At 25.7% G+C, this 72,089-nt stretch overlaps 5 protein-coding genes and 1 non-coding gene across 10 annotated transcripts in view; 1 reads left to right on the forward strand and 5 right to left on the reverse strand.

Moving 5' to 3' along the window:
* The window catches only part of Bm7246, a gene marked incomplete at both ends in the record, with an annotated part of 11,407 nt that extends 6,757 nt beyond the window's left edge, over window positions 1–4,650 (reverse strand). For 3 of the 5 annotated variants that reach the window (XM_043081117.1, XM_043081118.1, XM_043081119.1), the window contains one exon: window positions 1,527–1,627. In XM_043081117.1, coding sequence (XP_042937051.1) covers window positions 1,527–1,627 — 101 coding nt within the window. Of the gene's footprint in view, window positions 1–1,526; window positions 1,628–2,190; window positions 2,325–4,494 lie in introns of those variants that run through there. The other 2 variants (XM_043081114.1, XM_043081116.1) reach the window with 1 other exon arrangement.
* Window positions 4,651–21,579: 16,929 nt separating this feature from the next.
* On the reverse strand, window positions 21,580–22,442 carry Bm17694 (Uncharacterized protein; the record flags this gene model as incomplete). The annotated part of the gene is made up of 2 exons (XM_001893248.2): window positions 21,580–21,950; window positions 22,370–22,442. The coding sequence occupies 2 exons, from the start codon at window positions 22,440–22,442 to the stop codon at window positions 21,580–21,582; spliced, it is 444 nt and encodes a 147-aa protein (XP_001893283.2).
* A 2,115-nt stretch (window positions 22,443–24,557) lies between these two features.
* Bma-lev-11 (Uncharacterized protein) lies at window positions 24,558–27,006 on the reverse strand (the record flags this gene model as incomplete). The annotated part of the gene is made up of 3 exons (XM_043081120.1): window positions 24,558–24,629; window positions 25,037–25,231; window positions 26,962–27,006. The coding sequence occupies 3 exons, from the start codon at window positions 27,004–27,006 to the stop codon at window positions 24,558–24,560; spliced, it is 312 nt and encodes a 103-aa protein (XP_042937054.1).
* A 4,708-nt stretch (window positions 27,007–31,714) lies between these two features.
* Window positions 31,715–39,227, reverse strand: Bm7241 (Uncharacterized protein; the record flags this gene model as incomplete). Its single annotated transcript, XM_001891890.2, has 20 exons — window positions 31,715–31,861; window positions 32,346–32,489; window positions 32,813–33,008; window positions 33,242–33,387; window positions 33,486–33,583; window positions 33,704–33,814; window positions 34,107–34,282; window positions 34,661–34,825; window positions 34,967–35,081; window positions 35,425–35,528; window positions 35,819–36,019; window positions 36,122–36,284; window positions 36,455–36,578; window positions 36,904–36,979; window positions 37,037–37,146; window positions 37,365–37,541; window positions 37,738–37,929; window positions 38,380–38,433; window positions 38,700–38,831; window positions 39,087–39,227. The coding sequence occupies 20 exons, from the start codon at window positions 39,225–39,227 to the stop codon at window positions 31,715–31,717; spliced, it is 2,772 nt and encodes a 923-aa protein (XP_001891925.2).
* A 1,338-nt stretch (window positions 39,228–40,565) lies between these two features.
* On the forward strand, window positions 40,566–43,037 carry Bma-lpr-1 (Uncharacterized protein; the record flags this gene model as incomplete). Its single annotated transcript, XM_001891889.2, has 7 exons — window positions 40,566–40,692; window positions 41,275–41,399; window positions 41,610–41,717; window positions 41,840–41,888; window positions 41,974–42,135; window positions 42,447–42,580; window positions 42,918–43,037. 7 exons carry the CDS (start codon window positions 40,566–40,568, stop codon window positions 43,035–43,037), a joined length of 825 nt encoding a protein of 274 aa, XP_001891924.2.
* A 4,997-nt stretch (window positions 43,038–48,034) lies between these two features.
* Window positions 48,035–48,108, reverse strand: Bm14524. The gene has a single exon. It is a non-coding gene; the product is annotated as a tRNA-Lys (tRNA).
* Between the last annotated feature and the right edge of the window lie 23,981 nt (window positions 48,109–72,089).

Raw genomic sequence — 72,089 nt, forward strand, 5'->3', positions numbered from 1 at the left:
CTTTTTTAAATTTTCTAATTAATCACATAGTTGAAAAAAAAAAAAAAAATTGAAGCCTCAAATTAACAAATGATATATGAAGGAATAATAAAGTTTACAATCATTAGGTAGTAATTTTCAAGCGAATCTTAGATAATATGTAAAAATAAGCATGCAACATGCAACATATTTTAAACATGCAAAAATAAATAAAAATGACATGCATTAATATGGTCGAAATTATTATGATCGTAAAAGTGATAACATCAAGACGAATATAACACTTAAAATCACATAAACAAATGAACGGAAAATGAAATAGTTGACAACAAAAAATCACGAACGGAAAACAAAACAAATTGACAATAAAAAATCACGTAAATGTCATATTTCGTAAAAATTTCGTTAGTTCATTAAAATCGTTGCATATCGTCAATTTAGCGTAAATTGAAGTGTAACCAAAATACAAAAAGCAAAAAATTTCTTCCAAATCAATTAACAAAGACGAGAAAAAAAAAAAAAAAAAAAAAAAAAAAAAAACAAAAACGAACAACAAGAAATGATATAACCTCTTCATATTTTCGATCTGCTTCATCAGCAATCATTTTTGCCTCATCAACTTGTATTTCCAATACATTAGCTCGTTCTTCATCTTGTTGTGATCGTGTTTCCATCGATTTACGAGCACTACGACAGAAGAAAAACGATTCATCACAAAATCACAGGACGTATAAACAATAATTAGTTGAACAATACATACGAGTATAATTTAGTAACAAAACTCACTTAATAAGCTTATTTTTACGTTAGGTAACAAAAAAAAAATATATCGAAATTTGCTAAGGAGTTAAAAAAATTGAGAAAAAGGAAGAAAAAAAGAGAAATTATCCTTTTGTGAATTAATTTCAATCATAAAGATTTAATATTTAAGATTAGATAAAAGCAAGATTAGTAAAATATTGGCATTAAAAAAATAAAACAAAATTCAATTTGTGCATGTTATGATTGTTTTTTTATAAATCTTTTTCTGTTACTATTTAGAGATAATAAATACTGGGCTTTTAATGTGTATCAATTTTATGTGATAAATAGAAAAAAAAGATTTTTTTTTTCATATGTTTTCATATTATTAACCTATCTTTTAAATTAGAAAAATTAAATTAGGAAAGGAAGAAACATATGAATTATATTTTGTGCAATTCAAGCAAATTAAATAAAAAGTAAAAAAAAAAGAAACTTGACTTTCAGTTATTTTTTTTTTTTTTGTTTTTATTACTAAAATTTGATAAAAATATCACATCGTGCTGTATTTGAAAAAAAAAAAAAAAAAGAAAAAAGAAAAAGAAAATGAAAGAGGATTGAGAAGATAAAAAAAAAGGAGGCTGAGGAGGCCTTCATGAACACAATGGACAAAATAAATTACTGATGGCTGCCGTTTCGGTTGGCTTCTCTTTTTTTTTTTTCCCGGATAAACAAAATTTCTGGAAGATCATCTTAGAACTATTCCAGAATTTTGCTACCGGTATTGCCGAAATTATTTCGCTGACCGTTCGGATTCATCAGCTGTATGAGTTGCTTCTTCCAATTTATCCGTTGCAATCTTCAAACGTTCCTCTGCTCGTTCCAATTCCTCTTCCAGAAGTGTCATACGACGATTCAGGGCTGCTACCTCAGCCTCCGCCTAGAAGTTGTAGTTTTCTGCTCGTACCTTCACCTCTTTCCTCTCTGCTACTACCTTCTAATTCGATATGAACGCAATAAAATACTCCCTATATCCTATAAAATCCTACAAAAAAAAAAAAAAAAAAAAAAAGCAATAACCCTAGAAATCCTACATAATTATTTAAAATTTGGAAATTTAGGTTTTTCATACCATATTATATTGACTTAATATTTTAGTTTTATTATTAATTATACACTTTTTTCCTGTTTTTTGTTTTTTTTATTTTTTGGATTATTTCTGAGAAAAAAGTTTTCAAAGATATATATTTAAAATACTAAAATAACATTACTTTTTTTTTCAAGTAATGTTTTTTTTTTTCTTTTTAATTTCATATTTTTAAAAAGAAAAAAAAAATAAAAGGTTATAAACAGTTATGGTGTAAAAAACCAAAATTTTCAAAACTTCTTTTTTTTTTTTTTTTTAATTTGATAAGCAGATGCTTATTATGAGAAGCATCTTGCTCATCACTCTTCTGTTTTGATTTTTACCGTTCAGCTTCATCAGCTGCTTTTGATGCTTCCTCTAATTTTTCTGTAGCACTTTTTAAACGATCCTCTGTCCGCTCTAAATCCTCCTCAACAAGCACAATCCGACGATTTAGCGCTGCCACTTCCGCTTCAGCCTGAAATAAAATTCTTTTAACAATCTCTAATTTATAATTTACGTCACAAATTTTAGTATTTTGTATGAGTAGTGTAATTTTAAACTTTGAAAATTTCAATTTTCCAATTCTCAAATTTATCAATAGCATAACTGAAATTCAATCATTATTATTTCTTCACTAAAGTTATTAAATAGCAATTAACCATTTAAATTCCCTAATATTTTCGCAAAATCACAATTTTCAATAGAAATCAAAAAAAAAAAAAAAAAGAAGGAAAATTATAATTGATAAAATTAGTGAAAATTTTATAAAATATTGTAAATGTGACGATTCATACACTGTCATATATATATATAAAAGGAGAAATTATTGAATAAGAATAGGCCAAGTCTAAATAACAATAGATGTATAAGATGACAAAAGTATTTGAAAGAAAAGACAGCACAACAATACTACTACTACTACTATTATTATTATAGATTCTAATTGTCATTACTATTTCTCAACAATAACTATTACCAATACTACCATTTCTTCAATTGCAATTATAATCTTCAAACCTCACTCGACAATTTCAACAATATTAAACATTTGAAAATTTATAGAGAAATTCACGAATTCCCACTAAACAGTCGACTAAGATAAACATATTGTTACTTAAATAATAGTGATAATAATAATAATAATAATAATCATGATAACTAATAGGTGATTGAACGATCAAAAGTACTAGTGAATAATTTCAAAGAAAGGATGCAGTTTGAAAATGAAAATTATTATGTCATATCCTCTCAGTTTTCAACAATTCCTAACGACAGTAATAATAATAATAATAATAATAATAATAATAATAATAATAATAATAATAATAATAATAATAATAATAATAATAATATCTGATAAAATAAACCATTCATTCAATTATCAAAATATCAAATTTTGGATCTAATCTTAAAAGATTATCATTTCGTATTTTTATTCATTCTTCTCTTCTTTCCCTATGATAATGTATAATTTTAACCTTCAGTTGAATATCAATGTCATATAATTAACCATCACATTTAACGTTCTTTATATGACTATGAATAGATCACATTTAAGCTATTGATTTATGATTCAATCAATTGACAACAATTATTTCTTCTATCGTAAAGAGAAAAGTTCATTTCATTTTAATCCTTTGCATATAATCATATCATTCTTATTTTAACTAACATTTAGCAAATGCTTTCTATCAACTTAAATTTCATTAATATAAAATGAATTTTTAATATAATTCTAGTTTAAAAAAAAATTCTAACATTAAATTTTCCCCTAAAATATTCTCTGTTTTTCTTTTCAAGCAAAAGCAAAAAAAAAAAATCTTTTGCTTGAATTTTTGCCCTTCCAATTATGTAATATTGATTTCCCTTTGCATTTTATCAATTTTTTACATTATCCATTCAAAAAATGCTACGCACATGTTTTTTAACCCTTCATTGAGAGGGAGAGATAGTGAGAGAGGGAGGGAAAGAGAAAGAGAGAAGAATCTTGGAAAATAATAAATTTCCGCTTTTTATCGATAACATTTTCCCATCATATACAAAATCCAAGTTAAGTTTACATTCCAGTGATAGTTATAATATTTCAAATAGAATATCAATTCTATTTATTTCCGCTAATATTTTAAAATATTTCAATCATTGATTTTCAAATATCCTTTTATAATTAATTTTCCATCTTCTAAACAATTTTCCTCAAAATTCAAATAAAACTTTTACATATGTAAGAAATTCTTTTTTTTTTTCCTTTCTATCTTATACATACATAAATTAATTTTGAGAATATAACATGAATATGATGAAAAAAGTAAATATGAACCATTTCTCACAGAAATGTATAAAAGCTATCCGTTGAGAAGTGGAAGTGAAGAATACTTTGAACTAAACAAATAAATAACTAGAATATGAGTAAACAAATAATTGAATGTAAAATATATGTGTGTAAAATAAAAATATCACATATTTATCCTAACTAAATATTATTTGTACTAAAAATGAAACTACTATAAAATACATCCATCGATAACAAATTTACTAATTAAATAATTAACAAATAACTTACATAGATGAAATAAAATTGTTTGAACAATGTAAAAAGAAAAAAGTAAAAGAATAAAAATTGATAAAATTGAAATTTATAAACGTACATCTTCACGTTTCTTTCGTTCCTCTTCCAAAAGTCTTTTCACTTCATCTGCTTCATCTTTTGCTGCTTCTGCTTCTTCTCGAGCTTGTCGCATCTTTTTCTTGAGGACATCAAGAAGTGACGTTTGTTGCGCTCCAGCTTTTTCCGGTTTTGACATTTTTATCTTTTTTCTTTTTTCTTTCTTCTTTCTGCTTTCTGCTTCCTTCTTCTTGTCACCTTTTTTTGTCACTTCTTTTTTTCTGCTTCTGCTGGCTATAATTATTTCGTATTTTATACAATAGCAATAAATTTTATATCCACAAAAATTATATATCCTTCAAAATATCTCATAGATTTAAAAAATACGAAACAAAAAATTGAAAAAATAAAATAAGATAAAATTTAAGTTAAAAGGAAAAAAAAAAAAAATTAGGTCATAAATGTGACGTACGAAAACAATATAAGTCACAGAAAATTGTGAAATTAACAACGAGAAAAATTCCAGTATCATAAAAACATATTCATAAATTATTTTAATTAGAAATTTTGAAATGCATATTTATATCAAATATTGTGATTCTAATAATCATATTTAAGTAATTTATCATTAATTAACATAGACAATAATAATTTCACATTTGATTTGTGTGATTTATGTAAAATAAAATTTCAAGAGAAAAAAAAAACCTTTTTTAATTTCTAAAAATAATTAAAATTTCTCAAAAATTTTCACGCTAGCAACGTTTTTAATATAAAGAAAAAAAAAAAAGAAGAGAAATGATGAGAAAGTAAAGAGGAATAGAATGATACTTAAAGAAAAAAAAAAGTTGTAATCAAAATTAAAAATAACAAAAATGACAAGTTTACAAATCCTCCTCCTCCTCCTCCTCCTCTAACAAACATTTTTAACTCTTTATTCATCCACTTTACTTCATTCCATTTACATTTTCTTCTTCTTCTTCTTCTTCTCTAATATTTGAATAAATTTAAGCTTAAACTTAAGCTAAACTAGTTTAACATAGTTTGCAATCTTAAAAATCTCAAGAAAGAAACGAACAAAAAATGATAAAAATGAGTAAAAATAAATTTTCTTTTCCTCTTTTTCTTTTCTCTTTTAAAGTATCATATTTTATGTGATATTTGCAATTGACTATAGAGGAAAAAAAAAAAAAAAGTGAACATTTATCGGAAATAGTATCTAAAACTATCCTTCTTCGTTTGTGACGATCAAAACGAAGTAAAGAAGTAGTAGTAGATGATGACAATGAATAGCAATGACACGATGACAATGATAATGATTTCTTCTCTCTCTCTCTCTCTCTCCCTCTCTCTCTACCTCTGTCCTTGTCAACTTTCTCTTCTATAAATTATCTTTATTAATCTATCTATGTATTAGTTCAATTCTTTTTTTAACAAGAAACAAGGAGGGACACACATATACAACACACAGAGAGAGAGAGAGAGAGAGAGAGAGGAAAAGAAGAAGAGGGAGAGAGAGAGGATGAAAATAAAAAAAAACCCGATATGAAGTTCCTTTTTTTTTTTTTTTTTCATCAACAAAAGTAAAGAGAAGAAAGATGAGTGAAGAAGAGATGTGATATAACATTTGAGATAGATTCCGAAATAAGAATGTTGACTGAAAGTTTACAAAAAAATGAAATTATTTGAAAAATTTGACAGTTAAATTATCAAATTGCAAATATGATACCTTCCTTTTTCTCTCTCTTTCTCTCTCTCTCTCTCTCCCTCTCTTAATCGGAATTTAATTTAGATAAATATTTAATAAATTACTAAAAATTGAGATAAAAATGTTGAAATAACTTAAGAATTTCTTTCATTTTTTTTTTCAAATGTTTAAAACACAATTAGTCATTACTAACAATTAAGGAATGGAGAAGAAAAATAAAGCAAAGTGCGTTAAAACATTTTTAAAAAATATGAAATATAAATATCTAAAATAGCTGTATGCATATTTATATAATAAATATTTATATGCTTTATTTTACATATAATTGTTTTATAATTTTTGAATCTAATATTACTAATCAAATTAACAAAACAAAATGGCAAAAAGTAATTTCATGAAAATCATATCAACTATAAAATGAAGTATAGTTCAACAAAAAAAAAAATCCCTTCTACTTAATTTTAATTTCATACACGTTAACCTAATACGTATTACTTAATTTCCATACACGTTAACATTTTAAGAATTGCGGAATGTAAATAGAATAATGATAATTCTATCATATCATAATGTTCACGTAATCATTTATCTAGCAAAAGATACAAACGTAAAACATTAAAAAAAAAAGATATCATACATATAAAATTAGCAAAACTGGAATTAATTGTAGCAATAAGTGAATAATTTCAGTTAAAATAGTTAATTAGTTCTTTAAATTAATAAGACAAATAAATGTTACACAAATTTTCCCATCTACGTAACTTACGTAACTCTATAATGAATGCATATATGTAAATATATATTTAATAAATTATTAAAGAATATGAGAAAAGTAATAGAACGGAAATTTAACCAACAATAAACAATAATTAATGCCTTCCTTCCTTCCCTCTTTTCTTCCTTCCTTCCCTCTTTCCTTCCCTTTTTTACCCGCCCCAAAATGAAATGAAAGACAGGAAAGGAAAAAAGTGTGAAGAAAACAAGTGCTGCAAATGATTAAATGTTAAATTTGTGAAATTCCATTCAGCTTCTTCACTATCTGAATGTTTCATCCCGATCGATCAATAATTGATTAACTGATCAGTTCAAAAGGCAAAAAATACCCCATTTATGTCACATCTTTTTTTTTCCCTTATTCTACTTCATTTCTCATTAATAATTTTATGCAAATTATTTGCAAAATAAAATTTTACCTTATTTTAAAGTGAAAAAATAATTGCGTGCATGCATATACATACCAAAATTTTATTTTATAAAATATCCTTTTAAAATTATTTTTATCAGTTCCATAATAATACTGTCTTTTTTTATCTATTCAAATGAAAATTACAAAATAACAAGAAAAAAAAGTAAATAATGAAGTACAAAATTAAACGATTAAATTTTTTCATCAATCTAAGAAAGATTAAAAGAGCAAAAAAAAAAAAAAAAAAAAAAAGAAAGGGAAAGAAAAGAAAAACAGAAAGAGAAAGACTGGAATAATATGAAAATAAAAATAAAGCTAAAAGGAGAAATTCGCTCAGAAAATAAAGCATAAAAAAAAATTTAATCTATCATCCAGAACATGACTGAATTGAAATGAATATGCTAATTTTATGAGAGAAATGAATTGACCAAAAGAATGCAATGTCAACAATTGATAATAATTAATATTGATATAAACTGATTAAAATTGTTGAATTGTTAATAAATTTAATTTTCAATTTTCAGTAATCATTAATTTTAATATTAATTTTTGAAATTAACAATAATTAAGAAAAAAAAGATGAAATCTACAATTATTACAGTATAATTTAAATGATAATAATATTAACGATAAAAATTAATATTTGAAATCGTAATTGCGAAAAAAAAGAATTTACATATTAATGTGATAATAATGTGACAATGATAGTTCCTACAGTATTTTTTTAGGCATAAGTTTAAATATGTAAATGTAGGAATGCACAATTGAATTAAACAATTTTCACATTTTTGTAAAAAAAAGCAAAGGAATGCTATGAGTTAACTTTTCTATCTTTTCACAAATTGAAAGTTTAAAAATTTAAAAAAAAGGAACAAATTTGAATTTAAAATAAAATTGAAAATTTTTTATTAACCAATAAAAAAAGAGCAAATTTTCAAAAAAGACAATTTCATGACTGGAAAAATTGTATTAATAGGAAGAATGACATATAATAGACAGGGAGAAATACAGGGGAAAAGATTAAAAGAAAAGGGAAAAAAAAGAAAGAGGGAGAGAGGGAGAGAGAGAGAGGGAAAAGAACGACATTAAATTCTTTCAATCGGTAATAACCCTACAAAGAGCGAACGCTACGAGCCATAGCGGCTGTCGTGTGCATAATTTACGGGCAGCTGGCGGCCTGTGAAACTTGACAGTCTGCTCGACAGCTGCGAGCCAATCAGTCCAGTTATCTCATCTCATCTCACTTCCTTTTACATCGAATTGCTAATGCGTGCATGCATGCAATGCGTGTGGCATGTGCATGTGCACGCCCACGCGCATACATACATGTGTGTCCGTCGTCCACGCACATGCATACTCCCAGACATATTAGCTTGCACTCACACAAGCGGAGAAATAGCAGATGAATGGATGGTGGTAATAAATGAGGTGACGTTTCTATTATTGGAGAGAGAGATGATGACTGATTGATTGCAAGGATAAAGATGAAAAGATTGCTTGTTGCTTTTGTTCAGATTGCGCCAACATTTAGGCTCATTTTATTGTGCCAAAATTGTTTGTTCAATGTTGGAAGAAAATTGGTGCTAAATGGATGACATCACTTAGTATTTTGTTGCTTGTTAGTTGAAATAGTGCAGTAGATAATGAGAAAAATTAATTCAGTTAAGGCTAAGTTTGAGTGAAAAAGCCTACTACTACTTTTACTAGTAGTACTAAATTGCATTTACATACTAACATAGTCGATTAAGTAAAAGATTTTGTTTTCATTTTGAATATAGAAATTAAATTGATCAATGTTAGCTTAACTATTAGTTCATTTAAGTAATTTAATTAATTTCAATTCTGGGAATGGATTACTCATTTATAGTATTTATTGACTTGGTTACAAAAGACATTCATACATGCTTTTGTATATTCATTAAAACTGTATACGTGTTTTACGCATTCATATAAAGTTACTATTCAGAGACACGTTATTAACCGTCTAAATTATTGAGTGTTGAACATTGTCGCGGATTTTAATATCGCGATCTAAAAATATGAGTTGCAAATTGTAGTAAAGATATCTACGTAATTTCCGCAAATAATGCTTATACTTCGGACTCTTTGTTTCCAAATTTATGCTTCTACATATTGAAACAATTTACATCGTTCTTTGTTAGCAATCCTTACAATCATGAGGATATCTACATTGTTCTTTGTTAGCTATCATAATCATGCGGTTATCTAATAAGCTCTTTATTAGCAACTGGTGCCCATGCAAGCACCTCCTCTCCTTTGTTTGGATCATTGTCTAACATCAATGTAGATTTTATAACCATACTATTGTCAATTAGATCAGTTTTAAAATCATCCAATCCTCCGAATCAGTTTATTCAATTGTTGCCCAAATATTTAGCTGGCATCCAACACATCTCCCTGACATCAAACTTCTCCCCCGAATAACAATTTAACCAAATCATAAAGGTTGTTTCCAAAAACATTTTTGCTTCCACTACAATTTTGGTGCCACGAGCCGGGACATGTCCGACAGTATAAGAAAAGGAAGCGAATTATCGAAGTCGAGAACTCTAGAACTTCTTAAAGAAGCAAGTGAACTCGATCTGACCTCCCCGTCTCAAACACTATCACGAGGGGAACTTCAGCATCAATACGAAATTAAATTGCGAATCGTCAAGGAGAAGATCGCACATCTCGAATATTATGCTGGGTTACTCGAAACAGCTAATCAAAATTGGCTGGATAATATTCAGAGCTTGACAATAGCAACGAGGAGAAAGGAAGAGGAGACGAAATACGCCAATATGGTTGACGATCCACAAGGTATTTTAAGTTTAATCACTAGAACAAGAGAAACTATTATTACCCTTAAAATACATACTGATGAATATTGCTCGGTACTACAACATTTAAAACAAGAAGAGGTCAAAGAATCATTTCCAAAGAATAGTATGATTCACACAAATCAAGCAGAAATAAAACTTCCTCAATTACCACTAATAACGTTTAGTGGGGATCCAAAATTGTGGAGGCAATTTTGGTGTAGTTTCAAGGCAGCAGTCCATGAGCAAAGCATCCCAGATATTCAAAAGTTAAACTATCTGATATCATGTCTTAAAGGAGATGCTTTGTTATCTGTAAGAGGTTATGATATAGCGCCAGAAAACTACGATGTTATAATAGGTTTACTAAAAGAGAAATATGGTAAACCTTTCCTTATAAAGAAATCACTCTACAACGAGTTGAATACCATCAAAAAAAATGACCGAGAGTGGAAAGCAACCATAGAAGCCATGGAGAGAACATTTCGACAACTGGAAGCTATAGGTGAAAATTTAGAGCATTCAAGCATCGAAATTACAATTGAAAATAAACTACCAGCGTGGATAATTGATAAATTATACCAATTGAAAGAGGATTCGACGAGTTGGTCAGTTAAGGATATCCGGCAGTACCTGACAAAACTAGTTCTAAGAAATGAAGAAGTTGCTAGAAGTCAAGCAGACACAAGGGAGAAGAAAACAAACAAAAATAATGTTAGAGGCGAAACGTCAGCTTTCGCCACAATCAACCAAACAAAGGGAGATAATACAATCAAATCAAAAAAGGTTCCAGGAAAAATTTCTATAAATGGGAAAAGGAAACCATGCGTATTTTGCAATAAGGACCACTGGAACAATGAATGTAACATCTATCCCACTCTCAAACTCCGGATGGAACGTTTGAGAGAAATCACTGCATGTTTCAAATGTTTACGAAAAGGACATGCAACAAGTGATTGTAAAAAAGGGAAACCTTTGTGTTTCCATTGTAAAAGTCCACACAATACAGCACTGTGTCCCAACAACTACAAGGAACTCACGCAAGCAGTGGATTCCAACAAAGAAAGGTTGGGTTCAGTCACAATCGCTAACTCCATTACCGAAAAAGGAAATCAATGGAAAAAGCGAACCTTACTGTTATGTAAGGAAATAAATGTAACCAATCCAAATCGCCCAAAAATCCAACAAAAGGCTTTAATTCTATTCGATATTGGTTCTCAATTATCGTTCATATCAAAGGATTTGGCTTATCGATTGAATCTACAAGAAACTAACGAGATGGAAATAAAAATTGCTTCATTTGGTGATAAGACGCCAAAAACGTGTATCACTACTAAAACTGAAATCGGAGTAAAAATTGGAAATAAAGAAATAATCCGATTAGATGTAATAACAGTTAACCACTTGACGAATGAATTGCAAGTAGTTAATCTAAACAAAAAGGAATTGTTGATGATAGACAAACGAAATCAGTTTAGTAATTTCAAAAACAAATGGAAACAACCGGACATACTCATAGGTGCGGATCACTTCTTCAAGTTTATCCAGTTTGACCAAGCAGAGAACTTAAAATCAGGATTTTCATTGATCCATACAAAGGTTGGACCTATAATAGCTGGAAGTGGGTATATAAATGAAATACACGACAGTATTTCAGAAACCACATCAGTAAGTCCGATTTCTCAAGTCAATGCCGTCAATATTCCAGACTTAGATCACTTTTGGAAACTGGAATTAATGGGTATACAAGACAAAATAAACTCTGACAATGATGAAAAAGCATTGCAGCAATTTAAACAAACTATCACTAGGGACAAGGGAAGATATCAAGTTTGTTGGCCTTGGAAAGATTCAAAGAACAAACTAAGCGATAATTTCGGACTTTGCCTTGGAAGATTAAAGTCGTTAATTAGGAGGCTTCAAATGAAACCTCAATTACTAAGTCGATACAATCAAACTATTGAAGAACAACTCAATTCCAATATAATTGAGAAAGTGTCATCGGAAATGAATGAAGTTGGTATTATTCATTATCTGCCTCATCACGAAGTAATAACACCAAATAAAACCACGACAAATCTGAGGATAGTTTATGATGCATCAGCTCATTGTAAAGGAATGAAAAGTTTAAATGATGTTTTATATCGGGGACCAATAACACTCCCTGATTTGGTTGGAGTTTTGCTACGTTTCCGTACAATGAAAAATGTAATAATAGCAGACGTAGAAAAGGCGTTCTTGCAAATAGAATTGCATCCAACAGATAGAAACTGCACTCGATTTCTTTGGTTGAAAGACATTCGAAGTCCAGTTAACGAAGAAAACGTAAGTTGTTACCGTTTCCAACGAGTTCCATTTGGAATTGTATCATCTCCATTTTTATTGTCCGCTACACTCAATTATCATTTGGAAACTTGTAAAAGCAAAATCGCACTCGAGTTAAGGAAAAATCTCTATGTCGATAACATTATAATACCAACCAAAGGAACCAACGAAGCTCTTTCCAATTATAAGGAAATTAAAATTATATTCAATGAAGCATCAATGAATGTACGGGAATTTCTCTCTAACGACCAAGAAGTCAATGAAAAACTTCCGGTACAAGATCGAGCAGAGGTAAGTTCAATTAAAAAAATTCTAGGTCTCAATTGGTACCACAAACAAGATATCATTCAAGTAACGTTAAAACCATGGTTTGGTAAGAAATTAACTAAAAGAATTATATTGCAATTCGTAGCCTCACAATATGACCCACTAGGATTCATAGTTCCTATACTGATAAGATTCAAATTGTTTCTCCAAACTTTGTGGAAAAAGAACCTTTCATGGGATCAAACTATAAGTGAGGAAGATGAAACCACGTGGAAATTACTCACGAACGAATGGCCAAAGAAACTAAAGGATCTACCAAGATTCACAACAAATTGTTCCAAGCAAGTACAATTTCATGTTTTTACTGACGCATCAACTGCTGCATACTCAGCAGCTTTATACATTCGAACTCAAGAAAGAGAAGTATTCTTAGTGTTTGCTAAATCCCGAATTGCGCCAATTAAAGGAATGTCAATACCTCGATTAGAATTACTGGCAATACTCATCGGAGTGAGAATGGTACAATTCGTATTAAAACAAAAAGAGCTTGAGGACGTGATAACAATTTTATGGTCCGATTCTCAATGTGCGCTTCATTGGGTTCACAATAGTTCCCGTTTACTACCAACGTTCATACAAAATAGGGTAGAAGAAATACGAAAGGCGAAAATCCATTTTAGATATATCCCAAGTGAACAAAACCCAGCTGATATAGCTACAAAAGGAATCTCTCCGAATAAACTAAAAGGATATGATCTTTGGTGGAAAGGACCAAAGTGGTTAACAGAAAAGGAATCAAAATGGCCACAGTGGAAATACAATTACAATGAGGATTACCAGGATGAAGAAATTGTGGCCCACATCACAGAACCAATTATCATAAACAAACATTTCGGAATCTTAGATGCTAGTCGTTTTAGCAAATGGTCAAGATTAATAAGAACAACTGGTTGGGTTCTGAAATTCATAAGATTAACAATGAAAAGGGAAATTCCTTGGCTAAAGATGGCAACGAAAGAAAAGAATATATTGACAACACAGGATTACGAGTTGTCAGAAATTGTGCTATTCAAACAAGCACAGTCAGAAGGAGTTACCAAAGATGAAATAATCAAATGGAATTTGTTCTATGATAACGAACTATGGAGATACAAAAGCCGCGTAGTTAACTCTGAAATGAAAGAGAGTAACTTACACCCAATATATCTCCCGAGACACAACACCATAACTGAACTCTTTATTCAGCAACGACATGAACAACTGTATCATGCTGGAATTGCTCATACACTCTCAAATCTGAGATCGACGATATGGATCCCAAAAGGTAGAACGGAAGTCAAACGAATCTTGAATAAGTGCATGAAGTGCAGACGCTGGACAACTAAACCATTCAAATTACCAACTATGGCTGATCTTCCAGCATCTCGGACCACAAGATCAAGACCCTTTGCGCGAGTAGGACTAGACTATTTAGGTCCTGTGAATATCAGGAGTGATAATGGGCCAACAAAAAGATGGGTAGCACTATTCACATGTTTCACAACAAGAGCTGTACATCTAGAAGTAGTAGAAACTCTTTCAGCCGAAAGCTTTTTACATGTTTTCAGAAGATTTACAGCAAGACGAGGCTTTCCAGAATTAATCTTAAGCGACAACGCTGGTCAATTCCAGTTAATTTTTAAAATCATTGTGAAACAACAATTAAATGAATTCCTAGCGGAAAGGAAAATGATCTGGAAAAATATAATACCAAAGGCGCCTTGGAACGGAGGAGTATATGAGCGACTTATTGGGTTAACAAAAAGGGCAATGAAAAGAGCCATCGGCAGAAAGTTATTATGGGAACGGGAATTGATTACGCTAGTAGCGGAAGTGGAAAGTATTTTGAATACTCGACCACTAACTTACGTAAATTTTGATGATTGTATCATATTGCGTCCAATTGACTTTATACTACCGAATGCGCATCTAATCATGCCTGCTAAAAACAAGAATGAAATGGATGATTTTATCCCTCATAAATTGGATTCGAGAGAAAAACTCATTCAATACTGGTCAAATACACTAAAGGCCCTCGATGCCTTCTGGGAAATATGGAAAGAGGAATATTTAAATACTCTTAAAGAAAGAGCACAAAGGGAACACTCTTCTCCGAGAGATGTAGTAAAAAGAACTCCCCACGAGGGAGAGATTGTGTTACTAAATGAACCAGAAATTCCCCGTGGCATGTGGAAACTAGCCAGAATAAGAGAAATCAAAACAGGAAAGGATGGAGAAGTGAGAAGTGTCTCGATAGAATTACCGAAAGGAAAAATACTCAACAGACCGGTGAATATGTTATACCCACTGGAAGTCAAAGGTGAGGAAATTGACCCTCAACCAACAATGTTTAACAAATCAGTGCAAATTGTCAATGAACAAGAACCAATTGCTCTACGAACTAGAAGCGCTATAAGGCGAAGCAATCAACCAAAGCTGTCCAACGAACTAAAGCATTTAGCTCCTTCGGTCGGGAGTGTCGCGGATTTTAATATCGCGATCTAAAAATATGAGTTGCAAATTGTAGTAAAGATATCTACGTAATTTCCGCAAATAATGCTTATACTTCGGACTCTTTGTTTCCAAATTTATGCTTCTACATATTGAAACAATTTACATCGTTCTTTGTTAGCAATCCTTACAATCATGAGGATATCTACATTGTTCTTTGTTAGCTATCATAATCATGCGGTTATCTAATAAGCTCTTTATTAGCAACTGGTGCCCATGCAAGCACCTCCTCTCCTTTGTTTGGATCATTGTCTAACATCAATGTAGATTTTATAACCATACTATTGTCAATTAGATCAGTTTAAAAATCATCCAATCCTCCGAATCAGTTTATTCAATTGTTGCCCAAATATTTAGCTGGCATCCAACACATCTCCCTGACATCAAACTTCTCCCCCGAATAACAATTTAACCAAATCATAAAGGTTGTTTCCAAAAACATTTTTGCTTCCACTACAAACATGACGTTATCGGTAACGTGAATGAATGACTTATCACGTCATTTGTACATTGTTAGCTTAACAGTTCATAGACATAAGACATATGTAAGAAAAAAAAAAAAGAAAAAAACATTAACGAAAATAAATTATAAGAAATGATTTCAAATGCCAACGAATTATTATTTTAAAATAATTAAAATAATCATAAATATATAAACTATTTATTTTTATGTATAATTTTCACGCGGACATATTAAAATGCTTTAAATGAATTCTTATGTTAAACGATTATGTGACTTGTAGAATTCTTCAAATGCTCTATTTTTTTTTTTCTTGAAATGAATTTGTAACAGAAATGATTGAATTAATAAAAATTTCTTTTCTATATTCATGCATATTTGTCATTCTTCAATGGTTAAAACTGGGTCAAATCAATTTAACATCTGTCTTGTCGCTGTTTTATAAGTTTAAAAATGGCATTCAGTAGGATAACGGATTTTTCTAAAAAAAAAAGTAAAAGTCAAAAAATTCACTTTTTCATACATTAATCTGTAAAAAACTAAAATTGAATGATAATCATTGATTTATATAATTGCTTTGATTATGATATATTATTATCAGTTCTGCAATATTTTGCATAATCTAATATGGGTGTTAACCTCAATAATTGACTAAATATTTAAGCAAATGATAACAGATAAAAATATTATAGATGATTTGCAATGTTAACATTAAATTTTAATAGAAGAAATAAATAATCATATAATGAAATATTATATTTCTAATGGCATAACAAATTTGATTTAAAAATTTGAATTACTTTTAAAGGTTTTTGAGTGTGATAAAATTAATAAGCAATATCTTTCAACTATTTGCTCCTCTCATCTCTTTCATTGTTTATACTAGTGAGATAAATTACTATTTTGTTATTTTTATCTATCATCAGTTTATCTTCCATCTCTTATCTTCTCTATTTTCATTTAACTTAGGTTCTCAATGATTATTGATGCCATCCCTATCAGTTGCAATCATTTTGATAGATGATAACATATACATCTTTTATCATTTCTAAAATATATCTTTTTCTTTTGTTGTAATTATTTATAAATGCAAAATAAATGATAAAATTGATATAAATTCTATCAAATAAATATATGAAAAATTATTAATAACAAATGTATAAATATTAAATTATTTCATCTTTTATCATATCATTATTCCATCATATATTATAATAAGTATTATGCAATGAAAATGATTCATTAATAAATTATTATCAATTTTCAGGCAAAATATATTTCATTCAATTGGTTCATTGGCTTCATATCACAATTTTGTACCATTTTCACACCAATTTGATAACAATCTCCGAAATTTTGGTTGAAACTTTCTAATAATGAACTAACTGTAAACAACGCTTTTCCTCACTTCTTCACAAATAACACAAATACGAATAATGTATACCGATGGATAAGATAAAATTTCATTTTAAAATTGAGCATTTATCATCAAGAATCAAACCTAACTGTATGAATAAGTAGATCGATAGATAGAAAACTGTATAAAATTTCTTGATAAAAATAAGTTTTAGTAAACGATAACTTTTCGATAAGTGACGAAAAAATTTTAGCATTTTTGATATTATCAGAATTAAAAAGATTACTTTAACAATCAAAATTTATTAATTTTTTCCTCAATTGATAGTAACTAATTACTAATAGATAATAATTAGTGCTATGTGATTTTTAAACTGTGCAAAAATTTATGAGTGATAAAGATATTTTTCTTTTTAAAAAAGAAAATTTTTGAAAGATTTTGATGGAAGAAAAGAAAGTTTTCAAAAACCAAAAAAAAAAAAAAAAAAAAAAAAAGAAAAAGAAACGAATTCCAAATTCATTCATGTATTATTTAATATCTAGTCACCAAAAAAAAAAGCTTTTGGATATTTTGATTGATTAAAAAAAAAAAGCAATAGATTAATTGGATGAAAATTTACCAGTAATTTAAATACGAAATAATTTAAATTTGAATTAATTACTTAATGCTCTTGTTTAATTACTTGATTTTAATTTTTATACACTTTATAAATCTTTTTGCCCAACTTTTTACATCATTATATTCAAGTTTATTTGTGATTATCAATTAGCGATCAAATATGCTGGAACAATTAGGGATGAGAGTGCTGTGTATTCCATTTTATTGCAGTAATTAAATTGAGAGTTGGTTAATACCCTGCGGGTAAAAAGATGGGTAATAAAGGCTGAAACCGAGTACAATAAATAATACATCATGTTTGATGATGATAACCAACAAAAACAGGATTTTCAACACATCCCTATAATTTATAGAAAATGGTTGAAGTATTTTTTTTACCCCCATTTTAAATCCTCAATTTAAATTACTCGATTTGTCAAAATAAAAAAAAAAAATGTCAGAGAAAATAATTCATGAAATCAAATTTTAAATTGAATTTGAGGAAATTTTTCTTAAAAAATTTTAAATTTTAAAGCTCAAATTAAAATCTACATTTAAAACATAAATTGCTACAAAAATCAATAGAATTTTTCTTTTCTCTTTTCATAATTCAATGATAAATTAATTAAATTAGCTTATAAGTTATCAAACAAAAGAGATAAAATTATAAAAAGAAATAAGGAAAGATTTTTTTTAACAATATTTTTGGACAATTAAATTAATTTTATAAGAACAAATTAATGGTTAAAAAAAGAAAAAAAAAAGAAAAGAAAACAAAGAAAGAAAAGTGAAAATGATTCAAATTTTGAATTGAAAACAAAATTTATAAATAATTTTCCCATTAATCATTTCTATAATTTGTAAATTATAATATAATAAAAAGACGAAAAAGAAAAAGTATGAATAAATAAATAAACAAACAAACAAATAAATAAACAAACAAACAAACAAATAAGAATTATCAAACGATCATTTCAATGAAATCAAAAATGTGAACAGATAGATAAACATTGTGCCCGAATATACATGCGGATACCATGCGGTATAATAATTTCATCTAATCCTTCCTTCTCTATTCTTACTATCTTCTTTTCTCTCTTTCCCTCTCTCTTTCCCTCTCTCTCTCTCTCTCTCTCTTTGAAATAAAAATTGTCCATTTGAAGTGAAATAATCGGATTTAATCCTTAATCTCTCTCTTCTTGACAAAAATGTTATTTGTTCTCTTTTTATTTTACATAATGTTTAATTATTCTCACTTTTTCTTCTTTTTTTCATTTTCTTTTTATTATTTATTATTATTATTATTATTATTATTATTATTATTATTATTATTATTATTATTATTATTATTATTATTATTATAGATTATTTTATACAAAAATATCTGATTTTTATATTTTTTTTCTTTTTTCATCAAAATTTTAATTCTTTTTTATTTCTATTCTGTTTCACATTTAACATTCTTTTAATTACTCATTAAACGATGCTAATAGTATAATCTTAAAGTAATTAATTAATCAATGAGTCATTCAGTCAGTCACTCATTCAGTCAGTCATTCATTCATTCAGTCAGTCATTCATTCGGTCAGCCAGTCATTCAGTCAGTCAGCCATTCAGTCAGTCATTCAGTCAGTCAGCCATTCAGTCAGTCATTCAGTCAGTCAGCCATTCAATCAGTCATTCAGTCAGTCAGCCATTCAGTCAGTCATTCAGTCAGTCAGCCATTCAGTCAGTCATTCAGTCATTCAGTCTTATACGATAACAATTTGTGATACATATTTTAGAGATGAAAGATTAGTAAATGGAATATTCAGCAAAATATATAAAATTATTTTATTTCTGCAACTATTCAATGTTATCTAAGCTTCATTTATTCTATTTCTATTGATTTTACTAATTTCAATTTCAATTTTAATTTTTCTATCTTTCATTTTATCTGTTTTCCATCCATACTAACTACATTTTCATTTTCTTATTTTATTTCCATCTTCAAATTCAAATCTTTTCTCTTCTAATCGCATTGATAATAACTAAAATATAAAATGATAAACAAATATTTATGACTAATTCAACAAATATGAAAATGAAATGGAAAGTGTAAAAGAAATAATCCAAACAAACAAAAAAAAAACTACCAAATATGAAGGGAAGGAATTGTTATTAGTCATTTATATTTCATATATTTTTATGATTTTACTAAAAAATTGTACTTCGATTTCATTTTCAGACTATTCACATGATAATATATATGTTAATTATAATATTAGTATGATAAAGTAACAATGGTAATAATAATAAATAAATAAATAAAAACAACAATAATAATAATAAAGAATTGGATGATTGCATTGACGTGAAGCAAATTATTTGCATGCAAAATTTTTGGATCAAATAAAAAATTAATTTTAATTAAGAAAAAGCAAGCAAATAATATTAATCAAATTTTAAATAAATGACAGAAAGGTAAGAGCAAACGATGGAATAATTTAAAACAATTAAATGATTAAATAATTATTACATAAAATAAAATTTGCAAAAAAAAAAAAAAAAAAAAAAAAAGAAGAAAACATTTTTTTATAAAATAATGAAATAATTACTAATTTTCTATTTCATTTCCAATACTCTTTAAAGAGTTTAAAAAAAAAATTTTTTTTTTTTTTCTACAAAAACTCAAAATGTAAATATTAAAGATGAATTGCAATATGTGTGATTAATTGATTGCTTTGAAATGAGAAATTTTATGGCAAATGGTTAATATCACAATTTGATATGATCTACAAGTAAAAAGCAATCATTAATTTGCATAATAAACGATCATTTACAGCTATAATTCTCCAATTGCTATTGCTATATTATATTCATTTATTCATTTCTGATTATTCATCTAATTCTAATTCAATTTTAATTACATTAATAAATGTAATTATGGTTGTTGGATAAAAATGTTTGTTTGTATAAATGGCCAATTTTTTAAAAAATTTTATCATTTTGGAAAATTTTTTCTAGGTTAACAGATTATAATGATCATTGATCTTTTTTTTTTTTTTTTTTTTTTTTTTTTTTAAAAAAAATGTTAATGTGGTCAGAATTTTGAAATTGCGCTAATTTCAATAATTATACTTCTTAATTTTTTAAATTATTTACATATTTTTAACGATTCATACAGTTCACTTCTTCTTAGTTTTTTTTTTTAAGATTTAGTTTCTTTTCTTCTGAAATGTTAATTTTACTGATTAAATGATGATAATGATAATGGTAATAATAATGATAACGATAATGGTGATGATAATGATGATAACAGTAGTAATAATATTAATGATGGCATCTTACGTTAATGATACACTTCTTGCTCCCTTAATTCCATTGATCAGCTTCCTCAACTTTAAAATTTTCACAACTGTTTTAAAATAACTCTAATGCACACACACACACACACACACACACACACACACACACACACACACACACACACACACACACACACACACACACACACACACACACACACACACACACACCACACACACACACCACACACACACACACACACACACACCACACACACACACACACACACACACACACACACACACACACACACACACACACACACACACACACACACAACACACACACACACACACAACACACACAACAACACACACACACACACACACACCACACACACACACACACACACACACACACACACACACACACACACACACACACACCACACACACACACACACACACACACACACACACACACACACACACACACACACACACACACACACACACACACACACACACACACTCGTATATATACACATAACATACTCTGCGATATATCTTTATGCATTTGGGAATATAGTAATAGCAAGCATGTCCCCAGCCGTATGTGTAGTGTGATATGCTGTCATGACATGACGTGATCGTTTGATGCAGTGTAGCGTAACGTGACATGATGCAGTGTAGCGTAACATGACGTAATGCAGTGTAGCGTAACGTGACGTGATGCAGTGTAGCGTAACGTGACGTGATGCAGTGTAGCGTAACGTGACGTGATGCAGTGTAGCATAACGTGACGTGATGCCAGAAAGACCGAAATATGTACGAAATTGAATGATTGGATAAAATGTTCCAATGCCACGTAAGAAATGATTTATCTTCCATGCAGCCCAGCCCAGCTTATTTACATTGTTAGAGTTCTGTTGACATTTGTCTCCAATTAGATTGTTTACAAGGTACGTATAGCTACTTGTTTAATTGACCCTTTTGTTCTTTGTTGGCTACTGTAAATTGTATTAGAATTTGACAAGGTCAACAGTACTTTGTCTAGCTGACCCAGGTGATCATCACCTATTACCAAAGAGGTCAACGGCATCTCGTCTAGCTGACCTCAGGTGATCATCACCTATTACCAAAGAGGTCAACAGCATCTCGTCTAGCTGACCTCAGGTGATCATCACCTATTACCAAAGAGGTCAACAGCATCTCGTCTAGCTGACCTCAGGTGATCATCACCTATTACCAAAGAGGTCAACAGCATCTCGTCTAGCTGACCTCAGGTGATCATCACCTATTACCAAAGAGGTCAACAGCATCTCGTCTAGCTGACCTCAGGTGATCATCACCTATTACCAAAGAGGTCAACAGCATCTCGTCTAGCTGACCTCAGGTGATCATCACCTATTACCAAAGAGGTCAACAGCATCTCGTCTAGCTGACCTCACGTCTCCAGCAAACCACACGTCTTACTCTAAGTGGATGCTCCTCTCTGCATAACAATCTGACAATCACTGCTCCCTTCCAACATCAATATTGTCAGCAAAGTGCTCCTAGCGCTCCCTCCTCTCGACTCTTGAGTTCGAATCAGATCCTAGCTGTGTAGTGTGGTGTGGTGTGGTGCAGCGTAGTGTAGCATGGTGCAGTGCAGTGTAGTGTAGTGTAGCGCGGTGCAGTGATGCGTTGTTTATGAAAGGATCATTCGTCTAATTATAGTTATTGAATTGAAAATAGTAAAATGAATTGCGATTGTTTCGTTAATACATGTAAATATCAGTTAGTAATGCTACTGCTACTCCAATGGAATCTTTGAGGAATTTTTTGAAAAACAAAAAAAAAAAAAGAAGCAAATATTGCAATATTTAAAAATTTAAAAATTAAATCAAATCAACATTGTTTGACTTATTAATCTTGCTAAATTGCTTATGTTTTATACCAATAACTATATGGTATTTCTATCGAGATTTATCGATTAATTTGTCGAGATTTATCGATTATTTCAATGGATCAATGCTGACAATATGGAAATGATATGGATTGTGATAATTGAAGATGATGAATGTATGGTATGAGAGAATAGTTAGAGTAAAATACTCGATGTTTAAAAGTATATTAACTTAGGATATATCAATATATTTGCTAATGAATGAAAATTTGTGGTTTTATTGAGATATCTCTTGGAAGGTTGTCACTGATGTCTTAGGTTCCTGTCGTTGACATTCTTAACTAAATTAATCGAAACAGTTGTGTTCAATATAATGATGAACTGGATTTGTTAAAATAGTTAATTAATGTTGGGATAGGTTGACAGTGATGTTGACAGTGATCAATGAGTAATTACTCTAGGAATAATAATTTTGATCGATTTGTGGAATAATGGAAGGAAACATTTATGTCAGTACAGGATAATATGATTTTAATAATTAATTGCGATTGCCAAACCGGAATACGCAATTCCGGAAATGCAAGTGAACAATGATACGAACAGTACTAAATGAAGATTAAAATGCATAAAAAAAAGCATTTCAAATTTATAATTTAATTTTTACATTAATTAAATAAACGAAGAAAATTTTTAATGAATTATTTTAAAAAAAAAAAAAAAAAAACATTCGGTATTTTTCGATTAATCTTAATTAATGGCATTTAAAAGAAGAGAGAAAATTGCAGCCAACAATTAGGTAACTAATTAATTATAAAAAATTTTCACAATCTTTGAAAAAAAAATAGAGACCGAAGGAAGAAGGATGAAATGTTGGAAAAATGATTGTTAATAATGTAAATTAATTCTAAAATGTTTCCAAATATTAGACAAAATTTACGACAATTCAGTTTTGAAAGAAAGGAATCATTTCAAAATTAAGAATAAAATGTTTAATCATTTTATTTATCATATTTATATCTTATTTATTTCATCTTTCTAACAATTTTAGCTATTGGATAGAGTCTCGATTTAATTAAAATTTTTAATTGTAAACTGCAATATCATTAAAAATTAGATAATTGTTTGAATAAATTAAACTTATTTTATTATGAATTTGTTGCAGAATTTTTGAAATGTTTTATTTATTTTTTTTTTCCAATCTCGAGTAATTATTATTAATAATAATAATAATGTTCATATCAATATTTATAATAATAAAAATGCTGATAACAATAATAACAAACGAAAATAATTTTTTGAGGAAGAAAAAAAAAACGGACAATGGTTGACAGGAAGGAATAATTATAGGAAATTTATCAATCCTATTTTATTTCCTTTAATAAATTTTAAAAGCAAAATTTGCTTCTCGTTAAATTATTAGCAAAAGTTGAAACAAAAAAAAAAACGATAAATTTTAATTAGTATATAACAATTCTTTAAGAATTATATTTGAAAAAAAATATGTTTCAAAAAATATATGAAAATGTTACAGAAATGTAATATACATATCTTTGATAAATGAATAAATAATAAACAATTTCATTTCATTGAACTTAAAGCAAAAAAAAAAAAGATGACAAACCTTTAACTCATAGAATAATTGAATTTGTTGATGTTTGTTTATTTGTTTGTTTTGTTGATTGCTAATTGACAGATTGTGCTCGTGTGAGGAGGATTATGGTAAACAACAAACTAACAAAGCTTTATTTATTTTTTTTTTTTGAAAGAAAAAGCTGGAAAAAATATTTTTTTTTATTCATCATTTTTATTACATAATTAATTTAAATCTCTTAAATTTTGAAAATTAAAACTAAAAAAAGAAAAAGTTGTCAGTTCTTATTGCTCATATAAATCAATTAACTGATAAGTATGGTAATTTAAAAAAAAATTCGTTTTTTTTTTGCTTGAAATTTTTTATTAAATACGAATTATATATATCATCTAGAAAATTAAATTTATGAAATGAAAAAATTACGTATTAAATTTAAAATGAAAAATAATTTGAAATTTTCAATTTTTATTGCAACACTTATCTCTAGCAAAAAAAAAAAAAAATTAAACATTTCATAAAATATTTTTTAAAATTTTTTAAATTTTACCTCCTGAACTTTCTTTTCCTTCTCTTCCAAATTAGTATTTGCAACAGCTAAATCCTCTTGTGCTTTATCTAAATCATTCTCTGTTTGCATCATTTTCTTCTGGGTATCTCGAAGTTCTTCCTCAATTCGTTCCAATTTATCTGTCATTTGTCGCACTTTTTCTTCTGCAGCATCGGCTCGATCGAGAGCATTATCCTTGCAAAATAATTTTAATAAAATCCATTTTTTCTTCTTTTTTTTTTTTTGCCTTCAATTATTATTTCAAATATTTTGAAATGAAATGAAAAAAAAAAAAAAAAAGATTTAGTTTTTTTTTTTTTTTTTTGCAAAATATATAATTTATAATGAATTAATAATAATATAAAAATTAATCACAATTAATATATTTCATTACAATTAAAATATTTTAAAAATAGAAAAATTTTTCTTCACCATAAAATAGTAAGAAATAAATGTAGCATTTAATTTCAATACATATTGATTAAAATGATAGTAATTTCATTCAAATATTTAATTTAATTTTTCATTTTTTTTTTTTTTTTAGTTTAAAAATGTTTGCATATTTTTGGAAATATTAACTAAATGTATTTTATAGTATTTATATTAATTAATTGATATAACCAAATAAAATATCGTTTGGAATGAATGGAATTTTTAGTTTGTTTGATTATATTTTTGAAAAATTTTCAGCGTAACATTTGAATATACAATTTGTCCGCCTTAAAATTCGATCCATTTTACAAATATATCATTAAATTATTAAAAACGAATTTAAATTTGCTAACTGAGTTTTCAAGTATTGAATATCTTTTGAATGGTAATGGAATTATACTTTTACTTACCTAATAATATCAATATTTACTCATTAGCAAAACACATTAATATTTCTATATTCATACATACTTTTTATAGATGCAAAATATATTTACTAATCAAATAAATAAGTAAATTTTTGCATTTTATTTATTTAACTTTGCAACCTTAAAATTTTGTTTAATCCATCCAAATTATTACTCATTTCAATACTTTTTCTTTTTAAAAAAAAAAAAAAACTAATAAAAAAATTTCATTAATGAAAGTAATGGATTAAAATTAGAATCGAATTTAATAGAAAAAAGAATTATATACTTTAATAAAAAGAGAAATTTCCTCAAATATTTCATCTTTTCATTCCATTTTTATTGCGATTTTTGAATTGAATTTATGACAAACAGAAATTTTCTAAATTAAATGACAGAAGAATTATTTTTTTTTTGATTTGAAACAAATTTAACAATACTAAAAGGATGAAAAAAATGATTAAAAAGATTTGAATATAAATTGTAATAAATTTTCCTCATAATTACTACTATTATCATTAATTTTTAGCTATTTTTTGAAATTCAAGCAATTATGAATTATCAATTTTTGTTTTTTCTTACATTTAGTAATTATATTCCTTTGCATCGCATTTCTTCTTTTTTTCTTTTGAATTAAAATTGAACAAAATTGATCACTCATTTTATAACTTAAGTTAAATTTTTAATCTCTTAATTAATTTATAGTTTTATTGTTTAATTCATTAGTGCTATATTTCTAATATTTAAAATGTCAAAAGTAATAGTATGAAATTTTCAAAAATTTTTTTTTTTTTTGCATTTATTAATATGACAGTATGATGAAAATACCTTTTTCTTCCATCATTCAAATTAAAATTTTGATTTTAATATTTGATTTCAAATTAAACCATAGAAATGATTAATCTTACATTTTTAATATCTAAATGTTGAATGCATTAATTGCAAAAATTTTTATCACTTATTTGCCATTTGTTAGATAAAACCAACAATATTTATCATTTTTCTTATCATCCACAAAAATATGCAAAATTTTCAATTTTATTTTATCTTATAATAATAATAATAATAAAAAGAAGAGATTAATACCTTCTCGATTTTCATCGCCTGCATCTTTTTCTTGATCGCATCCATTTTTGCTTTAGTTTATAGCAATTTAATTTATTCAAATATCAAAAATAAGCTTTCTGGCTAAAAAAGAAAAAAATAAATTTTGCAATTTGAGAAAAAAAAAAAAAACAAAAATGAAATGAAACGTAATGTAACGAAACGAAAAATACAAATTTTCGAGAAAATTTTTAAAACAAAATATGAAAGATCAGTGGGATGAGCTAAAACAACTGCAGCGGATACGATGATTTACAATGAAAATAATAGTATATCATGTGTGTATGTATGTATGTGTATGTGTATGTGTATGTGTATATGTATGTGTATGTGTATGTGTATGTGTATGTGTATGTGTATATGTATGTGTGTGTGTATTTCATGAATTGTTGCTATCAGTGATATATTTTATCAACATTTTGAATTTTCTCTTGTTTTCTTTTTTTTTTCTTCCTCTTCTTTCTTTCTCATCTTTTCAATCATTCAGCCATTCTTTTCTTATTTATACATAAAATTTTGAAATGACGAATAGAAATTTTTAAATTAGTAAATTTCTTTCATTTAATAATTTTTCTTCATCAATTATTATTATTATTATTATTATTATTATTATTATTATTATTATTATCATTAATAGCAACAACATTAATAATGGTAACAATAATAATAATAATAATAATAATAATAATAATAATAATAATAATAATAATAATAGTGGTAGGTAATAAATGAGGAAAAGAGGAAGGGAAGGAATTAAAATACACAAACATGGAGAGATGGAAATAATCAAGCCATTTTTATCATTATCAACAACAATAATAGTAATAATATGAATGAATGAATGGATAAGTAATGAATCAAACAAATAAATCATAAATAAGTATAATAAGTAAATAGATAACTAAGTAAGTAAATAAATAAGTAAATAATTGAGTAAATAAATAAATAAGTAAATAAATGAGTAAGTAAATAAATAAGTAAATAAATAAATAAATAAGTAAATAAATGAGTAAATAAATGAGTAAGTAAATAAATAAGTAAATAAATAAAAATAAATAAGTAAATAAATAACTACGTAAATAAATAAATAAGTAAATAAATAAATAGGTAAATAAATGAGTAAACAAATAAGTAAACAATTGATTAAATAAATAAGTAAAGAAAGAAATAATAACAATAGCAGAAATAGAGAGAAGACAATCTTTTCTCGGATAAGAAGGATAGAATTCCGTTTATTACAGCCAAATGGAATTTTTGCTTTTGCAATTGCTTACTTATTACTTCGTTGGTATTCTTATATCTTTCCGGTTAAAAGTTCCTCTTTACACACATACTAACAGCTGTTACTTGTCGAGATTCTTCTAGCTAATAGTTTAGAAAGCCAAGCAAATAAATCTCTCTCTCTCTCTCTTTTAGTAAAGGGAGAGAGAGAGAAGAGGGAGGGAATGAATGAATGATAAAATAAGATAAAAAGTTAAAGTTAATTAAAGAAAAAAAGAAGTGAAGAAGGATAAAAAAGTTATCAAATAGTTTGATGATATATTATACACACACATACATACACACACACACACACACACACACACATACATACATACACATACACACACACACACATACACACATACATTGATATATGTATGAAATATGCTAAATTTAAAGAAAAGAATAGCAAAAAAAGATTTCGGAAAGAACAAAAAAAATTTATTTTCTTTTCTTCTCTCTCCCTCTCTCTCCCTGCCCGTCCGTCTGTCCCTCTCTCCTATTCCTCTTACAAGAATAATGAAAAATTGTGAGCAATACTGATATACGAAAATATCATCGCCGTAATATCACTTTTTTTTTGTAAAAATAACTTCTATCCTCCTTTTCTCCTATTAATTTTTATTCGCCTTCTCCCTCTCCCACTCCTCTCTCTCTCTCTCTCTCTCTCCCTCTTTGTTTTTTCTTCTCTTTTTAAATTTTTCTTTTTTCAAAAATTAGAAACGATAATTCTTGTATTGTTAAATTGATAAAATATAATTTGGAGATGAGAAAAAAAAAATGTATAAATATATTTCTTTTTTTCATTATTCCTTCTTACTTAAAACTTTTCCTCCTCTTTTCTCTCTCTCCCTCTCTCTCCTTCTCTCTCTTTCTCTCTCCCTCTCTCTCTCTCTTTGCATATATGTATATAAATTTGTATATGTATGTTAAAAAAAATTAAACATTTATTAAAAGTACTGCTATTCAACCAACAGTTGGTATATCATTTCATGCTAAATTCATTATCCTAAATAATTGCTAAAATTAAAATTAAACTAACAGAAAGAAAATTTTTGTAAAAAAATTGTTACGGAGGAAATTTTTATTTTTAAAATGCTTAGAAAAAGTTTTTAACTTATCATTTTTAACTTATCATTTCATCGAAAATTTATGATAATCAAAAATTTCATCATTTTTAAAATGTTTATTAAAATTTTTTGATATATAATCTTTGATACATAATCTAAATTTCTGAAATATAATCTAAAGATATGTATACACAAGCTGTAATATATGATAGATAGTAACGAATTGATAAGACTGATTACAGTGATAAAATGGATATCACGTAAACATGGTCTATGTAATATGATAGAGTGGAAAAGATAAGATAACAATGATAAATAACATATTTGAAAGTATATAGCATGAATTTTTAATCTATAATTTAAAGATATACATAAGATATGCATAAAAGATAGTGAATAAAGATAAAATAATCATAAATAATGACGTAGACTTACGTACGTGTATTCACCTACACGTGTAATTAATTATTTCATTCAACACACAATCAATTATCAATAATAATTAGTTTCCTTTTATTAAACATTTTGCTTTTTTATTATTTTGTTTTTTTTTTTTTCTTTGAAAATAATTTTAAATGAATTAAAATATTTCTTGTTTTTCTTCTAAAATTTCTACAACTCATTCATTTTTTTCGAAATTAAAATTAATTAAAGTTTCCATCAAATTTTTCTTGGTTTTTTCGTTTTTTGTTGTTAAAAAAGTAATCTTTTTTTTTTCATTTTTTTTAAAGAATGATAAAGTATTAAGTTTTTGAATTTTTGGGAATAAATTTTATTTTTATTTTTTTGTAAAATCATAGAAAATAATAAATTAATTTGCTATATTTTCAACATATATCAGTTACATTTTTCAATGAAACTATTTAACTTTTCTTCTTCCCTTCATTTCTTACTTAATTTATTTTCTGGCAGATTAATGAAATAAATAATTTATCAAATAGAGTAATTTCGTTTTCTTCAATTTGCTTATTTTATAAATTTTTGCATAATCAATTAATAATATGAACGAATATTCTCGAAAAATAAAATTTAATTATTGAAAAATTAATAGAAATGAAATAAATTTGAATAAAATATCACATCTATCATTGTTAATTGTCAACTATTTATCATTTCTATAATATCAGTATCAGTAAGGGAATAATCGGAACATTTTGTAAAATATTTTTGAAATAAAAAAATTATTTATAATACTAAATTCAACATAATACTAAAATACTAAAAAATTATTTATAATACTAAATTACAAATAATCCAACATATTTCTTTCACAAATATCTTATCAATATATCCTATTGCAATTATCTTTCGAATAATTTTGAAAGTACAAATGAATATTTCTTCTTCTAATCTTATCAATTTTATCAGCTAAATCTTCTCTTCCTCGATTGTAAATCAATAATTTCCAGCAAAAAACAATTCACAAAACAACAAAAAAAAAAGAAAATCCAAATATTTTCGATAAAATTTTCTTTTCAAAACAAAAAAGTATAATGTAATGATATATTTTTGAAAAAAAAAAAAAAAAAAAAAAAAAAAAAAAACATCGAAATATTATCATTTATTGGAAAAACAATAAAAAATAAAATGGAAGAATTATTTTGCCAAATTGTAAATTATAATCCAATCATTTATATTTTAAAAGAATTTTTCTTTTCAAAAACTAATTTTATTTTAATGGTTTAATCAATTATTTTCAAACTATGATGATAGGAGGATGATTTTGATGAAAAGACTTGAAAATTTAATATTTGCATTTTTAATATGAATCGATAATACTAGTTAATGCTTTTTTTGTACTTAAAATAAGAATTCAAATAGCGCTTTGATCTATTTAATTAGGCTATCAGAATTTTGAAAAAAAAAAAAACAAAAACAAAGAAAACTCTTCGCAGCTACTAGCTGGGCTAAATCATTTATTTTCATCCATGTTAAAATATTTTTTTTTTTTTATTTTTAATGGAATGTGAATGAATTATGTTATGAATGTGAGCTGTTTGTTAACAATTTCTGTTTTCTAGTTAAAGTATACTTTTCCAAATGGATAATTTTACTACTCAAAAAAATCATTTTTTTTTTTCAAACGAATCCACTTCCTAAGAAAAACGAATTATATGTTTATAGCAACATCATTACATGAAATTAATGTGAAAAGCAAAACTTGTTTTATCAATTTATTTGGGCAATTAAAAAAAAGTAACTTTTCGAAATGCTAGAAAAATCGTTTAGCACAAATGATATGACAATGATAACTACAAAGTGAGTACGAAATAATGTTATTACTATTACTATAAGCAACAAATGACAATAACAAGACTAAAGCAAAATGAAATCAATCTACTACGTTCAAAACTATTTACTAATATTAAAAAATTTTGAAAAGAAAGAAAAAAAATCATGGATCATCGCAAAAAACAAGGAATGAAGATCAGAAGGCCAGCTTCACCACCACAAATTGCCAACTTTCCGGATGGTTCACTAACAGCTAATCGATTTAGTGATTCCGTACGAAGATCTAAGCTAAACTGTGATATGGCAGTTTTACCAATCTAAAAAAAAAAAGAAAACTTGATTTGAAGAAGACAAAAAGATTAGTATTTCATTTAAATTAATATATTGAAGAAGTAACTAATTGTGCATTAAAATAAAAACAGAGTAACTTCGGTGATATTCATGTAAAAAACTTCATTTATAACAGCAATTACAAAAATAAAATTTAAAAACTGGATCCTAAAGTTACATCAACGACTATAAAAAGAAAAAAATAAAATACATTAAACAGCTCTTTCACAACCCTAACAAGTATGAAGTCACATGTTACTCTTCTTTTAGAGAATAAAACTAATTAACAGGTAAACTTCCTTAATTTCTATTACAATGATAACGAAGTGCTCGCAGCAATTGTTAAATATTTCGGTTCAAATTCTAGTTTTAATCACTCAGACAAATTCCCATAACTAAGATTTTATGAATTTACAAGAAGATCGCCTTTACTCTTATTAGATTTTACTAAATATGCAAAAATTAATATACTTTAATATCCTCAAAACAAAATTCGAGATGCGACTTTTCAGCACACAACTGTAAATTTGTCTGAGGTGGAGGAAATCTCGCTTCATTTTCACATTCGGCACTATCATCGGCATTGACATCATCATTTAAAGGTGGTACAACGGCCTAATGAAGATAGCTGATCAAGATTAAGCAGTATCCTTAAGAAATGTTTTCGAAGACAAAAAAACTAATTTAAATCAACTACACTTAATAAAATGATCAAATGTTCCACAAGTAAAAATTCAAAATTTCTTTCTCTGTGATGAAATATGTGGAACTTTTTATTAATCTTTATGAATTTATAAGAAACCATCATCCATTTCTTCTCCATTCCAACATCGCACAAAAAATATTTTTATTTGGGATAGATTTAGATTTGATATCTGTCATCGAAAGAAAAAAAAAAATCCAGAAAAACTTTCTCTTAAAACTATCGTAAAATATACCTTCGCCAATGGTACTTCTTCAGATTTCCTCACTAATGTGAGGACAACCCGGCATGCATTAAATACAAAATCTTTTTCCGATCGAATAGCAGCTAAGCGGCCATTTAGAGAGACTTGAAGACGACCATCTGCTCCAGCTGATATTATTGCGCCTGTCTTTGGACAAATACACATATCCCAGAGTTGCACTTCATGCCTAAATTCAAGAAAAAAAGAAAGGAAATTTAAAACTAAATAGTAAATAATCGATTAGCAGAAATCTATCATTTTATTTCACATGTGAAAAAAGTTTAAGTGGATTATTTAGAATTGAAATTTAGTTTGTTTTGATATCAAATTATAAATTATAATATTTGTTTCCAAATTTATTTTTTTTCAAAATTCATGAGCTCATTTACCACACGCATTTTACATTTAATAAATACAAACTTATTAGCCAGTGGAACGACGAAGAAATTCTCTTTTGATGAGCCTAGTACAATGTAACATGTACCGCAAGTTAGATGCATGCCACTAAGAGTAAAATCCTGCTGATAGCTAAATATACCATTGAAAAGTCCCTCTCGTGAATAAACCTATAATTGGAATATTTAGAAAGAACCTTGTTAGATGATTTGAATTTTCGAATTGAAATAAAAAAATCACGAAAATATAAAATTTACATAAAATATACCTGCATTCCAGCTGTTCTTTGTGCACCTTCTTCAATCACAAATGTTAGTGTGGTCAAATCATATATTCTAATTAATTTTTCTCGGAATGATACAGCTACTAAAACGAAATGAATAATAAAAAAAGAAATCATTAATAAATAGAATAAAAAATTACTGAGAAAAATGAAATGTCGATTTTCAGCAATTCGAATTCAGAGAATTTTTTGACAAAACTTACATTGTCCCATTCCACAGAAAACAACACTCAAAGGAGGAGATAACCATTCAGTATCATATATGATTTTTGCTGATGTTGTACTCTCATTCAAATCCCAAATTAATACATGACCTTTAATATTTTCATCAATTTTCCATTTACTAAATATATATATATATATATATATATGTATATATTGAAAGAAGATTTTGTTAAGAAATATTCATCGGAAGGCTAATATTAATAATAACAAACAAAATGGATTTAGAAATATATTTCTCACACAGTTTTGATTCCCTTCAATTTCAGCATAATGCTGCTATCTTATTTATTCAAATTTTAAAAACTAAATCTTACTAAAACTAAGTCTTAAAAAAAAAAAAATTAAAAGTTTGCAAAAATATAAAAACTGTATGATATGTACCTGATGCAGAAACAGATGCCAATTTATTAGAACCACCTTTTTCACTCCAAGCAATTGAAATGATTGGTATATTTTTACAACAATCAGGACAACAAAGAATTAGATCAGGTTTAGAACAACGATATACCAATGGGTTATTATTATTGATTGAAGGAACTGGTATATCACTACGTATACTAAAATTTTACAATTAAATATAAATTTTATAAGTACATATAATTATAAATTAATCCCTTGAAATTTGTTTAAGCTCCAAATATACTAGAAATAATGAATAATCTGTGTAACTAGGAATCCTGAATTAAAATTATTGTATTACTTATAAAAGCAAGCTTACTGAGTGCGATCTATGTTTTCTTCTTACTGGTAACATTTCCTCATTCTCCTTGTCCCCAAAACTTTTACACTTAGCTTAAACAAAAATTCTGTATAACTCGAATAGAAACTGAACAAAGACTGGAACTGGAAATGAAACAGAATAGAATTAAAGTATCAAATTTCTCAAATTCCACCTTGCATATAAAAAATAACAGTGATGAAGCAAAATCACTAACCCGTAGAGCGAAATTGGACCATTCATACCACCTACTGCAAGAATACCAACAAAATTTGACAATTTGCTATCGTGTTTAACAGAGTTTCGCAACGATGGGCACCAAGCTGTACAAAGTATTGTGCTGTGATTTACTTCCAAAAGAAACCAAAAAGAAGCAGAAATCCTGAAATGATAAAAACTGAATTTATTACAAAAGATATAATTTCGAGTTTATTTTTATTAAATAAAAATATAATTATCAGACTATTATTACACAGTTATGTTTATCAACTTTTTATAGCAAATTACAGCAAGACAATTATACCTTTCCGATTTATTGTCATACAACCAAAACTGAACATAATCAGTGTTATTTTTCCGATCTTTTGAAATCAGATATTCTTCATCAGTAAACACCGTAACAGCCACACATTCACGACCTAAATTTTTCGAAGAGAAAAATGATGATATATATATATATATATATATATATATATATATATATATATATATATATATATATATAAAGCCACAAAGATTGTTAGAAATAAAATCGGTATACATAATAAAAACATATTGCAAAAAAATTTTTTTATGACAATTCTATATCATACAGTATGTCATAAGCAATTATTTCATCTGATTTATACAGTTTACTTTATACTATTCATTTCCTTTATTCAATTCAGTTATTCAAATTAATTTTTTTTTTTGGTCCCAAAATGTTAGTGTTGCAAAACAAGAAATATCCTTAAGAAACGTTCACTGTCGGAATCAACTAACCATCTTCTAGTTTTCGTGGACAACTTTTAATCGTTGATATTGGTCCTCCACAGTATGCAATAGAACCAATTTCGTGTATATTATTTTCAGTTAACATAAAATGCCTAAAATTATTTATTCGAAAATACATTTCTAAAGAAGACAGGGAGAAAACACTGCATGAGACATCTGATAACTCAAAAATAACGGAGTGAGAATAGATGGGATTGAAATTACGGAAGTGCCAATATTACCTGAATACTCAAATAACCAGCTTGCTTTCTTGAACCGAAAGAAATGCATGTTAAGATACGCTGAATACCAAACTACTTAATTATAAACTTTATTTTGCAAACCGCTTAAGGTATTTAACTTAAAAATTAATTTAATTCAAAATTAGTCATTACTAACTTACGCTTTTTTCGTCTTGTAGTGCAAAGGTTTGGGCACAAAAACTGGCAACCTTTGCTTTTCTTCAGCTATCCGATGTTTCCGAACATTTTTCACACCGGAAGTTCGCCTTTCATTTGATGATGTTGACTGCCACTCATCACTATCGCCGGAAGGAAGCATTACAGGAATGGAGTACTTATTAAGCATTATATTTAAATCTTCACTGCAATTTAAAACAAAAAATGTAAAAATTTAAAACCTTACAAATTTTCTACTCAAAATATTAGAGTAAAATGAAAATATAGAAACCAGAAAGATAACATACCTAAAATCATGGGGTGCAATACGCTTGAAATTATTTGGATGATGTTCAAATTTGACAAGTAAATCGCAAAGAGATTCCTTTTCTCTCTGTGCTCTAAGCAACTCATTGGCTCGATCGATTGTTTCTTGGTATTGCATTAAATCAGAAGGTGTTGGAGCATTTGCTGAAGATTTTCAATAAATCATTATAAAAATGAATAGTCGATAAAGTTACATAATGGATAATGAGTAGATCGTTTCTCGATGATCTAGTTCCAAGAGAGAAAGATTCGACAATTAGACAAAATGCCATGACTTCAAAAAAAGTTTTGTGACAAAAAATCTTTTAAACTACCTTCAAGATTTGCACTTTTAAACTTGAATCGCTTAACTCCATCAGTCATTCTCATACGTGAACTCTTCTCTGGCAAATATTCCTGTACTATTGATGCCATCTTTTGCTTATCGGATTTCCTATTCTACAATTAATAAAAATAGAAAAAATCTAAACGCTCTTTTTAAATAGCAATAAAGTCTGTCAAAGAAGAATTTGATTTGAACAAAAACACTTATAAATGCTGACAAACGATTTATGCCAACAATTCTGCAACTTTAATCCTCTTTTGAGAAATGAAGCTGAGTGGAAAGAATATTACTTTAATATTTAACAATATGCCTTAACTTCCACCATAAACAGATAAAATATGACAGAATCCAGCAAACAGGAGCTAATTCCAGTTGCAATCAACTAAAAGAATAAGTTAAAAAAAAAAAGCTTATAGAAATAATTTTTAATAAGTATACTTTTTTGAATTTCTTGGAAATATCCACATCCAATTCATCACTTTCTGAATTTTCAGAGTATGATTCATCGTCCGACCTGAAAATTACTAATGAAGATTACTCATAAAAATGGAAAACTTCCAATTTTGACAACCTTTGTCCTCTTCCTCCTATTTTCGGATTTGTACATTTGGCTAAATGTTCACGACCATTTGCTACGATTGTTGCATAGCCGCATTTCCAACATTTCCAAGGTAACTGATCCTGTAAAACCACTAAAATTTACAAACCCGATCAATTTCTACCAGATTTTGTTACTTTTTTCCTCTTGAACACAGTGCATAAATTTAAACAACCAAGCGTCTTTGTTGTATATTAAGTTATTAAATCCCCTCACAGCCATATTTAAATATTTAAATCATTGAAAATTTCAGGAGATTTTATGTATTTAGAATTAGCTGATATGAATTACTAAAAAGTACCCTTTCTTGACCGCATCTTTCGAGATGATATGACAGCGCATAGAGATGCCCGTATTTTTGTGTACAATTCAATGTTTCGACATTCAAGCATGGCAAAACTTCCAATGCATTCATTGAAACCCGTAAAATTTTTGCCTTTGTGACTTTATCAAGTGCTCGAAACACATCAGCCTTACCCTATCAGCAAAAAATATTACAATATTCAATAATGACAAAAGCTTTCAGATATATAATTAAAAACCTATTTTCCTATATTACCTAAAGTTTAAATTAAACTGACATAATTTTGCATAGGACATCAAGATCTGAAATCAGTCATACTTAAAATAATCTCATCTTACACTTTGTTATGAAAGCAGACTAAAAAATTTACCATATATTTAAAATATTCTGGTAATTTCAGACATTTATCCACATGGCTAACGATATCTTCCATAGACTTCAAAGTTTTCGTACATTTTTCATTCAAACACTTTACCGTGCCATCAGCGCTTTCCGCAAATGCTCGTACAGCAAGTTGGTGCTTTTCCGTTTTTGACAGTACTGCCCAACTTGTTTTATGACCCTGCAAATGGCTGAATTCATTTAAATTCATTTAAAAAGTATTTTGAATTCAACCTTTGCATGAAGCTCGTAACAATTCTAAATTTAATTTATACATCTTCCAACAAATTCATTGCGTTATTCCATCAAAAGCGCCGAAGATAAAAGTTCAAATCTTAACAAAACTTGCATTTGATAAAATCTCCTTCCTTATAAACTACATTCTTACCGTATTGTTTCGATTAGGAGGAAATTGTTATAGTTTAAACATCGGTCTCTCTAATCAAAGAAAATTCTATTTTCAAGACCCCTCACTTGTTGGCTGACCTACTTCATTGCTTTTGTAGTTTTAATTATTCCTTTTGACTACACTCTATTAAGTTGTTTCAAACTTATAAGCGAATGAATAAAAAAATGAACAATCACATAATTATAAAATGACTATTCGATTAAATATATAATTTTTATTTACTCGATAAGCGGCATATTCAGCATATTTCTCCGGTGGGCGTCTTCGGGTTCGTTTCTGAAACCAGAATTATCGCTTTTGTTCAATTTCATTCAAAAGTTGAACTTGAATTTAAATTTACTATTTGTTACTTTTTTCGTTCTTATTTCTCTTCATATGTCCAAAATCATATTTATAAACTGTTTTTTCTTTGCTTTTTTAATAGCTAGTTTACAAGTGCTATTATAAAGACTTTTTTCTCTCTCTCTCTCTCCGAAATTTATTTCCATCGTCCGAAAAAGGATTTAAATCTACTGAGAGACCATGTCGATTTCAAAGATTACCTTGGGAGGTTTCGAGGGCCGAACGATAGCAACATTTTCTCCCTCATCAAATGACTGACTATCATCGGTTTCGTCACCATCTGAATGATCACTTTTATCATCTTTGGAATTGACCGTGATAACAGCAAGTTTCTGGAAAATGATAAATTAATGGTCCTGAATAAATCTGACGTTCTTTACAGGCAATCAAAAAATATTTGAAAAAAAAAAAAAAAAATGTAATGCAATATAGACTTTCGAGAAATTGTGAAAAAAGTACATAAAATTTCGTGATTTGGTCTAATTCTCAAACTTCACGAAATAATACGGTAGAGAAATATAGAACGTTTTTTTTTCTCCAAAATATTTTCATAAATAAAGCGAGGAAAATTAATTCACTAGCACAACCTGCTCTTTCCCTTGTTTCACATTTCTGTCACTTTTTCGAATAGTCGTTTTACCGGCTTTCGTTTCTCCAATGCTATCATTATTTCGCTTATTCGAATTGCCGCTGTTATTCCTCTTTGAATTCCTTAGATTCCTTTTCATCCATAAAAAAAAAGGAAAATTAGTAAACTAAAACTAAAATCATAATTAAAATCCATAGAGAAATGTAAGTTATGAAGAGAAACGTTTTAAAAAAACATCACAAAATTTAAATAGAAAAATTAGTACAGACACATGCATGCACGCATAGAGATCCATACGAATGTATATGTTCTTTTGTTTTTTTGTTCATAACATTAATCTACCAACGTTTATACTAATAAATTGAAATGCATTTCTTTATCGGATAATTTAATTCCATTAGATACTTTCTCACAGTTACTCATAACAACTTAAAAAAAAAAAATAAAAAAATAAAGTAATACAATTAGCAAAAGAAACTGATTACAAGTAGCACCAAATCTATGATAAAATTATAAGTTTAAATAATCATTCTACCATTGAAAAAATAAAATGAAAAATGTGTTTGTAATTTGACTTCGTCTAATTCAATAATAAGCTAAAAAAGCTCAGAAATTCAACTATATAAATGACTAATATTGGAAACTAAAAACATTACATTAGAAAAGATTTAAGAATAATACACCTCGTTGAAACAGTTAAGAATAACACAACCCGGAACTCGGGAAACATTCAACAATAATGCACTCCGGAATTAGGGAAACATTTAAGAATAATGCACTCCGGAACTAGAGAAACATTCAAGAATAATAGACCCCAGAACTAGGGAAACATTCGAGAATTATTTTTTTATTGTAATTTTTTACATTGGAAACATTCAAGAATAACACATCCAGAAATGAGGAAACATTCACGAATACCACACACCGGAATCGATCTTGCAGCAAATTTACCGTAACAGCAAAAGATTTCAGAACGACACACCCCGGAATCGACCCTACTTCCATCTAACTAATAACGACTACAGTATGCCAGAAAGAGTTTTATGATATGAATTGTAGGAAACAACTTAATAGTGGATAGTAATGAAAATGTATTTTTTTAATATCCTCTTCTTTTCTATTATTATTTACAGTTGTGGTTAATTTATTCAGTTCTATTATAACTAATTTTTTTTTTGAAGAATATATTATATGTGGAATAGTTTAAATAATTCTTATTATAGCTTTATAAATTTCTGGCAATACTCGAAGTAAGCGAAAAAATGTCAGTTTCAACAATGCCTTCGCAAAACTTTCGTCATGTAATGAAAGATAAGAAAAGGTATGGATTCATTAATTTTGTTTGATTAAATTGAAAATTAAATTACATTTTTTATAATGACGACTGTTAAGATTAATATTTAAATAAGTATTATTTATGATATCCGTGGATTCTGTTTGGGTTATATAGGACATATGGCTCTGTAATAATGGTAGGATGAATTGGGTCAACGAAGGACGTGTCACTCAACCCAATGAGTTGCTCCATTTCGATGATACTACAAAAATGCTTCTTAACGCTTTCATTATTCTCTTTCTATTTTTGCTTAAGTTTTCTTCCACAGGTAATTCTTAACAAATTAATTATTATCACTTATTTAAATTATAATTATTCCTTATATAACAGTTATTCTTTTCCTGCTTTTATCCATTATTTGTTGTCAGTAATAGTAATTTTATCATTATTATGTACCTATAATCAAATAAGTCAAGAAAAGAATGCTGTTATTGCATCATATATGTTGACTTGCTCACAATGAGCTAATTGATTTATATTATCAATGAGAAGGCAGAAGACAAACAAATAAAATTGAATAAATGCACTGTTCTGTATGTTATTTCGGCAATCGCTAAGCAGCAAACCATCAGTTCCGGTAGTTACATTATCATCGAATACTGAATGAATAATTGCATTGATACTAACAACCACTCATAATAAAAAATTAGATACATATGATATTTAATAAATAAAGGACTTGTTCATTTAATTTCAAGTTGGCTGGCTAAATTATCTTAGTTAATGAAAAATTTTAATGCAATAAAATTTAAAAATTCTTGACGCAAAGTTTATACTAGCATAATTGAATTCTTTATTAATATAAAAAAATATGGTTAATGTTATAAATCTTCTAATATGAATATTTTAGTTAAATATCTTGGTGGCATACCAGTACCTGGTCGTTCGGTACCACCTATGCGAATTTTTGAACTTTACGCCAAATCTTGTGCACCAAATGATCGAACTAAAGCAATAACTGAACAATTAAGCAAAGTTGGCTAATTAAACAACTTTTATTATTTAATTGTTTTTCCTTAATCTAGCCAATTTCAAAATTTCGATAATTTTTCGAAAATATTTCAAATGTTAAAAAAAGCTCTTTGTTTTTTGCACTTATACTTTTTTTAATTATTTATTATGAAGGATAAGGAATATGATACTTTCAGAGCTCTATTTTTCTTCGAAAATATAATTTTTTTGTAGTTGTTGCAAAAAATGGATGCAAATGATATTGCGAGTAATCTGTACAATTCATTGTATATAGCTGTTGGTGATATTAATGTTACCAAATTGATGGGTAAATGGTTTGTGGTAAGTAGATTTCGTTACAGGGAATAACTTTTAATTTCACTATTATCATTTATTTCTTTCCTTTCTTCTTTTCAAAAAGGGAAATTTAAAAAATTAGTCTGAAAATTTTAATTTATTTATAGGTAGCTGATACACCGAGTATTCATCATGAGCACTGCCCAATATTTTATTGTATGTTTTGTTTCTCTTACAGTCAATTTTTTGTTTATTTTTTTAAATTAAAAAGCCTTTTATACTATTTTGTTCATCGTTTTAGTTGATTTAATGGATAAAACTCCTTATACTTCAATATTCACGGTACGGCAGTATTCGCAAAATACAGAAAAGATTAAGATTTTGGAAGGATATGGGAGAAAAGTAGGACCGGATCCGGCAGAACTACTTATTAATATTGGCCATCCAGCTGATCCATGTCCATGTAAAGCTTTCAGTTCTTGCCAAAATATTAGCTAATACTTTGAAATAAATATTGAATAAACTAAAACAGAGAACAATGAAGAGTAAATATTTCCGGTAAAGATTTAAGTTAATAATTTCTTTGACGTAAGCTCACGTTAATGTAATTATATTATTGATACTAATTCAGTTGAATACTGACAAAAGTACCGCATGTGTGAGTATAAATATGCATATTCATAAATATCCATTTCAATACTTATATAATTTCTTATATTGTTCAATCAGTTTTTATTGTTTATTATATTTTAAGGCATTATCATAACTTTTCAGATTCGATAGTACGTAGTGGACCAATTAATGAAAACGAACAGTATGATTATATCATTTTAACTCAGCCTCTCAAATATCCAATTATGGTTCTTGCTCGTGATCCACCTGATTTTGAAAACAAGTATAAAGAAGAGGTAATAGATGGTAATCATCATATCATATGATTAATTAATCCAAATAGTAATTATAATTTCAAAATAATGGGTAATCCAGACATGAAAAATAATGTAAATTCAAGTTAAATTGGAAATAAAGCTGAGGAGAGTATTTAGTAAAATGCACTTATAAAATAAAAAAAATTAATCATGCCTAATTTTATATAAACCAATATGGATGTTTGTCATTTCATTTCACAATTTTAATTAATTTATAATTTATATGCTATCATATGGTAAATTAATATTTTTTCAAAAAACATCATTTAAATACCGCTCGCTTTTTCAAATTTTCTTTGATTTTTAAAAATTTTAGGTAAAAACATTCTTGGAAAATCAACGTTTTTGGCATTCTGCATTCTCACTTAAGAATAATGTTCTTTTTCTCAATACAACGGATTGTTTTCGAACGAATCAATACAACATCGGATTTTGATCTATGAATATTATTGCTATAATTATTACCAATTATTTATTATTGCTGTATTTATTATCACTTTGATTAAGTATTATAGATACCAATGTGTGTGTTTTTACCTAAATCCATCACTTTGATTAAGTATTATAGATACCAATGATCCAAAAGAAAAACGAAAGAAATTTTTACTATTTATGAACTCAGTGATCAGAGTTAATGAATTTGGTTTCTTTTCTTATTGTTTTTTACAGTTAGTTTATGAAATATTCAGAAGTTAATGTTTAAATTTTAGTGCAGCATAAGGAAGCAATCATTGAAATTTTATTTAAATATGCTCATTGAATTTATGATTTGATATATTCAATGAAATTGTTTATTATAAAGCTAAGGAGTGTAAAAAATTGATAAAAGCAGTTGCAAATGTCGTATAATATAAATTGAAAATATTGCACAGTGTGGTAAAGAATTCCATTTAACATGATACAAAATATCGCGTATTGTGATTGAGGACAGAAAATGTGTCTTAATTTAACATATATTCTTCCATACAAAATGTTTATTGCAGTATCTATGTGAAATAATGGCTTTTATCATGATAAGAAACTCATTAACTTTCGCGACGAAAATTTCTACATCTTTCAAGAATTCAAAAATAAGTTAAGAGAAAGTCTCTTTTTTCCCGTTTCGCCGTATAAATCTTTTTTACGAGAAATAATATAGCCAATCAAATGTTGTCATTATATTATTTCTTTACTGGAAATTGATTTTTAGGTACAAATTTAGTTGCTGCTGTTTTTTATAATTGGAGATAAATTACAAGTTAGATCAAATCTTATTTTGTCGATTCCAAGAATCATAAACCCAGAGATATTCAATTCATTTTTTGAAAAATAATTTCTGGCCAGTACATTTATCAAGCTGGTTTCATATTCATTTTCTGAAAATGTTGTAAACTTCGATTATAATTCATCTGCCAGACTTATTCTTAAGTCGTAACTTAGTTAGAATATCATTTCCCAAATGGATGGCCTTGCAGGACATTTACCCGGGTTGGGTTGGAATTGTTCCCTTCCTAAGATGACTGTCACTTTATTTGACTCTTAATATAAGCAAAGACATACGCTACCACTATCATAGCTCGTAATCTCATAAAGATAAATAAATTTCTCACGGAAGTATAGTGCGTTATTAATTATAAATAAATTTTCAATGCAAAAATTCAAGAAAGTATTGGAATGAAAAAAGAAAAAAATGTTATTAGAAAAAATAAATAAACGTTTGCTTGAAGAAAGAGTGAGACTCTTTGCGGCTGTAAATGCTAATTCATTTGGCTTTCCCACTACGAAGTTATCAAAGGTAAATCTTGGATCTAGAGGCTAACCAAGATTATTAACACTTTCCTCTTTATTTTTTGATATGATGCTAGAACTTGAATTCTTTTCTTCGGTTACCTGAATATCAATAGAACATATACTTTTATCTTCATTCTGCCATAACAATATTTTTTCCATGCAGTGAACTGTAATCCACTCTTTTATAAATCTTGTTGGCACAGATAACAAAACTTCCCCATTGCTACTACTAACAAATTTAAGTGAACTTAACCAACTGTTATATGTTGCTTCCCCATAAAGGTTATAAAGGAGATTTTGGATTTTTTTCCAAGAAATATTATGATCTGTTGCTGTAAAATTTGATCGAAAAACATAGCAGAAACCTTAGGATTAATTAAGCTCATACACTACACCAAGACAAAAGCAATGCTAGAAAAATATAAGATAATCGATAGCCTACTGCGAAAAGCTAATACTACTTAATACACACTAAAAATTATGGTGATTTTTAATGAGTAGTAAAGGGTATAGAAGCACTAAAATTGATCATTTTTATTTCAATAAATAAAACGTCGCTCGTGTCAAGGATTAGCATACTGCTAACATACTGTTAAAAAAATTATAATATATTATGTATAAATGAGATATTAAATTTATTGGTAAAAAAGTAAAATATTCATATAAAGATAGATAATTTAATGCGAATTTACTGAAACAAATCTATGATTACATTAAATAATTTGAATTGTTGTACTAAATTTGGCATTGAATTAGAATTTTATACTGAAGGAATAGAGAGAGAGCATTTATTTCTTAATAGTGTTAAAAATAAAATAGCTTTGCTTGGTTTTTCCTGCAAGAAAGAGATTTCTACACATCAATATGAGATAAAAAGTGGTTGTTATAATGATTCTAATAACTTAATCAAGCATTTTGACTTAGCAAAAGAATTACTTACTCAAGCAGCACAAAAACTTAGCGGAAATACTTTTTTCAAAGCAAAGCCCTATTTAGATAGGGCAGGCAGTGCATTAAATGTGCATGTTAATTTAGTGGATTCAAACAACAGTAATTTATTTTACTGTAATGAACAAAAGTACAGTGATTACTTAATTTATCGTATTGGTGGGTTATGTGCTATGATGAAAGAACATGTGTCATTCTTCGCTCCAAGTGATGATTCATATTTAAGGTTTCAATATCTAGATATTCACACACCAACTACAATTAGTTGGGGCGTGAACAATAGAACTGCAGCAATAAGGATTCCCTGTCTCGGCAGCAAGTGTCTAGAACACCGTGTTCCCGGGGCAGATTGTAACTTTGAAAAAGTACTTATAGCAATAATTGAAGGTATTACTTTTGGTATAGAAAACAAAATTGCCCCTCCAAATAGAGTATATGGTATCGCATCTGACCCTCAATATAAGATGGAGAATTTAGCATAAGCTCCAACCACCAGATGTACATCTAACAACGGAAGTTGCACTGCTTACTTTTATCATACCCCTGGTTCACGTCCATTACAGCTATTATTAACTTGGTTGATATAATCAAGCTTATATTATTATTTGGTACGTAAGTCATGCCCTCCAAATCTTTTATAACTTCACTTATTGCATTTGGTAATTCTTTAACCTGTAAATAGTTTCATCTCGTCGATTAACTTGAGCTGCAGCTTACTGTGCCACACTGTCATTAGGTGTTGATGTACTACTATCCAATAGAAGAAAAGTGATAGGGTTACTGTTAGTATTCCCTCTAGTAGGGTATTATACCAGGTAATGATGCAGGATTGTGCTTCTTATCTATTAAACTTTTTCCACATTGAGATCCTAGGAATTTCCCAGCAGCATTATGTAAAAAAAGACCTTGAATGTACAACTCCTCATTTCGTTCTATTAATTCTTTATTTTTCTTTTTTTCTAGCGATAGTTCAGAATTTTCTCTATTAGGTTTCTCACCACCAATTAAATCCCACCACCATTATCACGTAAAAAAGTACTAAGAAAATATCAATTTGAAATTTCAAGTGATTGATAAATAATGGTCTTCCTAAGAAAGTACTCATTTATGAGCTTTTATAAAAATTTTTAGAACTTTTAAGAGTTAATTTAAACGAAAAAAATCGAAGTCATATGACATTTCAAATGAATATTAAAATATTAGGGTAGAATTTTTTTAAATCGAAAACTTGAATACAAATACCATATTCGAATATATGGAAGTTCAAAAGAAGGGTAAAAATGCTGAGTGAAAAATGAAATTTAAAGTACTACAAATCATGTCTAAAAATTATAGGTAGTGCTAGGAAAAGAAAAAAGAAAATTAAAATTGTACTTTTCTATGTTTCGAACGAAACTGAATAATTAATATTACTTAATATTATTTACAATCATTTAAAGCGCTATACTAGTTTAATTATCTAAAACATAATAAATCTAATCATTTATGCTATATTTGGAAACAAATTTTAAACAATTCCCACATTTTAGTAATTGAGCATATAATTAAATATAACAGATGTAATTTAATCATTTCAATAATATTTCTAGTAGTGCTCAAACTACCACACCATATATGACCCGCTCTCATGCAATGCATACAACATAATCAATTAAGTTCGAAATATTGCTATTTTTAGTTTTGGCACTTAATTAAAATAAAAATTGATAATTTAGAACCAATTTCCTTGTTTAATGTAAGAAAACTATTACTAATTTCAAAATTTTTAAAAAATTCAAAATTTAAATTTGAAATTAAATTTAATTTTGAACCTTAAATTGAATTAAAACCATGATTAATTGAAAGTTTTATTAATTTCGCTGATGAATTTTTGCGCAAAACTCAATTACAAAAGCGTATTTTAATATTTAAACTATAAGATGACCACACCATATATGACCAGCTCTGGTGCAATGCATATAAAATAATCAATTAAGTTCAAAAAATAAATCTTTTCTTAAATGAATTGCTATTTTTAGCAAATTCAGCAGTTAATTAAAATTAAAATTGATTAATTAAAATTAAGTTTGAAAATTAAATTTGGTTCATAATTGCTATTAGTTCGCTTTCTCACAAATAAAGAGAATTCACTTTAGAAAATATATTTGCACATGCAATTAATTTCTTGTTTAATAATTTTTCAGAAACACTTTTTCACATTTCAAAAAGTTGTATAAACTAAAAGTAAACTGCTCATTAGAATCTACATAAACACTTGGTTACTGTATTTCATTTAGATTAAGAAGAGATTTATTTTGAAATCCTGTTTGTCTGTACGTAACACTGAAATTTAGAAATTTTTTATGATCAAATTCTTAATCAGAAAAACAGAAAAAGAATGTTACTCAATGAATGATGAAAGATAGCCTTTTTTGCGTATTCATGCTACGAATACACATTCTCTCCCCATTACTTCTACTAAAGTATGTTGTTGGTTGGGTTTCCCTTTTGAAGGATTATTCTTGGAAGGGGGGCATATAATTAAGACCAGTAGAAAATCCTGTACGCACCCCTCTCACTCTTACTTCATCAGCAATTTTTTTCTGATCCCTAGAGGGACCAATAATTCTCTTTTGTTGTTTGCCAATGATCGCACTTTTTTTTTTAGTGATGGAGTCCCCCCTCTCAAACTAGTGAACGAACATCTCCTCTTCCACATCCTTGCAATTTAGTAGTGTGGTCCTGGCGAGAATCGAACGCTCAACCTACTGATTAAAGGCCAGCTGCTCTATCGGCTGAACTATGCACTAACTGAGCAGTCTCAACCGTTTTCAGCCATATTAAACAGTGAAATAGATAGTACAGCAATAGTATATAGTAATTTTGTATAGCTCAGTCATGCTAGAATTGGAGGTCATAATTGATTACCTAATCACTAAACCAGAAAAACTTCGGATTTTTGCTAACAGTAATTCCTGAGCAATAGTTTGTAAATGGTGATTAGTTAAGTGGCCTATTAAAATTTCGAGTTGACCATCAGTTAGATGTTCTACCGGGGATTGAAGTTGGTAGCTATTAAGATCTTTTGTAAGAATCTTTAAATGATGATTAGTTTGGATTTGGTAAATTTTCGATTTGGATATCTGTCAGATTTTCAATAATTACAGGTTCGCAAGATTGGAATATAATGTCAAGTGGGCTTTGTGAGTTTTATAACGTATTTTTAGTTTTAATATTTATCTCCCAATAAAAGTTAGATACTCCACTTGCTAACAAGCTTTAGATGGTATTTGACTATTCTAATTTTATATTATACTAGTTACGATTGGATTACATACCTGCCACATTATGTATCATGTTGGACACAGATCTTCGAGAGAATAATAGAAAATTTGATTTGTATGTATATTATTTTTATAATGTGTTGCATAATTCTTTTTGCTCTATCTATCCAAGATTTTCCCCTACTAATTTTACCTTGTAACACTTTTCACCATCAGTTTCTATTGGGGTACTTTTTGCTATCTTAAAAGCATATTTTTTTCACTCATTAAAATCTCTCGATAAGTTTGCAGCTATTAATATTGTAACATCTATTGGTTAATTTATTAATAAAATCTATGTTACTGTTTAATATGGCTAAAAACGATTGAGATTGTTCAGTTGATGCATAGCTCAGCCGGTAGAGCAGCTTGCCTTTAATCATATTCGTTCACTAGTTTGAGAGGGGAAACTCCATCACAAAAAAAAATGCGATCATTGGCAGAAAACAAAAGAGAATTATTGGTCCCTCTAGGGATCAGAAAAAAATTGCTGATGAAGTAAGAATGAGGGGGATGAGCGCAGGATTTTCTACTGGTCTTAATTATATGCCCCCCTTCCGAGAATAATCCTTCAAAAGGGAAACCCAACCAACAAACATACCTTACTAGAAGTGAGCGGGGAGAGAAAATGTATCCTTTGCATATGAATACGCAAAAAAGGATATTGTTTATCGTTCATCGAGCAACACTTTTTTTTATGTTTTCAGAATTTGATCAAAAAAAATTTCTAAATTCCAGTGTTACATACTGACAACAGGATTTCAAAATCAGCTAGGTCATAAACATCTATTTTTCTTTAAATTAATTGCTATTTTTAGCAGTTTTGGCACTTAATTAAAATTAAAAATGATAATTTAGAACCAATTTTCTTGTTAAATGTAAGAAAACTATTACAAATTTTAAAATTTTTAAAAAATTCAAAATTTAAATTTGAAATTAAATTTAATTTTGAACCTTAAATTGAATTAAAACCATGATTAATTGAAAGTTTTATTAATTTTGCTGACGAATTTTTGCGTAAAACTTAATTAAAAAAGCGTATTTTAATATTTAAACTATGAAATGACCACACCATATTTGTCCCGCTCTGCTGCAATCCATACAACATAATGAATTAGCTTCAAAATATTGCTATTTTTTGCAGTTTTGCAATTAATTGAAATAAAAAATGATAATTTAGAACCAATTTTCTTGTTAAATCTAAGAAAACTATTACATATTTTAAAAATTTTAAAAAATTCAAAATTTAAATTTGAAATTAAATTTAATTTTGAACCATAAATTGAATTGAAACCATGATTAAATGAAGGTTTAATTAATTTTGCTGACGAATTTTTGCGTAAAACATATTTAAAAAAGCGTATTTTAATATTTAAACTATGAAATGACCACACTATATTTGTCCCGCTCTGCTGCAATCCATACAACATAATGAATTAGCTTCAAAATATTGCTATTTTTTGCAGTTTTGGCACTAAATTAAAATAAAAAATGATAATTTAGAACCAATTTTCTTGTTAAATGTAAGAAAACTATTACAAATTTTAAAATTTTTAAAAAATTCAAAATTTAAATTTGAAATTAAATTTAATTTTGAACCTTAAATTGAATTAAAACCATGATTAATTGAAAGTTTTATTAATTTTCCTGACGAATTTTTGCGTAAAACTTAATTAAAAAAGCGTATTTTAATATTTAAACTATAAAATGGCCACACCATATATGACCGCCCTGGTGCAATGCATATAACATAATGAATTGACTTCAAAATATTGCTATTTTTTGCAGTTTTGGCACTAAATTAAAATAAAAAATGATAATTTAGAACCAATTTTCTTGTTAAATGTAAGAAAACTATTACAAATTTTAGAATTTTTAAAAAATTCAAAATTTAAATTTGAAATTAAATTTAATTTTGAACCATAAATTGAATTGAAACCATGATTAAATGAAGGTTTAATTAATTTTGCTGACGAATTTTTGCGTAAAACTTAATTAAAAAAGCGTATTTTAATATTTAAACTACGAAATGAACACACCATATTTGTCCCGCTCTGCTGCATTGCATATAAAATAATGAATTAACTTCAAAATATTGCTATTTTTTGCAGTTTTGCAATTAATTGAAATAAAAAATGATAATTTAGAACCAATTTTCTTGTTAAATGTAAGAAAACTATTACAAATTTTAAAAATTTTAAAAAATTCAACATTTAAATTTGAAATTAAATTTAATTTTGAACCTTAAATTGAATTAAAACCATGATTAATTGAAAGTTTTATTAATTTTGCTGACGAATTTTTGCGTAAAACTTAATTAAAAAAGCGTATTTTAATATTTAAACTATGAAATGACCACACTATATTTGTCCCGCTCTGCTGCAATGCATATAACATAATGAATTAGCTTCAAAATATTGCTATTTTTTGCAGTTTTGGCACTAAATTAAAATTAAAAATGATAATTAGAACCAATTTTCCTGTTAAATGTAAGAAAACTGTCACAAATTTTAAAATTTTTAAAAAATTCAAAATTTAAATTTGAAATTAAATTTAATTTTGAACCTTAAATTGAATTAAAACCATGATTAATTGAAAGTTTTATTAATTTTGCTGACGAATTTTTGCGTAAAACTTAATTAAAAAAGCGTATTTTAATATTGAAACTATGAAATGACCACAAAATATTTGTCCCGCTCTGCTGCAATGCATACAACATAATGAATTAGCTTCAAAATATTGCTATTTTTTGCAGTTTTGGCACTAAATTAAAATAAAAAATGATAATTTAGAACCAATTTTCTTGTTAAATGTAAGAAAACTGTCACAAATTTTAAAATTTTGTCACAAATTATATAATTTTTAAAAAATTCAAAATTTAAATTTGAAATTAAATTTAATTTTGAACCTTAAATTGAATTAAAACCATGATTAATTGAAAGTTTTATTAATTTTGCTGACGAATTTTTGCGTAAAACTTAATTAAAAAAGCGTATTTTAATATTTAAACTATGAAATGACCACACTATATTTGTCCCGCTCTGCTGCAATGCATACAACATAATGAATTAACTTCAAAATATTGCTATTTTTTGCAGTTTTGGCACTAAATTAAAATAAAAAATGATAATTTAGAACCAATTTTCTTGTTAAATGTAAGAAAACTATTACAAATTTTAAAATTTTTAAAAAATTCAAAATTTAAATTTGAAATTAAATTTAATTTTGAACCTTAAATTGAATTAAAACCATGATTAATTGAAAGTTTTATTAATTTGCTGACGAATTTTTGCGTAAAACTTAATAAAAAAGCGTATTTTAATATTTAAACTATGAAATGACCACAAAATATTTGTCCCGCTCTGCTGCAATCCATACAACATAATGAATTAGCTTCAAAATATTGCTATTTTTTGCAGTTTTGGCACTAAATTAATAAAAAATGATAATTAGAACCAATTTTCTGTTAAATGTAAGAAAACTGTCACAAATTTTAAAATTTTTAAAAATTCAAAATTTAAATTGAAATTAAATTTAATTTGAACCTTAAATTGAATTAAAACCATGATTAATTGAAAGTTTTATTAATTTTCCTGACGAATTTTTGCGTAAAACTTAATTAAAAAGCGTATTTTAATATTTAAACTATGAAATGACCACACCATATTTGTCCGCTCTGCTGCAATGCATATAACATAATGAATTAGCTTCAAAATATTGCTATTTTTTGCAGTTTTGGCACTAATTAAAATAAAAATGATAATTTAGAACCAATTTCTTGTTAAATGTAAGAAAACTATTACAAATTTTAAAATTTTAAAAAATTCAAAATTTAAATTTGAAATTAAATTTAATTTTGAACCTTAAATTGAATTAAAACCATGATTAATTGAAAGTTTTATTAATTTTGCTGACGAATTTTTGCGTATAACTTAATTAAAAAAGCGTATTTTAATATTTAAACTATGAAATGACCACACTATATTGTCCCGCTCTGCTGCAATGCATACAACATAATGAATTGACTTCAAAATATTGCTATTTTTTGCAGTTTTGGCACTAAATTAAAATAAAAAATGATAATTTAGAAACCAATTTTCTTGTTAAATGTAAGAAACTATTACAAATTTTAAAATTTTAAAAATTCAAAATTTAAATTTGAAATTAAATTTAATTTTGAACCTTAAATGAATTAAAACCATGATTAATTGAAAGTTTTATTAATTTTGCTGACGAATTTTTGCGTAAAAACTTAATTAAAAAAGCGTATTTTAATATTTAAACTATAAAATGGCCACACCATATATGACCGCCCTGGTGCAATGCATATAACATAATGAATTGACTCAAAATATTGCTATTTTTTGCAGTTTGGCACTAAATTAAATAAAAAATGATAATTTAGAACCAATTTTCTTGTTAAATGTAAGAAAACTATTACAAATTTTAAAATTTTTAAAAAATTCAAAATTTAAATTTGAATTAAATTTAATTTTGAACCTTAAATTGAATTAAAACCATGATAAATGAAGTTTTATTAATTTTGCTGACGAATTTTTGCGTAAAAACTTAATTAAAAAAGCGTATTTTAATATTTAAACTATGAAATGACCACACTATATTTGTCCCGCTGCTGCAATTGCATATAACATAATGAATTAACTTCAAAATATTGCTATTTTTTGCAGTTTTGGCAATTAATTGAAATAAAAAATGATAATTTAGAACCAATTTTCCTGTTAAATGTAAGAAAACTATTACAATTTTAAATTTTAAAAAATTCAAAATTTAAATTTGAAATTAAATTTAATTTGAACCTTAAATTGAATAAAAACCATGATTAATTGAAAGTTTTATTAATTTTTGCTGACGAATTTTTGCGTAAAACTTAATTAAAAAAGCGTATTTTAATATTAAACTATGAAATGACCACACACTATATTTGTCCCGCTCTGCTGCAATCCATACAACATAATGAATTAGCTTCAAAATGTTGCTATTTTTTGGCAGTTTTGCACTAATTAAAATAAAAATGATAATTTAGAACCAATTTTTCCTGTTAAATGTAAGAAAACTATTACAAATTTTAAAATTTTTAAAAAATTCAAATTTAAATTGAAATTAAATTTAATTTTGAACCTTAAATTGAATTAAAACCATGATTAATTGAAAGTTTTATTAATTTTGCTGACGAATTTTGCGTAAAACTTAATTAAAAAAGCGTATTTAATATTAAACTATGAAATGACCACACCATATTTGTCCCGCTCTGCTGCAATGCATATAACATAATGAATTAGCTTCAAATATTGCTATTTTTTGCAGTTTTGGCACTAAATTAAAATAAAAATGATAATTAGAACCAATTTTCTTGTTAAATGTAAAACTGTCACAATTTTAATTTTGTCACAAATTATATAATTTAAAAAATTCAAAATTTAAATTTGAAATTAAATTTAATTTTGAACCTTAAATTGAATAAAACCATGATTAATTGAAAGTTTTATTAATTTTGCTGACGAATTTATGCGTAAAACTTAATTAAAAAAGCGTATTTTAATATTTAAACTATGAAATGACCACACCAATATTTGTCCCGCTCTGCTGCAATGCATATAACATAATGAATTAACTTCAAAATATTGCTATTTTTTGCAGTTTTGCAATCAATTGAAATAAAAAAATGATAATTAGAACCCAATTTTCTTGTAAATGTAAGAAAACTATTACAAATTTTAAAAATTTTAAAAAATTCAAAATTTAAATTTGAAATTAAATTTAATTTGAACCTTAAATTGAATTAAAACCATGATTAATTGAAAGTTTTAATTAATTTTGCTGACGAATTTTTGCGTAAAACTTAATTAAAAAGCGTATTTTAATATTTAAACTAATGAAATGAACACACCATATTTGTCCCGCTCTGCTGCATTGCATATAAAATAATGAATTAACTTCAAAATATTGCTATTTTTTTGCAGTTTTGCACTAAATTAAAATAAAAAATGATAATTAGAACCAATTTTCTTGTTAAATGTAAGAAAACTGTCACAAATTTTAAAATTTTTAAAAAAATTCAAAATTAAATTTGAAATTAAATTTAATTTTGAACCTTTAAATTGAATTAAAACCATGATTAATTGAAAGTTTTATTAATTTTGCTGACGAATTTTTGCGTAAAAACTTAATTAAAAAAGCGTATTTAATATTTAAACTATGAAATGACCACACCATATTTGTCCCGCTCTGCTGCAATGCATATAACATAATGAATTAGCTTCAAAATATTGCTATTTTTTGCAGTTTTGGCACTAAATTAAAATAAAAATGATAATTTAGAACCAATTTTCTTGTTAAATGTAAGAAAACTATTACAATTTTAAAATTTTAAAAAATTCAAAATTTAAATTTGAAATAAATTTAATTTTGAACCTAAATTGAATTAAAACCATGATTAATTGAAAGTTTTATTAATTTTGCTGACGAAATTTTTGCGTAAAACTTAATTAAAAAAGCGTATTTTAATATTTAAAACTATGAAATGACCAACACCATATTTGTCCCGCTCTGCTGCAATGCATACAACATAATGAATTAGCTTCAAAAATATTGCTATTTTTTGCAGTTTTGGCACTAAATTAAAAATAAAAAATGATAATTTAGAACCAATTTTCTTGTTAAATCTAAGAAAACTATTACATATTTTTAAATTTTAAAAAATTCAAAATTTAAATTTGAAATTAAATTTAATTTGAACCTTAAATTGAATTAAAACATGATTAATTGAAAGTTTTATTAATTTTGCTGACGAATTTTGCGTAAAACTTATTAAAAAAGCGTATTTAATATTTAAACTATGAAATGACCACACTATATTTGTCCGCTCTGCTGCAATGCATACAACATAATGAATTAGCTTCAAAATATTGCTATTTTTTTGCAGTTTTGGCACTAAATTAAAATAAAAAATGATAATTTAGAACCAATTTCCTGTTAAATGTAAGAAAAACTATTACAAATTTTAAAAATTTTAAAAAATTCAAAATTTAAATTTGAAATTAAATTTAATTTTGAACCTTAAATGAATTAAAACCATGATTAATTGAAAGTTTTATTAATTTGCTGACGAATTTTTGCGTAAAACTTAATTAAAAAAGCGTAATTTTAATATTTAAACTATGAAATGAACACACCATATTTGTCCCGCTCTGCTGCAATGCATATAACATAATGAATTAGCTTCAAAATATTGCTATTTTTTGCAGTTTTGGCACTAAATTAAAATAAAAAATGATAATTTAGAACCCAATTTTCTTGTTAAATGTAAGAAAACTGTTACAAATTTTAAATTTTTAAAAAATTCAAAATTTAAATATGAAATTAAATTTAATTTTGAACCTTAAATTGAATTAAAACCATGATTAATTGAAAGTTTTATTAATTTTGCTGACGAATTTTTGCGTAAAACTTAATTAAAAAAGCGTATTTTAATATTAAACTATGAAATGACCACACATATTTGTCCCGCTCTGCTGCAATCCATACAAACATAATGAATTAGCTTCAAAATATTGCTATTTTTGCAGTTTGGCACTAAATTAAAATAAAAAATGATAATTAGAACCAATTTTCTGTTAAATGTAAGAAAACTGTCACAAATTTTAAAATTTTTAAAAAATTCAAAATTTAAAATATTAAATTAAATTTAATTTTGAACCTTAAATTGAATTAAAACCATGATTAATTGAAAGTTTTATTAATTTTGCTGACGAATTTTTGCGTAAAACTTAATAAAAAAGCGTATTTTAATATTTAAACTACGAAATGAACACACCATATTTGTCCGCTCTGCTGCAATGCATATAACATAATGAATTAGCTTCAAATATTGCTATTTTTGCAGTTTTGGCACTAAATTAAAATAAAAAATGATAATTTAGAACCAATTTCTTGTTAAATGTAAGAAACTATTACAAATTTTAAAATTTAAAAAATTCAAAAATTTAAATTTAAATTAAATTCAATTTTGAACCTTAAATTGAATTAAAACCATGATTAATTGAAAGTTTTATTAATTTTGCTGACGAATTTTTGCGTAAAACTTAATTAAAAAGCGTATTTTAATATTTAAACTATGAAATGACCACACTATATTTGTCCCGCTCTGCTGCAATGCATACAAACATAATGAATTAGCTTCAAAATATTGCTATTTTTTGCAGTTTTGGCACTAAATTAAAATAAAAAATGATAATTTAGAACCAATTTTCTTGTTAAATGTAAGAAAACTATCACAAATTTTAAAATTTTTAAAAAAATTCAAAATTTAAATTTGAAATTAAATTTAATTTTGAACCTTAAATTGAATTAAAACCATGATTAATTGAAAGTTTATTATTTTGCTGACGAATTTTTGCGTAAAACTTAATTAAAAAAGCGTATTTTAATATTAAAATATGAAATGACCACACATATTTGTCCCGCTCTGCTGCAATGCATATAACATAATGAATTAGCTTCAAAATATTGCTATTTTTTGCAGTTTTGCACTAAATTAAAATAAAAAATGATAATTTAGAACCAATTTTCCTGTTAAAATGTAAGAAAACTAATTACAAATTTTAAAATTTTAATTTTAAAAATTCAAAATTTAAATTTGAATTAAATTTAATTTTGAACCTTAAATTGAATTAAAACCATGATTAATTGAAAGTTTTATTAAATTTTGCTGACGAATTTTGCGTAAAACTTAATTAAAAAGCGTATTTTAATATTTAAACTATGAAATGACCACACCATATTGTCCCGCTCTGGCTGCAATGCATATAACATAATGAATTAGCTTCAAAATATTGCTATTTTTTGCAGTTTTGGCACTAAATTAAAATAAAAAATGATAATTTAGAACCAATTTTCATGTTAAATGTAAGAAAACTATTACATGTTTTAAATTTTTAAAAAATTCAAAATTTAAATATGAAATTAAATTTAATTTTGAACCTTAAATTGAATTAAAACCATGATTAATTGAAAGTTTATTAATTTTGCTGACGAATTTTGCGTAAAACTTAATTAAAAAAGCGTATTTTAATATTTAAACTATGAAATGACCACACTATATTTGTCCCGCTCTGCTGCAATGCATACAACATAATGAATTAGCTTCAAAATATTGCTATTTTTTTGCAGTTTTGGCACTAAATTAAAATAAAAATGATAATTAGAACCAATTTTCTTGTTAAATGTAAGAAAACTATACAAATTTTAAAATTTTTAAAAAATTCAAAATTAAATTTGAAATTAAATTTAATTTTGAACCTTAAATTGAATTAAAACCATGATTAATTGAAAGTTTTATTAATTTTTGCTGACGAATTTTTGCGTAAAACTTAATTAAAAAAGCGTATTTTAATATTAAACTATGAATGACCACACTATATTTGTCCCGCTCTGCTGCAATGCATACAACATAATGAATTAGCTTCAAAATATTGCTATTTTTTGCAGTTTTGGCACTAAATTAAAATAAAAATGATAATTAGAACCAATTTTCCTGTTAAATGTAAGAAAACTAAAATTTTCACAAATTTTAAAATTTTAAAAAATTCAAAATTTAAATTTGAAATTAAATTAATTTTGAACCTTAAATTGAATTAAAACCATGATTAATTGAAAGTTTTATTAATTTTGCTGACGAATTTTTGCGTAAAACTTAATTAAAAAAGCGTATTTTAATATTTTAAACTATGAAATGACACACCATATTTGTCCCGCTCTGCTGCATTGCATATAAAATAATGAATTAACTTCAAAATATTGCTATTTTTTGCAGTTTTGCAATAAATTAAAATAAAAAATGATAATTTAGAACCAATTTTCTTGTTAAATGTAAGAAAACTGTCACAAATTTTAAAATTTTTAAAAAATTCAAAATTTAAATTTGAAATTAAATTTAATTTTGAACCTTAAATTGAATTAAAACCATGATTAATTGAAAGTTTTATTAATTTTGCTGACGAATTTTTGCGTAAAACTTAATTAAAAAAGCGTATTTTAATATTTAAACTATGAAATGACCACACTATATTTGTCCCGCTCTGCTGCAATCCATACAACATAATGAATTAGCTTCAAAATATTGCTATTTTTTGCAGTTTTGGCACTAAATTAAAATAAAAAATGATAATTAGAACCAATTTTCCTGTTAAATGTAAGAAAACTATTACAAATTTTAAAATTTTTAAAAAATTCAAAATTTAAATTTGAAATTAAATTTAATTTTGAACCTTAAATTGAATTAAAACCATGATTAATTGAAAGTTTTATTAATTTTGCTGACGAATTTTTGCGTAAAACTTAATTAAAAAAGCGTATTTTAATATTTAAACTATGAAATGACCACACTATATTTGTCCCGCTCTGCTGCAATCCATACAACATAATGAATTAGCTTCAAAATATTGCTATTTTTTGCAGTTTTGGCACTAAATTAAAATAAAAAATGATAATTTAGAACCAATTTTCCTGTTAAATGTAAGAAAACTATTACAAATTTTAAATTTTTAAAAAATTCAAAATTTAAATTTGAAATTAAATTTAATTTTGAACCTTAAATTGAATTAAAACCATGATTAATTGAAAGTTTTATTAATTTTGCTGACGAATTTTTGCGTAAAACTTAATTAAAAAAGCGTATTTTAATATTTAAACTATGAAATGACCACACTATATTTGTCCCGCTCTGCTGCAATCCATACAACATAATGAATTAGCTTCAAAATATTGCTATTTTTTGCAGTTTTGGCACTAAATTAAAATAAAAAATGATAATTTAGAACCAATTTTCCTGTTAAATGTAAGAAAACTATCACAAATTTTAAAATTTTAAAAAATTCAAAATTTAAATTTGAAATTAAATTTAATTTTGAACCTTAAATTGAATTAAAACCATGATTAATTGAAAGTTTTATTAATTTTGCTGACGAATTTTTGCGTAAAACTTAATTAAAAAAGCGTATTTTAATATTTAAACTATGAAATGACCACACTATATTTGTCCCGCTCTGCTGCAATCCATACAACATAATGAATTAGCTTCAAAATATTGCTATTTTTTGCAGTTTTGGCACTAAATTAAAATAAAAATGATAATTTAGAACCAATTTTCCTGTTAAATGTAAGAAAACTATTACAAATTTTAAAATTTTTAAAAAATTCAAAATTTAAATTTGAAATTAAATTTAATTTTGAACCTTAAATTGAATTAAAACCATGATTAATTGAAAGTTTTATTAATTTTGCTGACGAATTTTTGCGTAAAACTTAATTAAAAAAGCGTATTTTAATATTTAAACTATGAAATGACCACACTATATTTGTCCCGCTCTGCTGCAATGCATATAACATAATGAATTAGCTTCAAAATATTGCTATTTTTTGCAGTTTTGGCACTAAATTAAAATAAAAAATGATAATTAGAACCAATTTTCCTGTTAAATGTAAGAAAACTGTCACAAATTTTAAAATTTGTCACAAATATATAATTTTAAAAATTCAAAATTTAAATTTGAAATTAAATTTAATTTTGAACCTTAAATTGAATTAAAACCATGATTAATTGAAAGTTTTATTAATTTTGCTGACGAATTTTTGCGTAAAACTTAATTAAAAAAGCGTATTTTAATATTTAAACTATGAAATGACCACACTATATTTGTCCCGCTCTGCTGCAATCCATACAACATAATGAATTAGCTTCAAAATATTGCTATTTTTTGCAGTTTTGGCACTAAATTAAAATAAAAAATGATAATTTAGAACCAATTTTCCTGTTAAATGTAAGAAAACTATTACAAATTTTAAAATTTTTAAAAAATTCAAAATTTAAATTTGAAATTAAATTTAATTTTGAACCTTAAATTGAATTAAAACCATGATTAATTGAAAGTTTTATTAATTTTGCTGACGAATTTTTGCGTAAAACTTAATTAAAAAAGCGTATTTTAATATTTAAACTATGAAATGACCACACTATATTTGTCCCGCTCTGCTGCAATCCATACAACATAATGAATTAGCTTCAAAATATTGCTATTTTTTGCAGTTTTGGCACTAAATTAAAATAAAAAATGATAATTTAGAACCAATTTTCCTGTTAAATGTAAGAAAACTATTACAAATTTTAAATTTTTAAAAAATTCAAAATTTAAATTTGAAATTAAATTTAATTTTGAACCTTAAATTGAATTAAAACCATGATTAATTGAAAGTTTTATTAATTTTGCTGACGAATTTTTGCGTAAAACTTAATTAAAAAAGCGTATTTTAATATTTAAACTATGAAATGACCACACCATATTTGTCCCGCTCTGCTGCAATGCATACAACATAATGAATTAACTTCAAAATATTGCTATTTTTTGCAGTTTTGCACTAAATTAAAATAAAAAATGATAATTTAGAACCAATTTTCCTGTTAAATGTAAGAAAACTATTACAAATTTTAAAATTTTAAAAAATTCAAAATTTAAATTTGAAATTAAATTTAATTTTGAACCTTAAATTGAATTAAAACCATGATTAATTGAAAGTTTTATTAATTTTGCTGACGAATTTTTGCGTAAAACTTAATTAAAAAAGCGTATTTTAATATTTAAACTATGAAATGACCACACTATATTTGTCCCGCTCTGCTGCAATGCATACAACATAATGAATTAGCTTCAAAATATTGCTATTTTTTGCAGTTTTGGCACTAAATTAAAATAAAAAATGATAATTTAGAACCAATTTTCTTGTTAAATGTAAGAAAACTATTACAAATTTTAAAATTTTAAAAAATTCAAAATTTAAATTTGAAATTAAATTTAATTTTGAACCTTAAATTGAATTAAAACCATGATTAATTGAAAGTTTTATTAATTTTGCTGACGAATTTTTGCGTAAAACTTAATTAAAAAAGCGTATTTTAATATTTAAACTATGAAATGACCACACTATATTTGTCCCGCTCTGCTGCAATGCATATAACATAATGAATTAGCTTCAAAATATTGCTATTTTTTGCAGTTTTGGCACTAAATTAAAATAAAAAATGATAATTTAGAACCAATTTTCCTGTTAAATGTAAGAAAACTATTACAAATTTTAAAATTTTAAAAAATTCAAAATTTAAATTTGAAATTAAATTTAATTTTGAACCTTAAATTGAATTAAAACCATGATTAATTGAAAGTTTTATTAATTTTGCTGACGAATTTTTGCGTAAAACTTAATTAAAAAAGCGTATTTTAATATTTAAACTATGAAATGACCACACTATATTTGTCCCGCTCTGCTGCAATGCATATAACATAATGAATTAGCTTCAAAATATTGCTATTTTTTGCAGTTTTGGCACTAAATTAAAATAAAAAATGATAATTTAGAACCAATTTTCCTGTTAAATGTAAGAAAACTATTACAAATTTTAAAATTTTAAAAAATTCAAAATTTAAATTTGAAATTAAATTTAATTTTGAACCTTAAATTGAATTAAAACCATGATTAATTGAAAGTTTTATTAATTTTGCTGACGAATTTTTGCGTAAAACTTAATTAAAAAAGCGTATTTTAATATTTAAACTATGAAATGACCACACCATATTTGTCCCGCTCTGCTGCAATGCATACAACATAATGAATTAGCTTCAAAATATTGCTATTTTTTGCAGTTTTGGCACTAAATTAAAATAAAAAATGATAATTTAGAACCAATTTTCCTGTTAAATGTAAGAAAACTGTCACAAATTTTAAATTAATTTTTAAAAAATTCAAAATTTAAATTTGAAATTAAATTTAATTTTGAACCTTAAATTGAATTAAAACCATGATTAATTGAAAGTTTTATTAATTTTGCTGACGAATTTTTGCGTAAAACTTAATTAAAAAAGCGTATTTTAATATTTAAACTATGAAATGACCACACCATATTTGTCCCGCTCTGCTGCAATGCATACAACATAATGAATTAGCTTCAAAATATTGCTATTTTTTGCAGTTTTGGCACTAAATTAAAATAAAAAATGATAATTTAGAACCAATTTTCCTGTTAAATGTAAGAAAACTATTACAAATTTTAAAATTTTTAAAAAATTCAAAATTTAAATTTGAAATTAAATTTAATTTTGAACCTTAAATTGAATTAAAACCATGATTAATTGAAAGTTTTATTAATTTTGCTGACGAATTTTTGCGTAAAACTTAATTAAAAAAGCGTATTTTAATATTTAAACTATGAAATGACCACACTATATTTGTCCCGCTCTGCTGCAATCCATACAACATAATGAATTAGCTTCAAAATATTGCTATTTTTTGCAGTTTTGGCACTAAATTAAAATAAAAAATGATAATTTAGAACCAATTTTCCTGTTAAATGTAAGAAAACTATTACAAATTTTAAAATTTTTAAAAAATTCAAAATTTAAATTTGAAATTAAATTTAATTTTGAACCTTAAATTGAATTAAAACCATGATTAATTGAAAGTTTTATTAATTTTGCTGACGAATTTTTGCGTAAAACTTAATTAAAAAAGCGTATTTTAATATTTAAACTATGAAATGACCACACCATATTTGTCCCGCTCTGCTGCAATGCATATAACATAATGAATTAACTTCAAAATATTGCTATTTTTTGCAGTTTTGGCACTAAATTAAAATAAAAAATGATAATTTAGAACCAATTTTCTTGTTAAATGTAAGAAAACTATTACAAATTTTAAAATTTTAAAAAATTCAAAATTTAAATTTGAAATTAAATTTAATTTTGAACCTTAAATTGAATTAAAACCATGATTAATTGAAAGTTTTATTAATTTTGCTGACGAATTTTTGCGTAAAACTTAATTAAAAAAGCGTATTTTAATATTTAAACTATGAAATGACCACACTATATTTGTCCCGCTCTGCTGCAATGCATACAACATAATGAATTAGCTTCAAAATATTGCTATTTTTTGCAGTTTTGGCACTAAATTAAAATAAAAAATGATAATTTAGAACCAATTTTCATGTTAAATGTAAGAAAACTATTACAAATTTTAAAATTTTAAAAAATTCAAAATTTAAATTTGAAATTAAATTTAATTTTGAACCTTAAATTGAATTAAAACCATGATTAATTGAAAGTTTTATTAATTTTGCTGACGAATTTTTGCGTAAAACTTAATTAAAAAAGCGTATTTTAATATTTAAACTATGAAATGACCACACTATATTTGTCCCGCTCTGCTGCAATGCATATAACATAATGAATTAGCTTCAAAATATTGCTATTTTTTGCAGTTTTGGCACTAAATTAAAATAAAAAATGATAATTTAGAACCAATTTTCTTGTTAAATGTAAGAAAACTATTACAAATTTTAAATTTTTAAAAAATTCAAAATTTAAATTTGAAATTAAATTTAATTTTGAACCTTAAATTGAATTAAAACCATGATTAATTGAAAGTTTTATTAATTTTGCTGACGAATTTTTGCGTAAAACTTAATTAAAAAAGCGTATTTTAATATTTAAACTATGAAATGACCACACCATATTTGTCCGCTCTGCTGCAATGCATATAACATAATGAATTAGCTTCAAAATATTGCTATTTTTTGCAGTTTTGGCACTAAATTAAAATAAAAAATGATAATTTAGAACCAATTTTCTTGTTAAATGTAAGAAAACTATTACAAATTTTAAAATTTTTAAAAAATTCAAAATTTAAATTTGAAATTAAATTTAATTTTGAACCTTAAATTGAATTAAAACCATGATTAATTGAAAGTTTTATTAATTTTGCTGACGAATTTTTGCGTAAAACTTAATTAAAAAAGCGTATTTTAATATTTAAACTATGAAATGACCACACTATATTTGTCCCGCTCTGCTGCAATGCATACAACATAATGAATTAGCTTCAAAATATTGCTATTTTTTGCAGTTTTGGCACTAAATTAAAATAAAAAATGATAATTTAGAACCAATTTTCTTGTTAAATGTAAGAAAACTATTACAAATTTTAAAATTTTTAAAAAATTCAAAATTTAAATTTGAAATTAAATTTAATTTTGAACCTTAAATTGAATTAAAACCATGATTAATTGAAAGTTTTATTAATTTTGCTGACGAATTTTTGCGTAAAACTTAATTAAAAAAGCGTATTTTAATATTTAAACTATGAAATGACCACACCATATTTGTCCGCTCTGCTGCAATGCATATAACATAATGAATTAGCTTCAAAATATTGCTATTTTTTGCAGTTTTGGCACTAAATTAAAATAAAAAATGATAATTTAGAACCAATTTTCTTGTTAAATGTAAGAAAACTATTACAAATTTTAAAATTTTTAAAAAATTCAAAATTTAAATTTGAAATTAAATTTAATTTTGAACCTTAAATTGAATTAAAACCATGATTAATTGAAAGTTTTATTAATTTTGCTGACGAATTTTTGCGTAAAACTTAATTAAAAAAGCGTATTTTAATATTTAAACTATGAAATGACCACACCATATTTGTCCTGCTCTGCTGCAATGCATATAACATAATGAATTAGCTTCAAAATATTGCTATTTTTTGCAGTTTTGGCACTAAATTAAAATAAAAAATGATAATTTAGAACCAATTTTCTTGTTAAATGTAAGAAAACTATTACAAATTTTAAAATTTTTAAAAATTCAAAATTTAAATTTGAAATTAAATTTAATTTTGAACCTTAAATTGAATTAAAACCATGATTAATTGAAAGTTTTATTAATTTTGCTGACGAATTTTTGCGTAAAACTTAATTAAAAAAGCGTATTTTAATATTTAAACTATGAAATGACCACACTATATTTGTCCCGCTCTGCTGCAATGCATATAACATAATGAATTAGCTTCAAAATATTGCTATTTTTTGCAGTTTTGGCACTAAATTAAAATAAAAAATGATAATTTAGAACCAATTTTCTTGTTAAATGTAAGAAAACTATTACAAATTTTAAAATTTTTAAAAAATTCAAAATTTAAATTTGAAATTAAATTTAATTTTGAACCTTAAATTGAATTAAAACCATGATTAATTGAAAGTTTTATTAATTTGCTGACGAATTTTTGCGTAAAACTTAATTAAAAAAGCGTATTTTAATATTTAAACTATGAAATGACCACACCATATTTGTCCCGCTCTGCTGCAATGCATATAACATAATGAATTAGCTTCAAAATATTGCTATTTTTTGCAGTTTTGGCACTAAATTAAAATAAAAAATGATAATTTAGAACCAATTTTCTTGTTAAATGTAAGAAAACTATTACAAATTTTAAATTTTTAAAAAATTCAAAATTTAAATTTGAAATTAAATTTAATTTTGAACCTTAAATTGAATTAAAACCATGATTAATTGAAAGTTTTATTAATTTTGCTGACGAATTTTTGCGTAAAACTTAATTAAAAAGCGTATTTTAATATTTAAACTATGAAATGACCACACTATATTTGTCCCGCTCTGCTGCAATGCATACAACATAATGAATTAGCTTCAAAATATTGCTATTTTTTGCAGTTTTGGCACTAAATTAAAATAAAAAATGATAATTTAGAACCAATTTTCTTGTTAAATGTAAGAAAACTATTACAAATTTTAAAATTTTTAAAAAATTCAAAATTTAAATTTGAAATTAAATTTAATTTTGAACCTTAAATTGAATTAAAACCATGATTAATTGAAAGTTTTATTAATTTTGCTGACGAATTTTTGCGTAAAACTTAATTAAAAAAGCGTATTTTAATATTTAAACTATGAAATGACCACACCATATTTGTCCCGCTCTGCTGCAATGCATATAACATAATGAATTAACTTCAAAATATTGCTATTTTTTGCAGTTTTGGCACTAAATTAAAATAAAAAATGATAATTTAGAACCAATTTCTTGTTAAATGTAAGAAAACTATTACAAATTTTAAAATTTTTAAAAAATTCAAAATTTAAATTTGAAATTAAATTTAATTTTGAACCTTAAATTGAATTAAAACCATGATTAATTGAAAGTTTTATTAATTTTGCTGACGAATTTTTGCGTAAAACTTAATTAAAAAAGCGTATTTTAATATTTAAACTATGAAATGACCACACTATATTTGTCCGCTCTGCTGCAATGCATATAACATAATGAATTAGCTTCAAAATATTGCTATTTTTTGCAGTTTTGGCACTAAATTAAATAAAAAATGATAATTTAGAACCAATTTTCTTGTTAAATGTAAGAAAACTATTACAAATTTTAAAATTTTTAAAAAATTCAAAATTTAAATTTGAAATTAAATTTAATTTTGAACCTTAAATTGAATTAAAACCATGATTAATTGAAAGTTTTATTAATTTTGCTGACGAATTTTTGCGTAAAACTTAATTAAAAAAGCGTATTTTAATATTTAAACTATGAAATGACCACACTATATTTGTCCCGCTCTGCTGCAATGCATATAACATAATGAATTAGCTTCAAAATATTGCTATTTTTTGCAGTTTTGGCACTAAATTAAAATAAAAATGATAATTTAGAACCAATTTTCTTGTTAAATGTAAGAAAACTATTACAAATTTTAAATTTTTAAAAAATTCAAAATTTAAATTTGAAATTAAATTTAATTTTGAACCTTAAATTGAATTAAAACCATGATTAATTGAAAGTTTTATTAATTTTGCTGACGAATTTTTGCGTAAAACTTAATTAAAAAAGCGTATTTTAATATTTAAACTATGAAATGACCACACTATATTTGTCCCGCTCTGCTGCAATGCATATAACATAATGAATTAGCTTCAAAATATTGCTATTTTTTGCAGTTTTGGCACTAAATTAAAATAAAAAATGATAATTTAGAACCAATTTTCTTGTTAAATGTAAGAAAACTATTACAAATTTTAAAATTTTTAAAAAATTCAAAATTTAAATTTGAAATTAAATTTAATTTTGAACCTTAAATTGAATTAAAACCATGATTAATTGAAAGTTTTATTAATTTTGCTGACGAATTTTTGCGTAAAACTTAATTAAAAAAGCGTATTTTAATATTTAAACTATGAAATGACCACACTATATTTGTCCCGCTCTGCTGCAATGCATACAACATAATGAATTAGCTTCAAAATATTGCTATTTTTTGCAGTTTTGGCACTAAATTAAAATAAAAAATGATAATTTAGAACCAATTTTCTTGTTAAATGTAAGAAAACTATTACAAATTTTAAAATTTTTAAAAAATTCAAAATTTAAATTTGAAATTAAATTTAATTTTGAACCTTAAATTGAATTAAAACCATGATTAATTGAAAGTTTTATTAATTTTGCTGACGAATTTTTGCGTAAAACTTAATTAAAAAAGCGTATTTTAATATTTAAACTATGAAATGACCACACTATATTTGTCCCGCTCTGCTGCAATGCATATAACATAATGAATTAGCTTCAAAATATTGCTATTTTTTGCAGTTTTGGCACTAAATTAAAATAAAAAATGATAATTTAGAACCAATTTTCCTGTTAAATGTAAGAAAACTATTACAAATTTTAAAATTTTTAAAAAATTCAAAATTTAAATTTGAAATTAAATTTAATTTTGAACCTTAAATTGAATTAAAACCATGATTAATTGAAAGTTTTATTAATTTTGCTGACGAATTTTTGCGTAAAACTTAATTAAAAAAGCGTATTTTAATATTTAAACTATGAAATGACCACACCATATTTGTCCGCTCTGCTGCAATGCATATAACATAATGAATTAGCTTCAAAATATTGCTATTTTTTGCAGTTTTGGCACTAAATTAAAATAAAAAATGATAATTTAGAACCAATTTTCATGTTAAATGTAAGAAAACTATTACAAATTTTAAAATTTTTAAAAAATTCAAAATTTAAATTTGAAATTAAATTTAATTTTGAACCTTAAATTGAATTAAAACCATGATTAATTGAAAGTTTTATTAATTTTGCTGACGAATTTTTGCGTAAAACTTAATTAAAAAAGCGTATTTTAATATTTAAACTATGAAATGACCACACTATATTTGTCCCGCTCTGCTGCAATGCATATAACATAATGAATTAGCTTCAAAATATTGCTATTTTTTGCAGTTTTGGCACTAAATTAAAATAAAAAATGATAATTTAGAACCAATTTTCTTGTTAAATGTAAGAAAACTATTACAATTTTTAAATTTTAAAAAATTCAAAATTTAAATTTGAAATTAAATTTAATTTTGAACCTTAAATTGAATTAAAACCATGATTAATTGAAAGTTTTATTAATTTTGCTGACGAATTTTTGCGTAAAACTTAATTAAAAAAGCGTATTTTAATATTTAAACTATGAAATGACCACACTATATTTGTCCCGCTCTGCTGCAATGCATACAACATAATGAATTAGCTTCAAAATATTGCTATTTTTTGCAGTTTTGGCACTAAATTAAAATAAAAAATGATAATTTAGAACCAATTTTCTTGTTAAATGTAAGAAAACTATTACAAATTTTAAAAATTTTAAAAAATTCAAAATTTAAATTTGAAATTAAATTTAATTTTGAACCTTAAATTGAATTAAAACCATGATTAATTGAAAGTTTTATTAATTTTGCTGACGAATTTTTGCGTAAAACTTAATTAAAAAAGCGTATTTTAATATTTAAACTATGAAATGACCACACCATATTTGTCCCGCTCTGCTGCAATGCATATAACATAATGAATTAACTTCAAAATATTGCTATTTTTTGCAGTTTTGGCACTAAATTAAAATAAAAAATGATAATTTAGAACCAATTTTCTTGTTAAATGTAAGAAAACTATTACAAATTTTAAAATTTTAAAAAATTCAAAATTTAAATTTGAAATTAAATTTAATTTTGAACCTTAAATTGAATTAAAACCATGATTAATTGAAAGTTTTATTAATTTTGCTGACGAATTTTTGCGTAAAACTTAATTAAAAAAGCGTATTTTAATATTTAAACTATGAAATGACCACACTATATTTGTCCCGCTCTGCTGCAATGCATATAACATAATGAATTAGCTTCAAAATATTGCTATTTTTTGCAGTTTTGGCAATAAATTAAAATAAAAAATGATAATTTAGAACCAATTTTCTTGTTAAATGTAAGAAAACTATTACAAATTTTAAAATTTTTAAAAAATTCAAAATTTAAATTTGAAATTAAATTTAATTTTGAACCTTAAATTGAATTAAAACCATGATTAATTGAAAGTTTTATTAATTTTGCTGACGAATTTTTGCGTAAAACTTAATTAAAAAGCGTATTTTAATATTTAAACTATGAAATGACCACACCATATTTGTCCCGCTCTGCTGCAATGCATACAACATAATGAATTAGCTTCAAAATATTGCTATTTTTTGCAGTTTTGGCACTAAATTAAAATAAAAAATGATAATTTAGAACCAATTTTCTTGTTAAATGTAAGAAAACTGTCACAAATTTTAAAATTTTTAAAAAATTCAAAATTTAAATTTGAAATTAAATTTAATTTTGAACCTTAAATTGAATTAAAACCATGATTAATTGAAAGTTTTATTAATTTTGCTGACGAATTTTTGCGTAAAACTTAATTAAAAAAGCGTATTTTAATATTTAAACTATGAAATGACACACTATATTTGTCCCGCTCTGCTGCAATGCATACAACATAATGAATTAGCTTCAAAATATTGCTATTTTTTGCAGTTTTGGCACTAAATTAAAATAAAAAATGATAATTTAGAACCAATTTTCTTGTTAAATGTAAGAAAACTATTACAAATTTTAAAATTTTAAAAAATTCAAAATTTAAATTTGAAATTAAATTTAATTTTGAACCTTAAATTGAATTAAAACCATGATTAATTGAAAGTTTTATTAATTTTGCTGACGAATTTTTGCGTAAAACTTAATTAAAAAAGCGTATTTTAATATTTAAACTATGAAATGACCACACCATATTTGTCCTGCTCTGCTGCAATGCATATAACATAATGAATTAGCTTCAAAATATTGCTATTTTTTGCAGTTTTGGCACTAAATTAAAATAAAAAATGATAATTTAGAACCAATTTTCTTGTTAAATGTAAGAAAACTATTACAAATTTTAAAATTTTAAAAAATTCAAAATTTAAATTTGAAATTAAATTTAATTTTGAACCTTAAATTGAATTAAAACCATGATTAATTGAAAGTTTTATTAATTTTGCTGACGAATTTTTGCGTAAAACTTAATTAAAAAAGCGTATTTTAATATTTAAACTATGAAATGACCACACCATATTTGTCCTGCTCTGCTGCAATGCATATAACATAATGAATTAGCTTCAAAATATTGCTATTTTTTGCAGTTTTGGCACTAAATTAAAATAAAAAATGATAATTTAGAACCAATTTTCCTGTTAAATGTAAGAAAACTATTACAAATTTTAAAATTTTAAAAATTCAAAATTTAAATTTGAAATTAAATTTAATTTTGAACCTTAAATTGAATTAAAACCATGATTAATTGAAAGTTTTATTAATTTTGCTGACGAATTTTTGCGTAAAACTTAATTAAAAAAGCGTATTTTAATATTTAAACTATGAAATGACCACACCATATTTGTCCTGCTCTGCTGCAATGCATATAACATAATGAATTAGCTTCAAAATATTGCTATTTTTTGCAGTTTTGGCACTAAATTAAAATAAAAAATGATAATTTAGAACCAATTTTCTTGTTAAATGTAAGAAAACTATTACAAATTTTAAAATTTAAAAAATTCAAAATTTAAATTTGAAATTAAATTTAATTTTGAACCTTAAATTGAATTAAAACCATGATTAATTGAAAGTTTTATTAATTTTGCTGACGAATTTTTGCGTAAAACTTAATTAAAAAAGCGTATTTTAATATTTAAACTATGAAATGACCACACTATATTTGTCCCGCTCTGCTGCAATGCATATAACATAATGAATTAGCTTCAAAATATTGCTATTTTTTGCAGTTTTGGCACTAAATTAAAATAAAAAATGATAATTTAGAACCAATTTTCTTGTTAAATGTAAGAAAACTATTACAAATTTTAAATTTTTAAAAAATTCAAAATTTAAATTTGAAATTAAATTTAATTTTGAACCTTAATTGAATTAAAACCATGATTAATTGAAAGTTTTATTAATTTTGCTGACGAATTTTTGCGTAAAACTTAATTAAAAAAGCGTATTTTAATATTTAAACTATGAAATGACCACACCATATTTGTCCTGCTCTGCTGCAATGCATATAACATAATGAATTAGCTTCAAAATATTGCTATTTTTTGCAGTTTTGCACTAAATTAAAATAAAAATGATAATTTAGAACCAATTTTCCTGTTAAATGTAAGAAAACTATTACAAATTTTAAAATTTTAAAAA

Source organism: Brugia malayi (assembly GCF_000002995.4).
Source record: "Brugia malayi strain FR3 genome assembly, contig: Bm_v4_Chr3_scaffold_001, whole genome shotgun sequence".
Lineage (NCBI taxonomy): Eukaryota > Metazoa > Nematoda > Chromadorea > Rhabditida > Onchocercidae > Brugia > Brugia malayi.